At 33.0% G+C, this 71,266-nt stretch overlaps 6 protein-coding genes and 1 pseudogene across 10 annotated transcripts; 5 read left to right on the forward strand and 2 right to left on the reverse strand.

Moving 5' to 3' along the window:
• Positions 1-12,021: 12,021 nt before the first annotated feature.
• On the forward strand, positions 12,022-27,538 carry LOC112697424 (glutamate synthase [NADH], amyloplastic). 3 transcript variants are annotated; one of them, XM_025750596.3, is made up of 22 exons: positions 12,022-12,829; positions 12,929-13,048; positions 17,452-17,556; positions 17,822-17,974; positions 18,178-18,278; positions 18,379-18,475; positions 18,944-19,053; positions 19,391-19,494; positions 19,621-19,800; positions 19,897-20,240; positions 20,325-20,395; positions 20,473-20,942; positions 21,038-21,907; positions 22,258-22,412; positions 22,701-22,862; positions 22,955-24,532; positions 24,898-25,104; positions 25,210-25,478; positions 25,598-25,903; positions 26,020-26,287; positions 26,471-26,728; positions 26,839-27,538. In XM_025750596.3, the coding sequence occupies exons 1-22, from the start codon at positions 12,461-12,463 to the stop codon at positions 27,133-27,135; spliced, it is 6,594 nt and encodes a 2,197-aa protein (XP_025606381.1). In that variant the 5' UTR covers positions 12,022-12,460; the 3' UTR covers positions 27,136-27,538. The 3 variants fall into 3 exon arrangements, with proteins under 3 accessions (XP_025606381.1, XP_029143510.1, XP_025606382.1); XM_029287677.2 differs by lacking the exons at positions 12,022-12,829; positions 12,929-13,048; positions 17,452-17,556; positions 17,822-17,974; positions 18,178-18,278 and adding an exon at positions 18,537-18,597 and having other exon boundaries at positions 18,379-18,453; XM_025750597.3 differs by lacking the exons at positions 12,022-12,829; positions 12,929-13,048; positions 17,452-17,556; ... (1 more) ...; positions 18,178-18,278; positions 18,379-18,475 and adding an exon at positions 18,533-18,680.
• Positions 27,539-28,705: 1,167 nt separating this feature from the next.
• On the forward strand, positions 28,706-32,892 carry LOC114924142 (uncharacterized; annotated as a pseudogene).
• LOC112697425 (rust resistance kinase Lr10) lies at positions 32,726-38,016 on the forward strand. 3 transcript variants are annotated; one of them, XM_029287678.2, is made up of 5 exons: positions 33,039-33,698; positions 33,814-34,310; positions 35,380-35,412; positions 35,678-35,701; positions 36,434-38,016. In XM_029287678.2, exons 2-5 carry the CDS (start codon positions 34,022-34,024, stop codon positions 37,687-37,689), a joined length of 1,602 nt encoding a protein of 533 aa, XP_029143511.1. In that variant the 5' UTR covers positions 33,039-33,698; positions 33,814-34,021; the 3' UTR covers positions 37,690-38,016. The 3 variants fall into 3 exon arrangements, with proteins under 3 accessions (XP_025606385.1, XP_029143511.1, XP_029143512.1); XM_029287679.2 differs by having other exon boundaries at positions 33,285-33,698; positions 33,817-34,310; XM_025750600.3 differs by having other exon boundaries at positions 32,726-34,310.
• Positions 38,017-38,210: 194 nt separating this feature from the next.
• LOC112697426 (rust resistance kinase Lr10) lies at positions 38,211-41,428 on the reverse strand. The gene is made up of 2 exons (XM_025750602.3): positions 40,409-41,428; positions 38,211-39,529 (listed from the first exon to the last, which is right to left on the reverse strand). Exons 1-2 carry the CDS (start codon positions 41,109-41,111, stop codon positions 38,409-38,411), a joined length of 1,824 nt encoding a protein of 607 aa, XP_025606387.1. The 5' UTR covers positions 41,112-41,428; the 3' UTR covers positions 38,211-38,408.
• Positions 41,429-50,419: 8,991 nt separating this feature from the next.
• Positions 50,420-55,461, forward strand: LOC112697427 (probable protein phosphatase 2C 8). Its single transcript, XM_025750603.3, has 3 exons — positions 50,420-52,186; positions 52,741-52,846; positions 54,717-55,461. Exons 1-3 carry the CDS (start codon positions 51,458-51,460, stop codon positions 55,022-55,024), a joined length of 1,143 nt encoding a protein of 380 aa, XP_025606388.1. The 5' UTR covers positions 50,420-51,457; the 3' UTR covers positions 55,025-55,461.
• A 6,008-nt stretch (positions 55,462-61,469) lies between these two features.
• LOC112805891 (uncharacterized) lies at positions 61,470-63,395 on the reverse strand. The gene is made up of 9 exons (XM_029287422.1): positions 63,227-63,395; positions 62,895-63,127; positions 62,640-62,813; positions 62,534-62,594; positions 62,180-62,353; positions 61,993-62,088; positions 61,884-61,895; positions 61,652-61,714; positions 61,470-61,558 (listed from the first exon to the last, which is right to left on the reverse strand). The coding sequence occupies exons 1-9, from the start codon at positions 63,393-63,395 to the stop codon at positions 61,470-61,472; spliced, it is 1,071 nt and encodes a 356-aa protein (XP_029143255.1).
• A 2,628-nt stretch (positions 63,396-66,023) lies between these two features.
• Positions 66,024-68,434, forward strand: LOC112697428 (uncharacterized). The gene is made up of 3 exons (XM_025750604.3): positions 66,024-66,311; positions 67,681-67,874; positions 68,144-68,434. The coding sequence occupies exons 2-3, from the start codon at positions 67,686-67,688 to the stop codon at positions 68,237-68,239; spliced, it is 285 nt and encodes a 94-aa protein (XP_025606389.1). The 5' UTR covers positions 66,024-66,311; positions 67,681-67,685; the 3' UTR covers positions 68,240-68,434.
• Positions 68,435-71,266: the final 2,832 nt, after the last annotated feature.

A 71,266-nucleotide genomic window follows, 5' to 3' on the forward strand; every position in this document is an offset into this window, starting at 1 on the left:
CTCCGTGGGATCAACCCTTACTCACGTAAGGTATTACTTGGACGATCCAGTGCACTTGCTGGTTAGTTGTGCGGGATTGCAGAAGTGTGATTGCAATTTCGTACACCACAAGCCTTGACTGTTCTCCCTTATTTATAGAAGGAGAAGCCTCCACGGTTGAAACTGTTAAACCAAGCTACTCTTCTTCTTTTTCAAACAAAAATCGGTTCGGCCAGAGAGAGAGGAGAGGAAACCGTATGTAAAACCCAACATGCAATTACCTCTGTGTCTTCCCTTGTCACCAATCTTCATCAATCCGGACCTTCCATCTTGACTTGCACTCCAAGAAGGATTCTTAGTCCTTGATGAGTTCTTCATGATGACAGCTCCATCTGCTCTAACTTCTGCCTCTTCCTCCACGTAGCTACAGTAGTTACCTCCTGTGGTGTTTGATCAAAAGTAGAGACGAGTCATGCCTCTAAGTATCTTTTTCTTCTAACCGAAGTGGATCTCTTCCATTTTCGGGTATGAAAGGCTTGAGATTACTTCACCACATCTTACCTTTTGTGGTAAAGATTTCAGCCATACCACACTTCAGATTTTCTTTTTCTTATCGCCATCATCACAATGGCTTCATGCTTGCTTCTAGCTTCATCTACCTTCTTCTGATAGCTTATGCTTTCTTCCATAATTCCTGTGAAGTGATCGAATAGAAAAGAAAAAGAAGAGAGAGAATGCAGAAAAGATTTCAAAGGAAATTAAGAAAAGAAATAAAATGAATTTAAGTTTCCAAAATCCATGTCTAGTAGCGTGTAATACATTAAAGACTATCACATCAATTTTCACTTTCTCTTTTCTATTTCCAATGTCTGCATTAAGTACATTTAATCAAAATTTGAAATTCATCAAATGATGAATGTGGATCCGTTAAAAGCATACAACCTTGGCTTTCTTCCCTTTTTGATTTCGGACCAAGTTAGTTGGTCTTTCATTAAAATTGACTTGGGCTAATAATAATGATTAAAATCTGGCCCATCATCATTGCAATAATTCAGCCACTTATCATATATATTTTTTTTGCTTCAAGGCTGATTATTATCACATTGGGCTTGTTTCAACAATATACTGGTCCAACAAACACAACAATATTTCAGCCACTTAATATAATAATTTTACACAAGGTTGAACTTCTTCAACATATTGGACTTGCTATTTTTCCGGCCCAAAAACAAAATTTGCACAACAAAATTATTAATTAACACATGTGAATTGAAGATCAAATTAATAATTTTGTAATTAATTATTTTAATAATGTTTGATCATCATCAAATTAATTTATAGTTTTCCAAACTCATCAAGTATCGTTTTTGCCCCAACATTTTGGGTAAGTTTTAAAGTTGTCCCTAACATTTAAATCATCCTATTTAAATCTCTAACGTTTCAAAATTGACTCAATGTTGTCCTGTCGTTAAGAATCTGTTAATGGAATTGACGGCGGAACAAAATTGAGACGATTTTGAAACGTTAAGGATTTAAATATGACAAAAAAGTTGGGGACAAAAATAATATATAGAAATAAATTTTAATTTTATCCTTCACTAATATCAATCTTTTATGGTATATAGTTATTCAATTATTTTTTAATCACATTTAAGTAAATTATACTTAATCACATTACTTTGATTCTAAATAATTTTTTTTATAATTTTACTCTTAAAAATTTTTACTCTCATGAAATATTTATAAAATGATTAGAATCACATTATTTTATTGTATATGTATCATTTTTTCCCACAAGTGTATGTACTAGTGTTTCTACAAATATTTTATGATAAGTAAAAATTTTTAAGAATAAAATTATAAAAAAATAAATTTATTTAGAATAAAATTAATGTGATTAAGTATAATTTACTTATATGTGATTGAAAAATAATTAAATAATTATGTACCGTAAAAAATGATATTATTAAAGGATAAAATTAAAATTTATTTCTATATATCGTTTTTGTTCCCAACGTGTCCGTTCTATTTAAGTCCATAATATTTTAAAATCGTCTCAATTTTGTCCCTCCGTGAATTTCATTAACTTATTCCTGACGGCGGGACAATATAATATTGAGTTAATTTTAAAATATTAGAGACTTAAATAGAAATATTCAAATATTAAGAATAATTTTAAAACTTATTCCAAACATTAAAAACAAAAATGATACTTTATTTTTGTATATAATTCAATATTTGATTTAACTCCAGGAACAACACATCTTTAAGGATGAATTCTTCCTTCGGTATGATTTATAGCACATGGGTTCTATGCTGCTACTATTTTATTGTCATAAATAATTTATTTGTACATTTTGGTTTTGTCTACTTTATTCTTCTGGAATTTTCATAGATTTATATAAGTGGGAGTGGGGATTAGTATTATTTGGTGTTATTCTTATGAAATGGAGATGGAGTTTAGAAATTAGAAGTATGGAGGACCACGTGTGAGCCTTTGCTATGTTTGGTTAATGTCTACAACTTTGTGGAAACATGGATATAAAGGGATAAAAAACATTTACTTATTGGATTATAATGAAAAAAAAAATCGTGTTCCATAAAGTGAATAATAACGTATAATTGTCTTTATCTAAATTAATAATTAAAAAGTATTAAATGAGTCAAATATATAAAATTATTTAATAATTTTTAACTAATAATTTTACATAAAAATAAATACATGTAAATTTTTTTACGTTCCAAAATAAAAACAGGCAAAAATCGTGTCCCTTCATTAATTAAATATTGAAGGTGCTCAGTTAATTAATAAAACTGTATTTCTAAATATGTTTTCATTCTTTGATTTTGTTCTCTTAAAATATAATCATTTTATTTTTTTATTATAAATAAACACTATGAAAATATAAAAGTTTAGATTGTGTTTGCTTATATTTTTATTTTATATTTTTATAATATTTTATAAAAAATAAGAGATGGAAATAAAAAATAAAAGTTTATCATTGTTTTTACTAAAATAAATCGCTTTATGTTTTGTTATGATATAGTTGGATAATGGGGCCCGAAGAAATTCTATACATGAGAATAAGATTTGTGATGGATTTCTTTCCTTTTTTTTGGGAATTATTCAGATTTAGGTGCTTAATTGGCAATTTTAAATTGCTTATTATTCAATAGAACCTCAATAATGTGCAAAATTTTATGCTCTTTTCGAGAGTTGCTTATTTCTTTCTTTAATTGTGATAGCTGTTGATTACATGTTTTAAGTACATATTTTGTTCGATAATACTGTATGGTTAAGTTATTTTGATAATTAAATTAGTATATAGTTTATTGGATAACTAAAAAATTAAATAAAAAAAGAAGAAAAAGAAAAATCACATAAAAAAATTGACTAAACTTATTTATAAAAGTAATTAATTTATCTAATAATTTTTTTATTTTATTCATATATTAAATTCGTCTGCATTGGCTAACGGATCGGAATTCATCACGTAACTATGCATGTGTTGTTTCTGTTTATATTTATGACCATGCCACGGTTTTGTAAAAAAAATAATAATAATAAAAACCAAAACAAATAAAAATAAAATAAATCATAAATAATATATTTTTTATTTAAGTATTTTTATTAATGTATTTTATGATAAATAAATATTAAATAAAATAAATTTTAATTATTTAAACTGATTATTTTTTGTCATTCTAATATTATTATTGTTAAATAAAACAAATTTAAATTTTTTGAATTGATTGTTTTAAGTCTCACTAACATTACTGAAAAATTAAATCGATTATGTATTTTTTTATTGAAGTAATTATATAAACTAACAGTTCAACAAACACAATAATTAAATTGGTAGTCTTTTTTATATACAAATTAATAAAAGTTTATTTTATTAGCTTTAATTCTAAATATAATCAGATAAAAGATGCGGCCGATAGAAGAAGTGATAACAATAAATATTATTTTACTAATAAACTAAAAAATTAAATAAAAAAAGAAGAAAAAGAAAAATCACATAAAAAAATTGACTAAACTTATTTATAAAAGTAATTAATTTATCTAATAATTTTTTTATTTTATTCATATATTAAATTCGTCTGCATTGGCTAACGGATCGGAATTCATCACGTAACTATGCATGTGTTGTTTCTGTTTATATTTATGACCATGCCACGGTTTTGTAAAAAAAATAATAATAATAAAAACCAAAACAAATAAAAATAAAATAAATCATAAATAATATATTTTTTATTTAAGTATTTTTATTAATGTATTTTATGATAAATAAATATTAAATAAAATAAATTTTAATTATTTAAACTGATTATTTTTTGTCATTCTAATATTATTATTGTTAAATAAAACAAATTTAAATTTTTTGAATTGATTGTTTTAAGTCTCACTAACATTACTGAAAAATTAAATCGATTATGTATTTTTTTATTGAAGTAATTATATAAACTAACAGTTCAACAAACACAATAATTAAATTGGTAGTCTTTTTTATATACAAATTAATAAAAGTTTATTTTATTAGCTTTAATTCTAAATATAATCAGATAAAAGATGCGGCCGATAGAAGAAGTGATAACAATAAATATTATTTTACTAAGTGCCAACAGAATCAACCATATTACAATCACTTTTTTATTTTACATATGGGAAGAAAATAGTATATAACACGGTTATGAACATCTATGGTGCTTCACACAGATGTGACGACTACGATAAAAAAATTGGACAATCTGATTTGACGTCAATAATCGGACGATCCGATTAGAGGTTGAAAAGGTACATAAATCGGATCGTTTGATTTATGCCCCCAGCCACGTATCGCGCATGCAAGTGTCTCCCACTAAAATGTATACATGCCTTTACTCATCAAACGCTTCCCTTTCACTTTCAAGCAGCAACGAAAATCTCTTCTCCTCCAACCCCACCACCAGCTTCATTCTTCCATGGCCCTTCATTTTTGAAGCTTTGAATTAAAAAAAATTAGACCACTTCTTTTTAGCAGTGCTTAGAAAAAGAAGAATAAAAGATGTCATTCGTCCGGAGCTCCACATTGCTAATTATCTTAATTATTCTAACTATGTAAGTTTTTATTTTAGAAAATTTTATTTTAATTAAAATAATAATTATAATGTTAGAGATTAGTAGTTTATTATAAAGATAATGTTAAAAATTAGTGTAGTATTATTTTTTAAATATTTTAATATGATTAAAATAATTTTAAAAATTAGTAATATTAGATTATAATGCAGAGATTAGAAATTAGTGTAATAATATTATTTAGAAGAAAGGAAGGATTATGGTACATTATGATAATAAATTAATTATTGTTATTAATAGAATAATAATAATAATAATAATAATAATAATAATAATAATAATAATAATAATGTGATTAGAAATGAAGATATGATAAATAAAATAATTAATATTAATTATTATTAATGAATTTATTGGAATAATAATAATAATAATAATAATAATAATAATAATAATAATAATAATAATAATAATTGTTATTCACTACTGATGGTTTAATTATTATTAGAATACAACACTAATATTAAGATTGGTAGTACGTGTGATAATAAATAATTTAATTAGTGTTAATTGTTAGTAATAAATAATTTTTTTGTAGTAATAATATTTATTATTAAGCTTTCGTAGGATAGTAAAATAAATATTATGAATTAAAAATTATTAAATTAATTATTTTTGTTATAAGTATAATATTTAATAAAGGATTAATGATTGATTTATTGTTGTATGCATGTTGTTAGAATAGAATTGAATAGTTACTTGAGTATTAGTATATAATATAATAGTTATTTATTTAGTAGTATCGTTATTATTATTATTTTTATTGATTGTGGATATGTTTTACTGATAATGAAAATTTAATTCTATTATATTTAATTTGTTAATTAATTAATATTATGTTTGTGTTTAGGGTTCTAGAATGTTGCAATGTGACCACTACATGTCGCTGGATTGGTACAATCCAATAGTGGAGGGATATTTACGGGACACCGGCTTTTAATTATCATGTTTCATAGATTGGAGTTGTCCAATGTCAGTCGGCATTGGTTAATGCTCTGATCGAGAGATGGCGTCTTGAGACGCACACATTTCATTTTCGGGTTGGTGAGTCTGCCGTGACACTGGAGGATGTGGTGTTAATTTTTGGTCTTCCCACGAATGGTTTTTCAGTTACGGGACCGACACTGAGTAGTTATGAGGCGTTAGAGGTTGAATGCTTGGATTAGTTTGGTGTTGCACTTAGGAAGGCAGACTGCAGGGGAAGTTTCATCAAGTTGACGTGGTTTCAAGCATTGAAAGATCGATTAGTGTTGGTTGATGATATCCAGATTCAGAGGTACGTGAAGTGCCACATAATGTTATTGTTTGGGACCGTTATGTTTGGAGATAAGTTTGGAGCAGAGATGCACTGGAAGTTTCTGTCATTACTCTGTAACTTTGCCGGGATCATACAGTTCAGTTGGAGATCGACATGCCTGACACACCTGTATAGAGCGTTGTGCTAATATTTTTGGAATGTAGCCCTCAAATCAGTAGGTCCGAATTGGTTGGGCCAAAAAAATCCTCCCATGCAACAAATCGCACGGTCCAACTTCTTTGTATGCAACATCCACCACGCACAAATTAGACGGTCCGATTTGTGTCCCCTCATACCTGCAAGAAATCGGACCGTCTAATTTTCCTCCATCATCTAACCACTGTCATACTTGTATGAAATACCTATAAATTTCATAACCGGACGTTACACCAAACCTTGCATCATATGCAAAAAAATTAGCCTATTGCAATCGTACTTAGTCGGAAAAAGAATTTCCTGAAAACTACATCTATTTTTCTGAAGTACAAGCATTTCATTTTCTATTTAATAAATAAAAAAATTATATATTATTTAAAAATTAAAAATATTTTAAAAATAATTAAATAAATATTTTTAAAAGATAATTTATATTTATTGAAATTAACAAATTTAATATAATTTATATATTAATAAATATTTTAATTTATTATTATATTTATATATATTATAGTCTATTTAAATTTTAAAATATTTTATTACATATAATTATTATTATTTTTACTTAATAAATTATTTTTAATTTCACCAAATATTCTATATTATTTTCGCACACAGTTATTCCTAAATCAGCTGAAATTGATATGTCATAATTAACATGCCTACTCTAGTGTTGTTTTTAAAGAAATTAAAACTTTTCATTGAGATAAGTTTTTTTCATATAAAAAGGTTGAGATTTGGGACATGGAACATAGGCACTCTAACAGGAAAGTTCATGGAGGTGGTGGACACCATGACAAGGAGGAAGATTAACATTATGTGCCTACAAGAAACAAAATGGGTTGGTGCAAAGGCTAGGGAGTTGGATTCTTCTGGTTTCAAACTTTGGTATACAGGAAAGGTGAAGAATAGGAATGGAGTTGGAATAATTGTGGATAAGCAGTGGAAGAAGGACGTAGTTGATGTCAAGAGGGTGGGAGATTGGATCATCTCTATCAAACTTGTGGTGGAGGGAGGTGCTTTCCATGTGATTAGCGCCTATGCACCGCAAGTGGGTTCGGACGAACAACACAAGATAAGGTTTTGGGAGGATCTAGAGAGTTTGGTTCAAGGCATACCTTTGGGAGATAAGATTTTCTTAGGGGGAGATTTAAATGGCCATGTTGGGAGAGAAGTGACTGGATATGAGAGTATTCACGGAGGCCATGGTTTCGGGGTGATCAATGCCGAGGGTAAAACTATTTTGGACTTTTCCTCAACTTTTGATCTTCTCATCGCAAATACATGTTTTAAAAAGAGAGACGAACATCTTATAACCTATAAGAGTGGCATGACAAGCTCTCAAATCGACTTCTTCTTGTTGAGGAGAGTCGACCGAAAATTTTGCATTAACTGTAAAATTATCCCGGGAGAGAGTTTGACAACACAACATAGGGTGCTCGTCATGGATTTTCGCGTTGAGCAAAAGTTGAGGAAAAGACACCATACGAAGAACCCAAGGACGAGGTGGTGGCGGATGCAAGGTGAGGAACAAAGAAGCTTCCTAAGACGGGTAGGAGAAGAGGCAAAGTGGGATGGGAATGGAAGCGCGGAAGAGATGTGGAGGGAGATGGCAGAAGTTATTAGAAGAACAGCAAAAGAAAGTTTTGGTGAATCTAAAGGAATAGGACCAAGAGACAAGGAGTCCTGGTGGTGGAATGCGAGTATACAAGAAAAGATAAAGATAAAAAGAGAATGCTTTAAAGAGTGGTCTTTATGCCGCAATGCAGATAACTGGGAAAAATACAAGGCGGCTAAGAAAGAGACAAAAGTGGCTGTAAGTGAAGCAAGAACAAGAGCATATGAGGGTCTCTACCAGTCTTTGGGCACGAAAGAAGGAGAAAAAGGTATATATAGAATTGCAAAGAGCCGGGAAAGAAGAACGAGAGATTTGGATCAGGTTAAGTGCATAAAGGATAAGGATGGAGAGGTGTTGGCTCAAAAGGAGAAGATTAATGAAAGGTGGAAGAGCTACTTCTACGAGTTATTTAATGAGGGACAGAAGACTCTTCCGAGCCTTGGTCGATTATGCACAAGGGAAGAAGATCAAAACTTTGACTACTATCGAAGGATTCGAGACTTCGAGGTAAAAGAGGCTCTAAAGCAGATGAAAAATGGCAGGGCAGTAGGACCTGATAATATCCCGATTGAGGTTTGGAAGGGTCTTGGAGGAAAAGGCATCAACTGGTTAACCAAGCTTTTTAATGAGATTTTAAGGTCAAAGAAGATGCCTGATGAGTGGAGAAAGAGCACCTTGGTACCTATCTACAAGAATAAGGGGGATATACAAAGTTGCGGAAATTATAGAGGGATTAAGCTTATGAGTCATACTATGAAGTTATGGGAAAGGGTGATAGAACGGAGGTTGAGAAAAGAGACACAAGTAACAGAGAACCAATTTGGATTTATGCCAGGCAGATCTACCACTGAAGCGATATACTTATTAAGAAGGATGATGGAGAGGTATCGTAGTAATAAAAGGGATCTACACATGGTGTTTATTGATTTGGAAAAAGCGTATGATAGGGTACCAAGGGAGGTCTTATGAAAGGTTTTAGAAAAGAGGAGAGTAAGGATCGCATATATTCGGGCAATTAAAGACATGTATGATGGGGCCACAACTAGTGTGAAGACTCAAGGTGGTGTGACAGAGGAATTCCCTATTGGTATAGGATTACACCAGGGATCATCCTTAAGTCCATATCTTTTCACATTAGTCTTAGAAGTACTCACAGAGCACATCCAAGAGCCTGTGCCATGGTGCATGCTTTTTGCCGATGATATCGTCCTTATGGGAGAGTCAAGGGAAGACCTAAATAAGAAGTTGGAGTTATGGATAGAAGCTCTAGAAGTGTATGGTCTGCGCATAAGCCGTAGCAAGACGGAATATATGGAATGTAAGTTCAGTCTAAGAAGGGAAAACTCCAATATAGAGGTGAAAATTGGAGAGAACACCCTACGAAAAGTTAAAAGTTTTAAGTATCTTGGGTGCATCATACAGGATAATGGAGAGATTGAACATGATGTAAATCATAGGATCCAAGCAGGTTGGTCAAAATGGCGGAGTGCATCTGGTTTTATATGCGACAAAAAAGTGCCTTTAAAACTTAAAGGTAAATTCTATCGCACCGCTATAAGACCGGCTATGCTGTATGGTACGGAGTGTTGGGCGGCTAAAGGGGAGCACGAACATAAGCTGAGTGTGGCAGAGATGAAGATGTTGAGATGGATGAGTGGTCATACGCGATTGGATAAAATAAGGAATGAAGATATAAGGGAGAGAGTTGGAGTAGCACCTATTGTGGAAAAGATGGTTAAATCGCGTCTCAGGTGGTTTGGACATGTGAGAAGAAGACCGATAGAACATCCAGTCAGGAGGGTGGATGAAATGGAAGATGGACAAAGGGCGAAAGGCAGAGGAAGACCTAAGAAGACCATCCATGAGGTGGTCAAACGAGATCTACATGTAAACGGTCTCTCTGTAGACATGATACATGACAGAGCACAATGGCATCGTTTGATTCATGTAGCCGACCCCACTTAGTGGGACAAGGCTTTGTTGTTGTTGTTTGTATATATATATATATATATATATATATATATATATATATATATATATATATATATATATATATATATATATATGATAACATTTTCCAGCGAGCATTAAGCATCTTCCTCCTTCAAGACTTTAAGCTTCCTTCTCAAGGAAGAGATATCTATTAACCTGGAGATTCAAAAACTTCTACTTCGTCAGTTGAATGTGTAATTTTTTTTTGGTGACTTGTTGAATGTGTAATTTAATTGGGTGCTAATGGAATCATTTAATTTATAAAAAGATAAATAAATAAAAACGTTAATATCTATAAATAAGTGAGAAATGCTAATACAATTTGAAAAAAGTAGAGAAACAAAAATTAATTTGCTATTAAATATGAATTATCGATATAAATATAATAAATAAATATTATTTTATATCTACGCTTTTTTTAATTAGTTTAATAATTCATTTAGTTATAAATGGGACGTTAAAAATTTCAGTATTAAAATTTAAAAATTGTGGTTAAAAAATTTTAGTATTAAAATTAAAAAAAAAATTTGTATTACGATTAAAAAATTTTAGTGCTATTTTTTGTTAAATTTTATATATCTCAAAAAAATTTTTTCTCGTTCTCCTCTTTTTTTCTTCGGTTTAATACCATGCAATCAATTCAATAATAATAAAATATATTATTTAGTTAGAAATGATAAGAAAATTTTTATTAAATGACACAAAAAAATTAAAAAATTACAAATCTAAAATCTTAATTCACTCAACTAATAAAATACATTTAAATATATTTTAAAATAAAAAATACATCAATTTATTGTAAATGACTTAGAACTGGTTAAACCTGTTATATATTAATTCAATACCACCTAATTAGTTTAATGAGAAGAAAAACCATCATTTAGTTATAAATGACACGGTTAAAAAATTTCGATGTCAAAATTAAAAAATTATATGTGTTATAGTTAAAAAAGTTTGGTGCTATTTTTTTGATAAATTTAGCATAATTCAAAATTTTTCTTTTTCTATATTTTTATAATTCTATATTTTTCTTTTATCCTCTTAACTATGTTAAGATTAAGAAATTTTAGTATTAAAATTGAGAAACATCCTTCCGCTTCTTTTTATCATTATTATAGAAAAACCAACGACAGAAGAACAATAATAAAAAAAAATACATAAAAAAAGAAATACGAAAAAGAATAAGGTATTCATATTAAAAAGGACGGTATATGTTTGTGTTAGTGGGAGCTAAAGCGTGCTTAATATACTCTCACTAATAAACTGATTTTTTTTATTAGGTGTAGACTAATTTAATTAGATTGAATTATGAAAAAGGCTTAGATATGTAAGGAATGTTATTTTCTTTCGAAATTATTTTTAATATAGAGATAAAGATAATATTTTAGTTAAATATTAATATTTAAAGTGTATTATAGTATTATAAATATGTAGAAAAAATGTTCTGCATATTATTCAAAATATTGATACGTGTCTAATATGCATCTTATATATTGATTCTCCACCTATAAAATTTATTTACTTATAATTACACCAAATAATTTTATTTTCAATTAAATATTAATATTTTTTTATATAAAAAAATTAACCTATTTTTAAATATTACTATTTTTTTCCAATGAAAATTTAGTGAATTATTTTGATATTTTATTCAATCCAAGGTCACAAGAACTTGGTGGATCGGTGGATCCACACTCCCCAGTCTTCCTACCCCTTTCACTTCTCCATTCAAGTATCAACACCTACACTCTCAGACATACTCTCACTATTCAGTATTCACTATTCAGCATTGACCCCAATTTAAAAATTAAAAAACCACGCGCTCCCTCTATAAAACCATCCTCTATGCCTCTCTCCACCAAAGAACCCTCACACAATACTAAACAGCTCCTTGAAGCGGCGCTGTTTTCTCCCCTTTCTGCTTTCTGTCTGTTTCTTCCGATTCAGCCTCTTTCCAAAGCGGTCTTCTCACTTCTGTCCTGTCCAGAATTAAATAGAAGCCTTCAATTAACAACTTCCCTCCTTTTTGTTCACGCATACAAGTACCATTTTCATCTTCAATTAAATCTGGTCCTTTAATCCCAGATCTGTAATCTGTCACATATATTGCGAAAAAACTCTGATCCGATCCAATCCAATCCTTCATTTTTACTTATTTTATTTTATATTTTCTCCCATAAGCAACAAGAGTTCCATACATAGTTAAATACTTAAAACTCTTCCAACATAAGTAAACAGTAGAACACTCCACTTGATAACTATCTAAGTCTTCAATAAAAAAATAAATAAATTGAATCAAATGTCAAAGTCACTCTCGCTAACGTCCTCGTCTCTCAACAACCCTCAGCTGAATGGTTTTCGAAAACGCAACAATTCCCCACAGGGTCGGCTGGTGAGCCTCTCCGTCAATCGGAGCAAAGCATTCACACTATGCTCTGCTCCGGGGGATAAGAAGAGGTTCTTCGGCCCGCGGCTGCGATCAAGCGGGTCCGAGAGGATCCGCTTGTGGCAGTTTGGTGGGCCGGGCTGGTTACCAAAGGTGACAGTCCAGTCCGCATTCTCGGCGGTGCCGGAGAAGCCGTTGGGGCTCTATGATCCCAAAATGGATAAGGACTCGTGCGGGGTTGGGTTCGTTGCTGAATTGTCTGGTCAAAGTAGCCGCAAAACTGTGAGAAAGTTGATTTGCGTGTTTCGGTTACGGTTTCGGATTTTGGAAAAAAATGTAACTAACTTTTTTTTATTTGATTGTGTGTTGTGTGGTGTGCAGGTAACAGATGCGTTAGAGATGTTGGTGAGAATGACGCATAGAGGTGCTTGCGGGTGCGAGGCCAACACTGGTGATGGAGCAGGGATTCTTGTGGCTCTGCCTCATGATTTTTACAAGGAGGTACTTTTTGTTTTTAAATTATTATTATTATTATTATTATTATTATTATTATTATTATTATTGAGTAATTACCAAATCAGTCCTCCAAGATTTTAGAATTGGACATTTTAGTCACAAAAAAAATTAATACACAGATCAATTTCCAAGATTTTATTCCGCAGACAAATTAGTTCCCAGTTCATTTTCTGGTAGAGTAATTACCCATATCGATCTCCAAATATTTTAAAAATGGACATTTTAGTCCTCAGGAAAAACTAATGTACAAATCAATCCCCAACGTTTCTCTCTATTAGACACAATAGTCCTCCGTCCAAAAATAAAATAAAATAAAATAAAATAATAATTATTATTAATTACACAATAATATTGTACTATATTTTTTTATTTTTTAGACAAAAATAATAATAAATTTATTCATTAAATTCTTATATATATATATATATATTCATTCAATAATAATAATAATAATAATAATAATAAAATTATTAGAGATTATTTTACAAGAAATTCAAAGTTAAAACTATTTAATATTTTTGTATTTAGGTCCAGTTTAGATAAATAACTTAAATAAGTTTTTTTGGAAAATGAGCTTAAAACATAAGGACTTTTATTAATAGTAGCTTATAAATAAGTTATTTTATGTTTGGATTTTTAGTTATAAAAGTACTTATTTTAAAGTTGTAGCATTTGGATAAATAACTCAAAAGATAAATTTTTTTTACAAAAGAGAATGAATATTAAAATAACGAAATACTTTCCAATATTGAATGTTGATTTTACATAACATAATCACTAATATTGTGTATGATATAGTAGGTGAAAATAAAAAATAAATATAAAATGTGTGTCAATGTATATTTTATTGCTGTTTTTTATTTTTTATTTTTACTCCTATTAGAACTCTCTTCTCTTTTATTGAGGTCAAGAACTTGTTATAATTAACTATGAAAATAATAATAAGCTATAAAATTACATATGAAAAAAATAAAATTAAAACTTAAATTTCATACCACACTTGAATACAAATTTAATAATAAAAAATAGTGATAAAATGATAAAAAAATACTTAGAAGGAATATATGCAGTAAGTTGTTCAGATGTAATATTGTCTGAAAATGTGGTGGAGGATCAATACTTTCATCAGATGTTTCATTACGTAAAAATGGTGAGACTTGGAATATTGCGTAAGAATGATGGTGGAAGGCCAGTGCTTCTAGCAGACCTGGTGTGAAAATGGTGATGAAGGGTTAGTATTTTTCATAGAGTCAAGAAGGAAAGTAGATTTTTTTGTTTTAAAATTAATTTTTTTTAGGTAAGTGGTAGAATGACTTCTCGAAAAACAAAAAGTCATATATTTCTACTTCTTCAAAAAGCTACAAATTAACTTTTCGGGAAGTTAAAATCTTTTTTTAAAATAGTGCAAAACACATAGATGGTGACTTTTCATAATCCAAAAGTAAAAAAAAAAAAAAGTAGCTTCTACTACTTCCTAAATGGGCTCTAATATAATCAATATATATATATATGTTTGTATTAAAAAAATATTTTAATTTAGATTTATATTAAATACATATTTTTTTAATACAAACATATTTTTTAAAATAGTACATCTTTTGATTATATTAATTACAAAAATATCAAATAGTTTTAACCTTAAATTTTTTGTAAAATAATCTCTAATAATTTTATTGATTATTATTATTATTATTATTATTATTATTATTATTATTATTAATTACATAATAATATTATACCATGATTTTTTGTATTTTTTAGATAAAAATAATAAAAAATTTATTCATTAGATTCTTATATATGTATTTATATATATAGATATATAGTCACTCAACAACAACAATAATAATAATAATAATAATAATAATAATAATAAATAGATAAATAAATAAATAAAATTATTAGAGATTATTTTACAAAAAATTTAAAATTAAAATCATTTGATATTTTTTTATTTAATATAATCAAAAGATGTACTATTTTAAAAAATATGTTTGTATTTAAAAAAATATGTATTTAATATAAATTCAAATTAAAATATTTTCTTTTAATACATATTTTTTAATACAAACATATATTTTTTTTTATACATAAGACATCTTTTGATTATATTAAATACAAAAGTATCAAATAGTTTTAACCTTGAATTTCTTGTAAAATAATCTCTATTATTATTATTATTATTATTATTATTATTATTATTATTATTATTATTGAGTGACTATATATATAAGAATTTAATGAATAAATTTATTATTATATTTGTCCAAAAAATACAAGAAATAGTACAATATTATTGTGCAATTAATAATAATAATTATTTTATTTTATTTTTTGATGGAGGACTATTATGTCTAACAGAGAAAAACGTTGGGGATTGATTTGTACATTAGTTTTTCTTGGGACTAAAATGTCAATTTTTAAAATCTTTGGGGACTAATTTGGATAATTATTCTGCCAGAAAATGAAGTGGGGACTGATTTGTCTACCGGAGTAAAACCTTGGAGATTGATCTGTGTATTAATTTTTCTTGAGAACTAAAATGTCCGATTCTAAAATCTTTGGAGACTAATTTGGATAATTACTCATTATTATTATTATTATTATTATTATTATTATTATTATTATTATTATTATTAGGTGTATGTGTAAGTGTAACCGTAAACTCCTAGTCCTTGCTAAATTTTGCACTTTGTACGGAAAATGAGTTTTTTTAGTCAAAAAATAAATCAGTCCTGAATTGTTTTATTTCTAATTTTCTTTAAAAATATTTTGGTATATGAATTAAATTTTCCGAAATTCTAAAAAATATGGGTTAATTTAATCTTTTGTTTTATTAGGAGCTAATTGTTAATTTATTTTTGTTTAATTAATTTAATGAAAGCAAAAATTATTTGGGACCAACATTTATGTGCGTGTGTTATGAGGGAGTGTGTGAAGGAGTATCCTTTTGGTTTTTTTTATGGGATCTTTTAAATAAATTAATTAAATTTCATATTTCCAATTATATGTATTGTTCAATTATTTATATATTTGCATTGGATTAATTATATTTTTGTACTCTATTACTTATTTTGTTGTCTTTGCAAATAAGATAGACACAGTAATTAAGTAACACAGTAAAAACATATAAATAATTTGAAAAATGTGTATAAGTTTAGAATTTTATTTATTTATTTATTTATTTTGTGATGACACGACAAGTCGACAACTGCTACCTTTATTAGCTTTTTTTCTAAAGACTATTGAATTTGGTTATATTTGGTTCAATCATTACGTAAATAGAATTAAAGTGGATAGTTATTTCAACAGAAATTTAAATTCCATAAAAAAACCATAAAGCCTTATTTTACTTGGTATGATCGCTATATAAATCAAATGATGTCATTGCACTATGTCATTAATCACATCTAGAGCTAACTCATTTATGTTTAGATCTAAAGAAATTTAAATTCATATCTTTTTAAACTGCCACTGTGCTGTATATCAACTTTAGTATCTAAATCTAAATCTAAACTTTTATAAAAAGGTTTTTGGACACCAGAATAGTTTTTGTACATATAATAATATATTTAAATATGTAATGGAGAATAATAAATTTCATATGAGAGAACTGTTATTTAATCATAAATATTGTGCTGCTACAAAATTTTGTTCGAGTCAATTACAATCTGAAACAAATGATTTGAACGATGGTAGAAAGCTGCACAAAAACTAATCTCAGATATATCTAATTTTTTAATGTTTGCATTAGATTCTTGTTTATGAACATTATTCTTGTGTTGGTTTGAACAGAAAAGCCTAAAATTCTTAGGTATCATCATCATGTTGAAAAATACAAGTGGAAGAGGACTTTCTTTCAGTTTTGCTCAAATGGAATATTTTGAAACGATTCAGTGATGCATATGGCTAAAATTGAAAATATAATATTAATAAAGAGGAGAATAAATTGTCTTTTTCCTCTATCAAAGAATCATTGAAAATGAAATATATTTCTTTATGTCCTGTTTTTGTTAGCACTTTTCTGAACTCCTTTTTTCCTTAAGTTAGTTTGAGATTAATACTTTCAATAGCTTTTTTGTTAAGCAGAAGGAATTTGTATAGATCTACTGACGGCGTATATTTTTCCTGTACTGTCATCTAATATATGCAGTATCACATTGGCGACTAGGCCACTGTAGCTGTTTTTTACATCCACTATAGATTAATAGAATTATTTGGTTGGAGAATAGTGTAAAATATTTTAAAATGTCAGTGCATACAAGAAATAATGCCCTCACTCCATTATCGAAGTTCTATTTATTGGTTAAAGGACTACAATTAGGAAAAATCTGGGATTCAGACTTTGCAGTTCTTGTCAATTCAAAGATGTTCTTGCTTCATTGCAGGTTGTGGAGTTTGAGCTTCCCCCCCAAGGAAAATATGCAGTTGGCATGCTTTTCTTGCCTAAATCTGATATTCGTAGGAAAGAAAGCAAAAATATATTTCAAAAGGTAAATCTAATTCTGAAATATCTTTGTCTGAAAATTTTCATGATGGATAGTGGTTGTAGAGTTCTGTCTAGTTTCGATTTAGCACACAATATACTGTTTCTAGCCTTCACTGTGTAGCTGCATGCTGTAATCCGAGCTAACAATGACTCAAGAAGTGTTTTTGTGATATTTTGTATTATGTGTTTTTGAGTTTCAGCAGTAGCATTTTCATGATTTTATATCTTATTGACAGTTGTTTGTATCTGTGCTTTGTTTTTGTGTTCAGGTTGCAGAGAGTCTGGGGCACTCAGTTATTGGTTGGCGCTCCGTTCCCACAGACAACACAGGATTGGGCAAATCAGCTGTACAGACTGAACCAGTGATTGAGCAAGTGTTTCTTACTCCAAGTGCTCAATCAAAAGTTGATTTGGAAAGACAGGTACCTTGCCTACATGCTGAAATTGGCAGCAAGAAATTTGCATTAATTTGTTAACATTTTGATTGAACTGCAGTTGTTCCCCAGGAAATGAATTGATAGATAAATTATTTCCAGCGAATATAATGATTTATACATAAATGGTGTATTTTAAGATTTGAATAGATTTTGGTCTTTGTTACTGATAGTTGGCTCTTTCCTTATAGATGTACATATTAAGGAAGCTTAGCATGGCCGCTATTACATCCGCCTTGAACCTCCAAAATGACGGCATTGCTGATTTCTATATCTGTTCACTTTCGTCAAGGTATGTTTAAGAGGCGACATCATTTTCTTGAGATCCACATTATTGTTATTACATAAGGTTTTCTAAGTAAAATTCTCATGTTTGATCAAATTTGGTACAGGACTGTTGTTTACAAAGGTCAGCTAACACCAGCTCAACTGAGGGAATATTATTTTGCGGACCTAGGCAATGAAAGGTTTACGAGCTACATGGCCCTGGTAAATATATTATCCATTAACCTATCTTCTTTCTCCACTAACTCTATACTCCAACAAACAGCAAGGGAACAACCAGTAACTGAAGAGATGCAAGGTTGGGGAATGACTTCTGAGGCATTGAGGTTTGAATGATCTCTTAAGTTCTTCCGCTTCCTTGATTACTATTTGAGTTTGGATACTTGGATTGAATGCAATGGTTGAGTTGGTAAGAAAGTTCATTATCAAGATTATGATGTTTGCAAAAGTTTCTGCTGATGCTTTCTGTCGTTAATTGGTCTGGAGACAATATCTTCAAAGTGATGGAGGAAAAAATAATTTTGGTGAAAGTGGATAGTGCCTCTGAAATTTTTCCTGGCAACTTCAATATATGCTTGTATTGAAGTTCCTGGAGGAAAACATTTTTGAATTTCTACTTTGGTTTCTAGTATGCACTGCATGAAGACTGAAGTTTATTGTGCGTATCTGTAGATACATTCACGGTTTTCTACAAATACCTTCCCTAGCTGGGATCGTGCTCAGCCTATGCAAATATTGGGACACAATGGAGAGATCAACACTCTAAGAGGCAATGTCAACTGGTATGCCTTGAATAATTTTTGCACCATGCTAGTTAATGGTATGACAAATATGAATGAATAATATGTTGCACTGCGATTTTAAACTGGCTAGCAGTATTCTCCCAGTGCTGCTGATCTGACCATTCAGTATTGTTTGTTAGAGTTAATGGATACCTAGCTTACTTTTTTCTTTTCTCAATCTTATTTTTTAAATAAGAGGATACTTTGTTTCATTATGGTGTGCAATAAGCTTGATGCTAGTTGTGGGCGGGCATAGCAGCATTGAGTATTGTGTTGGATGTTCTCATCATGTTCTGATTGATGTATATTGTATCAGCTAATATGGTATATTTTGTAGGATGAAGGCGCGTGAGGGGTTACTGAAGTGCAAGGCACTTGGTTTATCAGAGGATGAATTAAAGAAGCTTTTGCCCATTGTCAATGCAAATTCATCTGATTCAGGTGAAAATTTTTTCCCTTTTTATTTTTTTGATTTTATTTTAAATTTGTGTTTTTTTTATTTTATTTTATTTTTTCGACTAGGTTATATTTACATACTGAATCTAATGGATAGTTATTCTTTTCCAGGAGCTTTTGATGGCGTTCTTGAGTTTTTGGTTCAATCTGGAAAAAGTCTTCCTGAAGCTGTTATGATGATGATTCCTGAGGCATGGCAAAACGATAAAAACATGGATCCTCAACGTAAAGCATTTTATGAATACTATTCAGCTCTCATGGAGCCATGGGATGGACCAGCTCTTATATCATGTAAATTTTTTGTTGGACTCTGATTCTATCTCATGTGCATGTCCTCTCGACACTGGCTTTACAATTTGGCACTAATTTGATCTAATATCATTACAGTTACTGATGGTCACTATCTTGGAGCTACACTGGATAGGAATGGACTGCGACCTGGCCGCTTCTATGTTACTCACAGTGGACGAGTTATAATGGCAAGTGAAGTTGGAGTCGTAGACATTCCTCCTGAAGATGTGTGTAGGAAAGGAAGATTAAATCCTGGCATGATGCTTCTGGTAGATTTTGATAAGCACATTGTTGTTGATGATGATGCCTTAAAGGAACAGTATTCGTTGGCAAGGCCCTATGGGGAGTGGCTCAAAAGACAGAAGATTGAACTCAAAGACATAGTAGATTCTGTTGATGAATCTGAAAGAGTTCCACCAACAATCGCAGGAGTGGCTCCGGTAAGTTTTAAAAGAGCAACCAATGTTAGCTTTTCGTAAATTTCATGTTGCATGACTAACTATTGCATCTACAATAAACTACAGCTCTCTAGTGATGATGTGGATATGGAAAATATGGGAATTCATGGTCTACTGGCTCCATTGAAAGCTTTTGGGTATGCAACGTCCTTTGTGAATATTTTCTGCATTTTTTCCACTTTGTTTGAAGTTATATTCTGCTCTGTTAATGCAGATATACGGTTGAATCATTGGAAATGCTATTACTTCCTATGGCAAAAGATGGTGTAGAAGCCCTAGGGTCAATGGGAAATGATACTCCATTAGCTGTCATGTCCAATAGAGAAAAGCTCACTTTCGAGTACTTCAAACAAATGTTTGCTCAAGTGACAAATCCTCCAATTGATCCTATTCGTGAGAAAATAGTTACTTCAATGGAATGTATGGTTGGTCCAGAAGGTGATCTGACACAAACAACAGAGGAACAATGTCACCGCCTTTCACTAAAAAGTCCCCTTTTGACCATTGAACAAATGGAAGCGATTAAAAGGATGAATTACAGAGGATGGCGGAGCAAAGTTATAGACATAACTTACTCAAAGGAATGTGGTAAGAGAGGATTGGAAGAAGCATTGGACAGGATATGTGCAGAAGCACATGGTGCAATTAGTGAAGGCTACACAACCCTTGTTCTTTCTGATAGAGGTATTATACTGCCGTGTTTTCCTCGCACTGTGTAGAGTTACTATACATGTATTTATCTGTCTATAATTTGTATTTTTGTGGGATTTAATCTGTAGCTTTCTCGAGGAAACGTGTTGCTGTGAGCTCCCTCCTGGCCGTTGGTGCTGTCCATCAACATCTTGTCAAAAGTCTTGAGCGCACTAGAGTTGCCTTAATAGTTGAGTCTGCTGAACCACGTGAAGTGCACCATTTCTGCACACTTGTCGGTTTTGGTGCTGATGCTATATGCCCTTATTTGGCTGTGGAGGCAATATGGAGACTCCAAGTTGATGGAAGGATCCCACCTAAAGCAAGTGGTCAATTCTACTCAAAAGATGAGTTGGTCAAGAAGTACTTTAAAGCAAGCAACTATGGCATGATGAAGGTTCTTGCAAAGATGGGAATATCAACTTTGGCCTCCTACAAAGGTGCTCAGATTTTTGAAGCTCTGGGTCTTTCTTCAGAGGTGATTGAAAAGTGCTTTGCTGGAACACCTAGTCGAGTTGAGGGTGCTACATTTGAGATGCTTGCTCGGGATGCTCTACAACTGCATGCATTGGCATTTCCTACTTGGGTTTTCTCTCCTGGAAGTGCTGAAGCTGTTGCGTTGCCCAATCCCGGGGATTATCATTGGAGGAAAGGTGGTGAAATTCATCTGAATGATCCGCTTGCAATAGCAAAGCTTCAGGAGGCTGCCAGAACTAACAGTATAGATGCATATAAACAGTATTCTAAGCTCATTCACGAGTTGAATAAAGCTTGCAATTTGCGGGGAATCCTGAAATTCAAAGAGACATCCACAAAGATTCCCATTGATCAAGTGGAACCAGCCAGTGAAATAGTTAAACGGTTTTGCACTGGGGCCATGAGTTATGGGTCAATATCATTGGAGGCACACACAACATTAGCAATGGCTATGAATAAACTTGGAGGGAAATCAAATACAGGTTTGCTAGACTTCTTTTTAAAAAAGCTTCCTCTGATTTATTTTCTCCATTTAAAAAAGGCAACAATTCTCATCTTACCAAGTGTAGTTTATTTTGATAAATCATGAGGTGTGGTTCAGTGTAGTTTTTTCAAGTTCAAGGCACATAAGAAGCATCAGTGGCTAGGGCCAGCCTGATGCCGAAACAGGGTGTCTTACACATGAACATGCTTTCTAGCTTAATTTTTTAATGAAAAGTTTTTTTTGGGGGGGGGGGGGTTTACCCTTTTTTTCACCCTTCATGTGAAGATTAGCATCCTCAAAATTAGTAATTTTTTATCTGATGATTTGTTTTCTGCAAATTTGCCATAGGTGAGGGCGGTGAACAACCATCTCGTATGGAGCCTCTTCCTGATGGTTCAATGAATCCCAAAAGGAGTGCCATCAAACAAGTTGCTAGTGGAAGATTTGGAGTCTCAAGTTACTACCTTACTAATGCTGATGAACTACAGATAAAGATGGCCCAGGTAATTGTTGAAATCTGTTCATTTGTATTAAGGTTATTTGTCCATCCTTGCCTTATACCTCAATTTCATCGACTGGTCTCTAGCCGCTACAATCCTGTTGGAGTTATGGCTCTATTGTTTATGAATTTATATTCATGGCAGATGACGCTGTGACTTCAAGGCACCTCCTGGTGCTCTTGCTGCTTTAGTTGATACCTACATATGACCTTTGGTGAGGTTAAATAAAAGTGTAGTTTTTTCACTTAATGAAGGGTCGTATTGTTTTAACATCCGAATTCTTATCCTCAGGGTGCAAAACCTGGTGAGGGAGGTGAACTTCCTGGCCACAAAGTTATAGGAGACATTGCCGTCACTAGAAATTCAACTGCTGGAGTAGGACTTATCAGTCCACCTCCCCATCATGATATTTATTCAATCGAAGACCTTGCGCAACTGATTTATGATCTAAAGGTATGTTTGTATATAGATTCTCTTACGGTAAAGTCAGGCTGAATGTTTCTGCTATTAGTTCTTGCTCTTTAATTGCTTTTCTTAATCTGTAGAATGCCAACCCATCTGCTCGAATTAGCGTGAAGTTAGTTTCTGAAGCTGGAGTGGGGATAATTGCTAGCGGAGTTGTTAAAGGTCATGCGGACCATGTCTTGATCTCAGGTCACGATGGAGGTACAGGGGCATCTAGATGGACCGGCATAAAGAATGCTGGTTTGCCTTGGGAACTTGGCCTAGCTGAGACTCACCAGACATTGGTTGCGAATGACCTACGTGGTCGCACAGTTCTTCAAACTGATGGCCAACTCAAAACAGGAAGAGATGTGGCCATAGCTGCTCTTCTTGGAGCAGAAGAGTTCGGTTTCAGCACTGCTCCACTCATTACTCTTGGCTGTATCATGATGCGGAAGTGTCACAAGAACACCTGTCCTGTTGGCATTGCTACCCAAGATCCAGTACTTAGAGAGAAGTTTGCCGGAGAACCTGAGCATGTTATTAACTTCTTTTTCATGGTAGCTGAAGAGATGAGAGAAATTATGTCTAACCTTGGGTTTAAAACTGTTGATGAGATGGTTGGCCGTTCAGATAAGCTTGAAGTTGATAAGGAAATTGTTAAGAGCAATGAGAAACTGGAAAACCTTGATCTCTCTCTATTGCTTAGACCTGCAGCTGAACTGCGACCAGGAGCTGCACAGTACTGTATGCAAAAACAAGATCATGGCTTGGACATGGCTTTGGATAATAAGCTCATCAGTTTGTCCAATGCTTCTTTGGAAAAGGGTTTCCCAGTATACATTGAAACTCCAATACAGAATGTAAACCGTGCTGTGGGAACTATGCTTAGCCATGAGGTTACTAAACGATACCACTTAGCTGGTCTTCCAACTGGCACCATCCATATCAGATTTACTGGCAGTGCTGGCCAGAGCTTTGGTGCATTCCTCTGTCCTGGAATCACTTTGGAACTTGAAGGTGATGGCAACGACTATGTCGGTAAAGGATTGTCAGGAGGACAAATTATAGTTTATCCTCCAAAAGGAAGCAACTTTGACCCTAAGGAGAACATTGTAATTGGTAATGTGGCGCTGTACGGTGCAACCTGTGGTGAAGCATATTTCAATGGGATGGCAGCAGAAAGATTTTGTGTGCGTAACTCGGGGGCTAAGGCAGTTGTGGAAGGGATTGGTGATCATGGATGTGAGTACATGACTGGTGGGACTGTCGTTGTGCTTGGGAAAACTGGTAGAAATTTTGCTGCTGGTATGAGTGGTGGGATTGCTTATGTTCTTGATGTGGATGGAAAATTCCAATCTCGATGCAACCCCGAGCTTGTAGATTTGGATAAGGTTGAAGAGGAAGAGGATATTATTACCCTAAGAATGTTGATACAGCAACATCAACGGCACACAAATAGCATGCTTGCCAAAGAAGTTCTTGCTGATTTTGAGAATCTACTTCCTAAATTCATCAAGGTGTTCCCTAGGGAGTACAAGCGCGCTCTTGCAAATATGAAGTCTGAGCAGACCTCCAACGACACAGTAGATGATGATGAAGCGCAGGCTGTTGAGAAGGATGCATTTGAAGAGCTTAAGAAACTGGCAACTTCATCTGTGAATGAGAAGCCAAGTCAGGTAACTGCAAGCTTTTTTTTTTTTTCTTTTTTCTTTAATCCTTTATGATGTTTCATTTATATAATGCTTGTATACCTTTCGTTATTTTTTCCTTTTTCCTGAACAAAACAAATTAAGTTTGAATTGGTGATCTTTGAAACGAAGTGCAAATCCTCCTTGTAATATTAGATTAAAATGTGGTGAGATGAAAATGGGGTCTTAACTTAATCTGTTACAGTAGGTTGCCTAGAAGTCTTAGTTGTCCGTCGTCATTGGGCTGAGATGGATACTGCTATTGTTCCTATACGAATAGAATACATCTCTTTAATGTCTTCCTAGATCTCTTTTTGCACATTATTTTCTGGTAATGTCTCTGATATGTTCAGGCTGTATCGCCCAAGAGGCCAACTCAAGTTGCTGATGCCGTTAAACATCGAGGTTTTGTTGCATATGAGCGTGAGGGTGTTCAGTATAGGGATCCTAATCTTCGGATGAATGATTGGAAGGAGGTGACGGAAAAGACAAAGCCTGGTCCCCTTTTGAAAACACAGTCTGCCCGCTGCATGGACTGCGGTACTCCTTTCTGTCATCAGGTGTGGTCTGCCATTCAATATTTTCATTGTTGTACTTACAAGATAAAACTTTCCTTTAAGTCTTTCAGCTGCTTGTAAAACTAAGATATTTGCATAAAATTTCAGGAGAATTCTGGATGTCCTCTTGGAAACAAAATACCAGAGTTTAACGAATTAGTGTACCAAAATAGATGGCGGGATGCATTAGAAAGGCTTCTTGAAACAAATAACTTTCCTGAATTTACTGGTCGGGTGTGCCCTGCACCTTGTGAAGGTTCTTGTGTCCTTGGTATTATCGAAAATCCGGTGTCTATTAAAAGCATTGAATGTGCCATCATAGATAAGGCTTTTGAGGAAGGTTGGATGGTGCCACGACCTCCACTTAGGAGAACTGGGTATGCTATGTTTGTATTTTTTGGACACTTTTTCAGTTTCATTTTTGTTGTAACTGCAACCCCATTGAAATGATTAGTAATATTGAACTACTAGTTACTTGTTACCACTGCTGTTTCAGGAAAAGGGTTGCCATTATTGGAAGTGGACCAGCTGGTCTAGCAGCTGCTGATCAACTAAACAAAATGGGCCATACAATAACAGTGTATGAACGAGCTGATAGGATTGGAGGGCTTATGATGTATGGGGTTCCCAACATGAAAACTGACAAAGTTGATATAGTTCAACGGCGAGTCAACCTTATGGCTGAGGAAGGAGTAACTTTTGTTGTGAATGCTAACGTTGGACGTGATCCTTTGTACTCTCTTGATCGGATTCGAGAGGAGAACGATGCTATTGTCTTGGCTGTTGGAGCCACAGAACCAAGGTGAGACACAGTGGGAGTCCTCTATATCTTGTTTTAGTTCAATTTCTTTTGCGGTTGAAGTTTACCAGGAATTTTATTATAGAAGGATGCTTCAAAGAGTTTACTTTTTCGTGCAGAGATCTTCCGGTGCCTGGACGTGAGCTCTCAGGAGTTCATTTTGCCATGGAGTTTCTTCATGCGAACACTAAGAGCTTGCTTGATAGCAATCTTCAGGATGGTAATTACATTTCTGCCAAGGGCAAGAAAGTTGTTGTCATAGGTGGGGGTGACACTGGTACCGATTGCATAGGGACATCCATTCGTCATGGTTGCAGTAGCATTATAAATCTCGAACTTCTTCCTGAGCCACCTCGCACAAGAGCCCCAGGAAACCCTTGGCCTCAGGTTAAATTAGATCCACTGATTTTCCAAATATCTGTTATGTTTCTTACTTTGTAGACATGAGGAATTAGACAATGTTCTTTTACTTAAACTTCATTTGTCATTACTAAATAGCTAAATGAGTGGTTGATATTTTAATGGATCTGTGCATGAACTGAGTTTGATCACAATGTTTCCACATTGCAGTGGCCTCGCATATTCCGTGTAGATTACGGGCACCAAGAAGCTGCTGCTAAATTCGGGAAAGATCCAAGATCATATGAGGTACTGACAAAGCGTTTTGTTGGAGATAAAAACGGAGTGGTGAAAGGACTTGAAGTGGTACGTGTCTGTTGGGAGAAGGATCAAACTGGCACGTTTCAATTTAAAGAAATTGAAGGCACTGAGGAGATCATTCAAGCTGACCTAGTTTTACTAGCCATGGGCTTTCTTGGCCCTGAATATGTAAGTATTCTTAGTAGCTTGGTTACTTTGTGAGTGAATTAGTTATGAACTTTTCATGCTGATCTTTCAGTAGCTGATCGTACCTTGTTTGGTGTTTGTTTGCTTTTCAGACAATTGCAAAGAAGTTGGGTATGGAGCGAGACAACCGGTCAAATTTCAAGGCTGATTATGGTCGCTTCTCAACCAGTGTCAAAGGAGTGTTTGCAGCTGGCGATTGTCGCCGGGGTCAATCCCTGGTGGTATGGGCTATTTCAGAGGGACGACAAGCCGCGGCACAAGTTGACAAGTACCTCATTAAAGAGGAAAAAGAGCACAAAGTTGTGGGGAGTAAGGATGAACTAGTCAAGAGGCAACAAGACCTCAACAAGAAGCACCAGGACAGTAGCAAACACACAGTGATGACCTAAGAAGTAACCGTGAGTTTTCGTGCTCTCAGATGTACTCAATAAAAGCGCATAGAATAAAAAGAAAAGGAAGGTTGTTTACCTTGGGCAATTTCTTGTGTGGCAAGTTGGTGATCCAAAGTGGAAAAACAAGGAGAAAATAAAGGAGTGTAGTATGTGGAAAGGAAAAATTTTGTCTTGGCACTTTTCTTCTGAGGGTGTTGTAATTTGGAATGTACAGTATAAAGTTTTAAACTAGTCCAAATGAGTTCATGGGGCTACGAAAATTTTACCTCGTGAAACTTGATAAGAGAAAATGATCTAGTATTAACTTGTGTTAGGCTGGATCCGTCGTCCTCCATTTGGTTCTTCAATTTCAATCCATCGATTAAAGCATGACCGTTGATATGGTTAAATTACCTCAAAATGATGTTACTTAAAATTGTGTATAATATCAAGCTAAACATAGAGAAAATCAAAACACTTTTAGGCTGCGTTTGTAAATTGTTTACGGAGACAGCACACTGAGATATAAAATTGTGTTTAATTTTGTGTCTATTTTAACAGGAAGGATACAGAGATATTAATAAAGAACACAACTTATTTTTTATTTTTTTTCATTATTCTTGTTAATTTTTTATAATTATATTTTTTATTATTATATTTTTCATCTCAAATTTTTTGAATAGAAAAAAATAAAAATAAATTAAATTTTCATAATTTGTTCTAGTTTATTGCTAAACAGAATACAAGAACACAAAATTTTGTATCTCTATCCATCAGTATTTTGTCTTGTCTTATTATCAGTGTTTTGTCTTGTCTATAATTAGACACTTAGTATATTAAAATTTAAAATTAAATTCAAATTTTAAATATTTACGAAAAACTTTAATATAATAAAACGAGATAAAAGTATTTATTATTGCATTTATACCAATAATAATAGAATTTAATTTTAAAATATTATTAGTATAAAATAATTATACACATATATTTAATTAATCATACAAACAATTATCTAAAAAATAAATATAATCTAAAATTATTAAATAATATAATATATTAATTAAATTATTATTTAATAATTTTGAATTATTGGTTTTTTGGGAGTAATTTTTTTCAAATTTTTTAATTGTTTAATAAAATGTAATTTTTTATCATTTAATATTTTTATATATATTTTTTAGTCTTATTTAAAAATATAAAGTAAAATATTATATTTTATTAAATAATTAAAAAAATAAAAATTTAAAAAATTTTAATTAAATTATTATTTAATAACTTTTAATTATTAATTTTACATGGAGTTAATTGTATTTAAATTTTTATCCAAAAAAATTTGAGAGTATTCCATCCTCCTGGTAAGAAGAATATACGCTTCATGTGAGTTTTCATCGTGCTTTTCCTATTGGTTTTTACTGGCGCATTTTCACATGGAAACGAAATGAAACAAGTACTCGTGGAATTCTCATAGCTTGACACGACATGAGTGCGAGTGCGGTGACAAATACATTTCACAAACCGCAATTCCTCCTTCGTCTTCCTCTTCCCTCTCCACTTTCCAGGGTTTCGCTTCATCCGAACAACAAGCACAATGACCACCTCCTCTCTCCCTCGCTTGCTTTCCACGGTACCAAACCCTGCACCTTACCTCACCAGATCCGAACCCCTGACTCGCTCTATTTCCAACTCAGTTTCGCGCCTCCTCTGCTCCTACTCGACTCAGCAGCCCCGCGAAAACACCGTTACCGAACAAGAACACGCACCGAGCCTTTCTCACAAAGAGGAAAGCATGCGAACCGAAGAACAAGAACAACAACACGACGACGATGATGAAGATGGCGACCTTGTGAACGACGAGACCGGTGAGGTTGGTGGGCCCAAAGGGCCCGAGCCCACCAGGTACGGCGATTGGGAGCGTAAGGGTCGATGCTTTGATTTCTGAGCTTTTTTTTCTTTCCATTTTAAAATATTAATAATGAAGGCATAATAAAGTTAATACATTCCCGTTGGATATTGTGCTTGATTTGCTTACTTCTTCTGATGTTATACTTATTGTAAGAGAGGATTATGTAATTTTTTATTTTCTTCTCCCTAATGAATCAGTTGAGTGATTGCTCTCAATAGGATGGTTATGTAATTTCCACGGAACGAATGAACTGATGATTTGGTTTAACAACGCAGAAACATCTCATTTTTTATTCTAGCAACTGTAGGAGGCATGTAACTTTATTTATAATTGAGATGGCCTTGTTGGTTTTATTATTGAGATGAATATTGTGGATGAAGATTGATATTGTGCTATTTCTTCTTTTTGTTTACTGCTGTGGTCATTTTTAATGATTGGTAAAGACGAGAGCCAAGAGATGGTTTGGCGAATCTTGAGGTACTGGTTACATTTTAAAGGTGCATGATATGTCTTTGGAATATGAAGGTGAAATTGGTGTTTATCGTTCCTTATCATTTGGTCAGAAGTTATCAATTCAGAGCAAGTTGTCACATAGAAGGGATTATGCTGGAATTGAAAGTATTGTAATTTTGTAAGCAATTCGCCAGCTAAGGGATCCTTCTTGGTACATTTGTTGCAGTAAATATAGGGAAGTAAGAATGGTTTGATGGAAAATATTTCCAAACTAGAGCCTTAAAACTTCCCAAATCTGCTACAATTATTTTGTGTGGATAATATTGCCAACTAGTGATTTGGCTGAGGAAAATAGCCGTGCAACGATGAACCTTGGCATTTTTTCAACTTTAGTTCAGAGACAATTGCAGCAAAGTATTTTCTATGCAATACAATTCTGGGGCTTGCCTTTTCCTCTTCAGGTAATTGCTAGTTTTTCATGTTAAATATTTTATTTATGGTGCTTGCACTCTCATTTTAATTTATGTTACTTTATTTTTGTGCGTCTCTCTGACAAACCGAACTAAATTTGAAGGTCAAACTAGTTTAGTGGTTTTGATCAGTGTAATATTTTATTGGGAGTTTGGTAGAATACCTCTTCTAGAATCCCAGCAGTTAGTTAGTTAATTAGTGAAGGCGGAGTATAAATAAAGGTAAGAAGGATTTGATTAGGTCTCTTCGATCATTTGTTAGTGTGTTGGGAGAGTTGAGGAGTCTCGCTACTTTTCCCTTTATCATTGTATAACGTTGTTCCATTAATAAACAATATCTTTTGGATACTAGTTCTATATTGGTATCTGTGATGGGTTATCCCGTGGTTTATAATGGAGGGTTGCCCAAAAGTTTTAATCTGAGGACTTTCTAAAGACTGCCAGTTATTCCTTTAGTGCTCTCTCTTCACTGTAGGTCTAACTAATGCTCAAAGATACTTAATGCTAAAACTAGTAAATATATATGTTTGATGATCTCCATTGTTTTGGGTGAAGAATGGATGTATTTTGTTTTCTCATTACTTAATTATGAATGTACAAGAACGGAGTAAGTACCTTAAGTGGTATTTGTGAATTTTCCTGCTAATTTCTTTGAATATGTGCGGGTTGAATAACCTATTTGGCCAAGCCAAGTGGCTGATGCATTAAACGTAGAGGTTTTGTTGCTTTTGAGTGCAATAGTTTTCACTCTAGGGAGGTAGGGGATCCTAATACTCACATGACTTGTTGGAAGGAAGAGTATGAGTCTGTGAGAGACAAAGGAAAAGTATGGTTCACTTCTGAAAACTGAGTCAGTCCGTTTAAAGGACTCTAGTCTCTAGTACACCTCTCTATCATTGGGTGTGGACTTACGCTTTGAAGTGTTCATTTTTATGCACATCAGGAACATTCTTTAGCTCAAATTGAAGATATTCGTATAAAATAGGTGGCATGAAGCATTATTAGAGAGGTTTCCTGAAGCAGATAATTTCCCAGAATTTACTAATTATGTGTAGCGAATAGAATGTAAAGGTTCTTGTGGCCTTGGTGTTATTGGGTTTCTTTGTGCTATTGTAGACAAACCTTTTGAGAGGGGTCAGATGATGCCTTGATCCTGAGTCGGGGGGAAGTGGGGAAGTAATATTTTCTTTTTAACATCTTTTTCCAGTTGATATGTTTGGTTTTTCTGTACTGAACTGTTCAACTGTTACTGTGTTTATTAATATTAAACGTGTTAATGCTTCATTGTTGAAAATGTTCCTTATCATTGTTTAGATAAACAGTGTCCTTAATTAATATCATTATTGATACAGGAAAAAAGATTTAGTAGTTGCTAGTCAAGTAAACAAATTGGACCGAACATGAAAACTGGCAAAGTGGATGGATTTTAAGGCTAGTCTACTCTTTGGCTGAGTATGGTATATATAATTGTGAAAGCAAATTTTAGACTATCCTCTATATTCTCTTGATTGGCTTTGAGAAGAAAATGTTGTCATTGTCATGGTTGTAGGAGCCACAAAACCAAGGTAAGTGCTAAGACACAATGCCGGAGCCATGTCTTATGGTCTGGTTCTAATTTATTGTTATAGAATGTAAGGGAATTATTTATTTTTATTGTTCTTATTCTTGCTTAAAACGATAGAAAATTTCAAAGGAAGCTACATTTTCATCATTTCATGGCTTGTGCCTTGATCAGATCCATCAACAATTCATTTTTCCATGGAGTTTCTTAAATGCTTATTTGATAGGCATATTTCCTTTGGTTGGATTTCCGATGGATTCACTTCGTCTTATTGGACTTCATGATCAACCCTCCTTGACCTTTTGAAGCCCTAACAAAGAAGGCAAAGAATTTGATAGAACTCTCTACTAGAATTCTATCCAATGGAATTGCCTAAAATATTCACAAATTTGCCCCAGTCCATTATCTTGTATTTTAAATCATTCAGAGTTGTTTTATTGATAACATTTTGAGTAAATTCCTATAATAATACCTGAGATTTACGAGATTACCCAATTTAGTTCTCGAAGTTCTAATTTCACTATAGTGGTTCTCCAGATTGACCTCCGAGCACCATAGTGGTCTCTGAACTTATCTCCGGTGATGACTCAGCGATTCAGTGCCACGCTAGACCCACTTTGACCCCGCAACCCTCCTCTCCTTCCCCTCCTTCTCCACCGCACTCTTCCCTTCTGCCATTCTCCTCTCCTTCCCTTCGCCCGCCGCCACAAGCACGTTCTTGTTGAGCCCTTCTTAGACTTTGCTGAAGGCCTCTGCGCCTCCTTCAGCTTTGTCGTCCCAACCAACGCACTCTTCCCTTCTGCCATTCTCCTCTCCTTCCCTTCGCCCGCCGCCACAAGCACGTTCTTGTTGAGCCCTTCTTAGACTTTGCTGAAGGCCTCTGCGCCTCCTTCAGCTTTGTCGTCCCAACCAACGCCTCCTCCGACGGATTCCCCAATGTCGACGCCCCCGCTTGGCTCATCTCCAACCCAAACTACAGCTCAAAGCTCATGGACGCCTTAGACATAAAATCAAAGATAAAATCAAAGATGTTCTTCTCAGAAATTGATTCTTTCCTCGATTTCGATTACTCCAACTCCTTCCATAACAACAACAACAATAGTGCCGAAAACGACATTGTCATTTTCGTTCAATCCAAATTTGCTCTCATGATGAATCACCATACCAAAGGTAGTTGCTTGGACATCGATTTTTGTAGATCAAAGCTTTCCTCCTTCAACTATTCATAGTAGTTGTTTGATGCCAGATGAAAACACCGTCTCAGATATATCGTATTCATTCAGTCGAAATTGCTCCAATTCGAGTGGAATGGGATTGGCAGGAAGTGGCGGTGGAGCTGCAAACTGTGCGGGATGAACCGCGAGGCGGCGAGGGATGACAGGGTGTAAGAGAGATAGCGAAGGGTAGGGGGAAGGGTAGGGGAAGGTAGGACGAAGGAGAGAGAGGGATGGAGAGAGTTGAAGATGAGAGGAGGTGGGATAGGGATGACAAGGGCAGGGTGGAGAGGGAAGGGAAGGGGGGGGGGGGAAGGGGGGGGGGGAGAGGAGGGTGGCGTAGGAGAAGAGTGCGGTAGAGAGAGGAGGGAAGGAGAGGAGAGGTGTGGACTCGAGGATCACTATGGTGCCCATAGCTCAATCTAAGGGACCATTATACTAAAAAATTGAAATTTCAAAAACTAAATTGGATAATTTTATAAATCTTAGAGACTATTACAGAGATTTACTCCTAATATTTTTGAGAAATTTTTTTATATGCGACAGAATCTACTGATAAAGTTGTTGTTGCCCCTTCCTCTTGAATAATTGATGCAAAATTGAATCAAGTTGGGTGGTGGGGGCTTAGTAGTGACCGAAAAGTTTGACTGATATGATATTTTATTTATTTATAAACTCCCAAAAATGGAAAAACCAAAATAAACAGCAGCTCACAAGAACTACAATGCAAACCCAAGCATCATTCCCCTGCTCTTTAATCACACAAAAAATTGTATCACTCCTTTTCACAATCCTCCTCCTTTTCGAACAACCATCCACCGCCAAGAAGCACCACTCGCCATGCCCCCCTTCTTCCTGCGGCCAAATCCGCAACATAACCTACCCATTCCGACTCAAAGGCGACCCAAGCCACTGCGGCAACAAAAGGTACGAACTCGAATGCGATAGCAACAACGCCACAGTGCTAACTCTATTCTCAGGTAACTACCACGTGCACCACATCGATTACAAGAATTACAGCATCAAGTTGAGTGATGCGGGTCTCAGCGACAACGCTAATTGTTCATTTATCCCTCGCAATTTCTTATATGATAGCAGTTTCAAGTTCGCCGTCGGCCCCGATGATTTCGGATCGCAACCGTTCACTTTAAACAATTTCGATCCAGATACAGTAGACACTTTCGATCCATCAAGAGTAGCGTATTTTAACTGCACTGATGCAGTAACTGACGACGCTGCATATGTGAAGGTAGATATAACCGCAAGTCGTTGTAGTACCTTGGGCTTAGGGCATGTGTATGTAATGGTGGGAGCATCGTACAGTGTGACTGAAATCAAGGTTGGGTGCAGTTTGATGGTGGCTACGCTTACGGATAAGGTTCCGGCGGAGATCGGAGAAGGGAATAACAACGTTTCTTATGAGGAGATCCGGAAGGTGGTTGGCGAAGGGTTTAGCGTCTCTTGGTTGCCGGCGGTTTGCGAGGAGAAGTGTGGAAAGAAGACAAATTGCAAGGTGGTCAATGTTTCGACTGGAGAAGTCCAATGTGACAGGCGCTATTGCCACTACGCTTACCATACAACCGATAAGTGCGGTATGTGAACGCCACTTATTCATTCATAAATATTATTAATATTAATATTAATTAATTAATGATTGGGAAAGTATGAGGAGCCAATAGAATAATGGGGTTTATGAAGTATTAGAGATATAACTATTAGTATTATTTTTTCTCATAAACTGAAGCTTTTGGGATGAGTGATATCATAATATGATATTAGATTGTTAGATCCGAAAAGTTAAGAGTTTGATTTTTGGTGAACTCTAAAATCAGTTTAATTTTTTGGAAAGATATTATCTCTAGTAGTCGGATGGTTATTCTAAATAGTATGGGAGATGTTTATTTTGTAACTCAATAACTGTATTTTACCTTACATATAACATCAGATCCATTTTTATTCTCTTTCTTTCAAAGAAAAAAAAAAACTATTTGCCATGTAGTATATCTTGGAAAAAAAAAAGTTGTATGTAAAAAAAAAATTATATCCATTCTTAAGATGAAACAAAATCATATAGATATATTATTTTTACACTTTAAATGATTCTATATAGTCATTTGAAAATAAAATTATTTTAATGGCCAAAAGAGTAAAACTAAATCAATCTATTTATGTATAAAAAATGCAGTTAAAAGAAAAATGTATTGGTTTTTTTTTTCCTTTTTTGGGGGGTCTGACTTGTATATTAAAATTTTATAATCATATTATCTTAAATATCCTCTTCCATTAATTAGCTTCACAAACTGATCATATTTGACTAACTGACCTGTTTTTTCATGGTCTATAACAGTATAACGTATACACGCACGGAAAGTAGATAGGAGACATAGGAGACGGCTTGTCATAGTTTGATCTTACGTATATACTTGTTGTTTGACTATGATTATATGATTATATCAGCTCATCGTTAGGCAATGATTAAAGTCATTTAAATTTTTTATTCACAAATATTATAATCAATTGACAAGCAGATAATATGTCTCAACTTAGTCGACCTAATCAAATATGGTTCATATTATCATAGAGCATTTATTTATTTATTTTAATCATATAATCATTTTTATCATTTGCTGATATAAATTATTGATGTTTTGAATATTATAGGAATTGCAGAACAGGCTATCGGTTATGCTCGAGGTAAGATCGTAAGGATATTCCTTCTTCCTATCATTTTTTATCCTTTTAATCTATATTTAATAAAATGTTGATATATTTAAAGTAAGAATTGAAGTATAACTGAAAAGAATGACGTCTGAATATGATGATTGACTATGGTTAGTGGATCACTAGCGTATGTATAATAATAATGAACATAATAGACACATTATGTCTATCATTGCTTTTTTTCCCCTAGTATATATATGTATTAAGTCTATTTTTCTTTCCTTGATTCCTTTTGCAGCTTATCTCAGAGGCATTGTATTTGGTACGTTTATCTACATTTTGAAGTGTTTATTTGCATCATTTAGTAAGGAGAGGCGATGTGTTAAACTCTGCTGTCTAACTCGTGTTAATTAATTGAATCTAGCATGAATTAGTTTACTCATACTCACATATTGGAAGGCATCTAATTTTTTTTTTAATGTATATACTTATCTATGAAGTACGTACACTTTTCTGATTTGCCTTGTTCGCGTGTCGGACACATTTCGGACACGACACTCATTGACACTCGTCCGACACGCGTGTTTTCGGTGTCCAACTGTGTCTTAATAATAAGTAAATAATTCTTCTCCAAACATGCTTGAACACGCCTAAATATCATTACATGTTAATATGTCTTACTTTATTTTTAATATGTATTCTTGAAATGAGTTTAGAAATAGTATATCTTATTAATTTTTAAAAACAAAAAATATTTTAAATACTTTATATAATTAAAAATAATTAAAAAATTAATTTATATTTTAATATCAATAAAATACCAAAATATCATTACAATTTATCTAAAAAACTTTATATTTTATATATATGTCGTGTCTCTGTGTTAAGAATTTTAAATTCGTGTGTCCGCATATCCCATGTCGTGTCGTGTCTCGTGTTTGTGTCAATGTCCATGCATCATAGATGCTTATGCATGTTTGTGAACAAACCCGTTGGCCTATTTGGAAGAACTCAAAGAAGGGTTACCTTGCCTAATGATCAATTATGGGTGCAGGATTAGGAAGTAGAATAACATTCAGCACAAGAAACCTGGGCAACCCAGTTGGGCTGGAGTATTTTGACGGGGGAATATTCATTGGTAGAAATATTATACCAGTAATACTTGTAACTAGATACGTACTTGGAGTTGCAGTTCTACTTTCAGTATTGATCTACATATGGCGACGAAGACATTGGTCAATATATGGAAACATTGAACATTTTTTGCTAGACAGCAATCTAAATCCCATAAGGTATGAATACAAAGAAATCAAGAAAATGAGTGGTGGTTTCAAAGTGAAATTGGGTAAAGGTGGCTTTGGGGCTGTATACAAAGGAAAACTTCGAAGTGGTCCTGATGTAGCGATAAAGATATTGAACGAATCCAATGCTAATGGCCAAGACTTCATCAACGAAGTTGCTACAATTGGAAGAATACATCATGTTAATGTGGTACGTCTTGTTGGATATTGTGTCGAGAAGAAAAAGCGTGCCCTGGTGTATGAATTCATGCCTAATGGATCATTGGATAAATACATTTTCGCCAAGGAAGGGACTTTGCCTTTGAGTTACGAGAAGATGTATGAAATATCTCTTGGAGTGGCTCGTGGAATTGCGTATTTACATCAAGGTTGTGATATGCAAATTCTACATTTCGATATCAAGCCGCATAATATTCTTCTAGATGACAACTTCGTCCCAAAGGTGTCTGATTTTGGACTTGCAAAGCTGTATCCTGTGGATGATAGCACTGTCACTTTGACTGCAGCAAGAGGAACTTTAGGCTACATGGCTCCGGAGTTGTTCTACAAAAACATTGGAGGAGTATCTTATAAGGCTGATGTCTATAGTTTTGGAATGCTTTTGATGGAAATGGCGAGTAGGAGGAAGAATTCAAATCCTAATGCCGATGAATCAAGCCAAATTTACTTCCCATTTTGGATACATGATCAGCTTTATGAAGAGAGAGAGATTGAAATCGAAGATGCCTCAGAGGAGGAAAAGAGCCTAGTCAAAAAGATGTTCTTAGTTGCACTTTGGTGCATACAGCTAAAGCCTAGTGATCGTCCTTCGATGAACAAGGTAGTAGAGATGCTGGAAGGGGATAACGACGGCAGTCTTGCATTGCCTCCAAAGCCTTCTTTCTATTCACATGAAGCTTCTAGATATGTTAAGGAGGTCAATTCCAACCAAGCGTCGAGCATGGATTCCTCTGGTACTAGTTATCTTGGTGAAACCACAACTGACTATTCAATGGAGGATGATGATTAACTAACTAGAACAGAGCATATCCATTTCATATAGGATTATGATTATGTTATGGCAGTGATATGAGTTCTCCATGTTTGATGAGATCACAGATTCGTTTTTTATGGCAACATAATTGTTGTATTGTTACCAAGGACTGTGTAGTTTATCTCATTCAATTAGATCTTTTAGAATAATTTTTTGGGTGTGAATATCATTTTGAAGATGTTGCAATTTTTAGAACATTCAAGGCATAAAAGCTGTATATTTTCTTTTGAGTGCTGATAAAAGTTGTATATACAAATTGTATAATACTAATCGAGTTGCTGATGCGTTAGCTTGTTTGGGTCATTCTATTGAATTGGGTGTTCATAAGTATCTTTTGGCTCATCCTTCTATGTGTATTTTCTTTCGATGGGATGATATTAGGCGTGTTTTTCTTTCCAGTTTGATTGTGTAATTTTGATTTTGGAGTTTGGTCCTGACACCTAAAAATATAGACGCAAGTCAAGAGGGAATGTTCAAAATTTCTCTACACAGAGTCATAAAGACGCAAATAGTAAGGATGATTTATTTGCAAGATAAATGTGCCACATGCTTTCAATTCGTGTCATGCATGATTCCATGTTATGAAAATTACTACAAGTGGAAGTTGCATTGAACGAGGGGAAGAATCTTTATGTATCGCATCTTGCATCAGTCTCCAATATAAATACATTTTATTAGCAAGAGGTGAATTGCCTTTACTCTAACTCAGGAATAACCTCTAGCTCAAAATTTAGATGTCTTGATGGAACAACTGCATTATTATTGTTTCTACTTGAGCTGGTAGTGGAGTCAAACGGTGTAGGGGGGACCATTAACTTGTCTCCTTCCCTTTCAAGCATTTGTACCACAGTTTTCATTGATGGACGATCTACAGGATTCCACTGAATGCACCAAAGTCCTACAATGGCAAGTTTCTTGGCAATCTTCATGTCTCCCTCATTGTCAATATCAATGTGGATGTCTTTCCCTTCAAGCATATTATGGATCCATTCTGGGTACAAAACTTGGAAAATTTCCTCACCAGACACATTTGTGTTCTTTCTTCCTCCAACCATCTCAAGTAGCAGCATTCCGAAGCTATAAATATCAGACTTGTACGACACGTTACCAAAATTTCTTGAGAATACTTCAGGGGCAATATAGCCCAATGTCCCCCTCGCTGCGGTCATAGACACCGTGCTTTGATTTTTCGGACACAACTTTGCAAGGCCAAAATCTGTTATTTTTGGAGTGAAGTGATCATCTAGTAACACATTATGGGGATTTATGTCAAAATGGAGTATCCTATGATCACAACCAAGATGGAGATACTCAAGGCCTTTGGCAACACCAAGAGCAATTCTCTGAAGCTTCACCCAACCAAGGAAAGCATCCCTGTTATCCGGTGGAGCTAAGAATTTCTGCAACGAACCGTTCGGAAACAGATCATAGACAAGAGCACGGTGGAATCCGTCTGCGCAGAATCCGAGCAAGCGAACAACATTGACATGATGAATCTTTCCCATAGTTCCCACTTCATTTATGAAATCCTTGCCATCACCTTGTGTATCATTGAGTACCTTCACGGCAACAAGAATTTCTTTGGAGAGCATTCCTTTGAATACTGCTCCGTGTGCTCCTTCGCCTAAGCTTTCCTTAAAGCCATTTGTGATTCTCTTAATATCTTTGTAAGTGAATCTTGTAGGCTTCATGGCCCTGTAATCCTCCAAGAATTTTTCTATCCTGTCTTGGTCTTCTCCTTTAGTCTTAAAGTACCGATAAATATGGTACATTGCAAAGGCCAACAAGACCAAAAGCATCAAACAAATTATTGTCCCTGTAATGTATAAAACAGCGTTGCTTCAATTAGAGAAAAAAATTTAACATTATTTTAAGAATAATGATTGAGAGTGCTAATTTATCTTCATAATTGTCCTTAGATGAGTAAAAAATGTAAATATACATTATTTTTGAAAATAAAAAAGATAAAAAATAAAATATAATTTTCATTTAGCAAATTAAAAAGATAACTAAAAAATGAGTTAAGATTTTTATGTTTTTCTTATCAACTATACATGTAAAAAAAAAATCAACCACTAAAATCAATCATTATATATGTGTATAAATAAATACATATATTATTTATTTATTTATTTATTTTTTTACCAAAGATAAGAGACTCGAACCCGCAACCTCTTAATTGAGTATGAGGAGACTATGTCATTTAAGCTATTACTCATTGGCAAATACATATGTTATTTAACTCATTTTTAATATAAATTTTGTATTTTAATTTGTATTTTATACTACTGGTTAATTTTAGTAACTGATTTTTATGTACACATAATATTATTAATAGAATACAGGTTGAAATATAAGTTAAAACAAATTAAACACTAGCACTTTTGTTTTATGATTTGAATTCTTAACCTAAATCTCTACAACAGGTTAAAGTGACTTATTCTTTATAGCTGCTGCAAGTACTACTAAAGTTTTCAATATTACAAAGTTTTGGAAGCCACCTACATGGCTATATTGAGGTCATTGATAACCTGAAACTTTTATTTCTCTAATCAAAGTTCTCTTTTACTATAAAAATATGAATAGTATTAGGTGTCAAAGACCTTACTGTTTTCACCGTGAATATTTCTAACTGAGAACAATGAATAACCGAAAGCAAGTTAGGTGGTAAGCAACAAGTATGGATTCTTCATACCTGCAACAATTAGAACAAGAGTGGATGTCGAAATCTTGTTTGTTTTGCAAAGGAAACACTCAATTTCCTCTTTCATACCATCGCTCTTGAGTCTGCATTTCTTGCCCTGTGCTTCACACTGCCCACAGTTAGGGTTCGACCATCCAAGAAACAAACTAGTCTTATCATCATACGTAAACCTCCACTGGACCGATAAAACATCACGCACCTTGGTGCAAGATAGTATTCCTGGATCAATGATGTCGCTAATAGAATCTAGTTGCAAAATTGGACAGGAATAGGAAGAACTCGAAGCGCAACGAAAGAAAGAGACATTATTGTAACTAGTTTCGCCGCCGTAATATGGTGATATGAATCGGAAAGGTGAAGTTGACGAATTTCCGAGTGCTAAAAGCTGGCTGGCAAGGCAGTTATTTGGGTAATAGATCTGAATTTGCTGAGATTTGTAATCGATTTGCTTCACAAAGAAGCTTACTGATGGAACCTTTGGAAGTTTCAGCAGAGCTTGATGTTTATCGTTACATGAGAGTTCAAATCCAGGTAGATAGGTAGCGTTTTCATTCAGGTTGCTATTTTTGAGATGAAATGGGAACTGGATCTTGATGCGTCCACATTTGTCCGTACATCGGCAGTTAACTGTAACGGAATTTGGCGCCAGAAAAAGAACCAACAGCAAAATGGAGAAATTTTGAGAACGGAACATTGGGTTAGTTGTGAAACAGAAAGGATTTGCAGAGGTTCAGGATGTTGGTTGTCATGCATTTTTTGTTTAAAGATAGATCAGGCAGGCACCCCATGGCAACAAGCAACAGCAACTTGCCACTTATTTCAATTTTAATTTTTTTTCCTTTTTGGGTACTAATTTCCGTTCACTTTTTTAAGTCTTGGTCGTTTGTGGCGGCCTTGTGTTCCTGGATCCATTCATTCAATGAGGGCGCTTTCCGAAATGGGGATATCTTGACTTATGAGTTATCACCAATTCACCATGATTGTGCTTGATATTGAAATATCTTTTAGACTAAATACTTGGTCATTATTTTAGACATTGTTATTAAAATCGGACTGACTCGTTTAATCGGACTGAAAATACGATGAATTGATAACAAAATCGATCTGAGTGAGCTAGCTGACTGGACAAGAAAAAGAACCGACGAGACCCGATTTAAATCGGTTGGGTTTGACGAAAACTGACTAACTAGCGAGTTTGAAAATTTTCGAACCATTTCGAACTCTATTTTTCTTGTTTTTTCTTCGAGTGAAATGGCGTTGTTTCGATTATTAAAAAAAAATCTGAACCAAAAACCTAAAACCCTAGCTCAAAGCCTTTCAGTTTTCACACCAAACCCATTCCCTTTCCTCGAATTCCAAGACCTGAGAGAGACCCGTTCAGCCCTTGTCATTCTCATCATATTCGCAGTCTTGCTCTCGCACCACCCTACCACAGCCAGCACCAATTCCATCGAATGATGACATCGTCGGTTACTGCTACTCAAAGTCGTCGTTTCGGTGGCCTTTGAGTATCTCGACTCGTCGTCTTCTGTCCTATACCGCTGTGTGTCCGTCGTCGTCCTCATTTTGCCGGTCCAATCGTCAAGTCGTTCTTGTCATCGTCGTCGGCACCGTGCTTCTTTTCCGGTTTTTCTCTTTTCTGCCGGCGGTGCATCAACCATAAGGTATGTATTTTTATTTTATTTTTTTAAAGTTATTCAGTATTTCAATTTTTTAATAATTTAGTACCTTAGTTAGAATTAATTGATTATAGGTGTATAACTTATTGATTTCTATTTGATTTCTCTTAGATTGATCAGTTTTTTTGTTTTATGTTGGTGTAATATGTTGATTATAGTGTAATATATTCTTGTATGTAATATATTGTTGTTATATTTGGTTACTGTTGTATATTATTTTTAATAGATTGTTGTTATATATTATTCCTGTAGATTAGTTATTTAGTCGTGATTGATTAGGAATTTAGGATGGTTTCATCAAAGATATCATCAGAAACACAAACTTTCCAAAAACAAGGATCAACTCCTAATGCAACAATTGGAACCCAAAAAAATAGCAATTGAGAAAAAACTGATCCTGCATAGGGCCAATATAAACAAGTGGATAAAGAAAAAACTGTTCTATTATGTATTTTTAGTCATAATAAGAATAATTAAGTTAATTGATAATATAGGAAACGAATGAGAAAGTAAAGTTATGATCCAATTTGTCTTGATACATTTGAGGATCATTCAAAATGGATAATGGAAGATTCACCACCATTTTTAACTCGTGAAGAAGTTGATACTTTACGGAATGATCTTATAAATATGTCTCTTCAATCAGCTTTAGATGATTTGGGTATATTTTTGTTAGGGATGATTTTGTAATGTTAGAAACAAGAGACTAGACTGTAGAAAAGATTTGTGTATTATTGAGTGTATTCAAGTTGTCTGGAATGATACAATATAGAAGGGTAGTTATAGGTGCTATGAGAATCGTAATAATAAAGACGTAATATCCTATAATAAATATCCAAATATGCTAATTGATCCTAATTATATTCTAACATCACCCCTCAAACAAACTCAAGTGACAACTTGAGTTTGAAACTTATTTAAAACAACAAAATAAAGAGAGAAAAAATTGCATAAACTGATAAAACGGGTGCAGATGGAACTACTAGAAGGAAGCGCAGATGGAACAGCCGCTTGTCTGAAGAAAGCGTAGAGGGAACTATCGCTAGTCTGAAGGAAGCGCAGACGGAACTACCGCTTGTCTGAAGGAAGCGCAAACGGAACTGCCGCTCTCTGAAGGAAGTGTAGATGGAATTGCCAGAAAGAAACGCAGACGGAACTGCCACAAGAAAACCCAGACGAAATACAGACGGAACTGCCACAAAAAAACGCAGACGGAATTGACACGAGAGAACACAAACAAAACTACCACGATAGAACGCAGATGAAACTGTCACGAGAGAACACAGATGGAACTGTGTCACGAGAGAATGCAGACGAAACTGCCACGAGAGAACACAAACAGAACTGCCACGAGAGAACGCAAACGGAACTGCCATAAGAGAACGTAGACAGAACTGCCGAAAGAGAGCAAAAACTATACGATTTTTTCATGAGAATAGGTAAGCAGCGGATGACAATAGTGTTTGGTCGTACGACTCAAAAAAAACACAAGACAGAGAAAAATAGGCTAGTCTGTGAGGTGAAAAAGCATAAAAGGAGTGACAAAAGAGAAAGAAGAATGGTATAGAAAAAAATGCAAAAACTACGATGATTTCACCGCAAGGAAAACAACCTATCCTCTTCAAGGAGGATACCATGGCTCTGATACCATGTTAGAAACAAGAGACTAAATTGAAGAAAGGATTTGTGTATTATTGAGTGTATTCAAGTTGTCTATTCAAGTTGTCTGGAACGATACAATATAGAAGGGTATTTATAGGTGCTATGAGAATCGTAATAATAAAGATGTAATATCCTATAATAAATATCCAAATATGCTAATTGATCCTAATTATATTCTAACATGTAATACTTTAACCAAATATTTTGCATTATTAATTATGATTTGTGAAATATTATTGAAATGCTAGATCAATTGAATATGGAAGATGATTGAGATGATGTCATGATGATGAAGCTAATAATAAGTTTGTGAAAAATGCAAATTAGAATGAAACCAATCAGAATGTAGTTCCAGATTTTCAGATGAAGAAAGATATCCAAACTTTGAAATTATTTTTTGGATATAATCCATTATTGTTATTTTGATCGTTTACTTATTTTTAGAATTTGAGACTTAATGTTTATTAAAATGTTATTGAAGATATGTATTTTAAATGTTATTTTAAATTTTTTTGCTATTTTATATGTTTTATATATGTGGGATCAGGTTAACTGGTTGAATTAGTGATTCAGTGATCCAATAGTCTAATTGGTTTCATTATTGGTTGGGTTCTGACAACTATGATTTTGAAAATTTTTTATAAAGTTGGTCGGTAAAAACAGGAGATTTAGTGCAGTTATTAGATGATTTAATAAATTTGAATAAATTATTATTTAATAATTTTTTATTATTAATTTTATATAACATTAATTCTGTATATAAATTTTTAGTTAGTTAATTTATTTGTTTAGTATACAAAATTTTATACAAAATAATAAAAGAAAATACTGTGTTTTGATATAAATATATCTGAAATTAAAAGTGTTCGACCTAATAAATGATTAGAAAGGTTAGATTAGTCAATTTAATATTTTTTTATTTTAATACTTTTAATATAAAAAGAACGATTTTAATATTTGATTTTAAACTTTAAGAATGATTTTGTATGAAAAAATATTAAAAATAAAAAAAATTGACCTTTATCTTAGAGACCAAAATCGTCCTTAACCTTTACTTTAACTTTTTGCATAATCAGTTAGTATGGTAAATCAACCAAATGCACATGTGAGAATAATACAAACAATGGTGTGAACTTGGAACTCCGCCTATGTTACACGTGCGGTACATAGCCAGTCCCAAACCCGGATAAAGGAGGAGGATTGTATTAGGTCTTCGACAACTAACATAAAAATATAGTCGAACCCCCATGACATGAATCAAAGACATTATTGCGCTAAAGCTAGGTCGTTGCCCGGAAGTAACGTGTCGTATGGCTCGAGTACGATGTCAAATGAGCAAGAGCCGCTGCATCGGTGTCCGGATGTAGTGTTAAATGAGCAAGGATTCTCACGTTTTCGTGAACGGGCGAGGGTAAATAAGCTAGTTCACAAAGTAAAAGGTAAAGGTCAGAGCGACAGAAGGTTGAGATTTGGGACATGGAACATAGGCACTCTAATAGAAAAGTCCATGGAGTTGGTGGACACCATGACAAGGAGGAAGATTAACATTATGTGCCTACAAGAAACAAAATGGGTTGGTGCGAAGGCTAAGGAGTTTGATACTTCTCGTTTCAAACTTTGGTATATAGGAAAGGTGAAAAATAGAAATGGGGTTTAAATAATTGTGGATAAGCAGTGAAAGAAGGACGTAGTGGATGTCAAGTGGGTGGGAGATTGGATCATCTCTATCAAACTTGTGGTGGAGGGAGGTGTTTTCTATGTGATTAGCGCCTATGCACCGCAAGTGGGTTCGGCGAACAACACAAGCTAAGGTTTTGGGAGGATCTAGAGAGTTTGGTTCAAGACATACCCTTGGGAGATAAGATTTTCTTAGGAGGAGATTTAAATGGCCATGTTGGAAGAGAAGTAACTGGATATGGGAGTATTCATGGAGCCCATGGTTTCGGGGTGATCAATGCCAAGAGTAAAACTATTTTGGACTTTTCATCAATCTTTGATCTTCTCATCGCAAATACATGTTTTAAAAAGAGAGACAAACATCTTATAACCTATAAGAGTGGCATAACAAGCTCTCAAATCGACTTCTTCTTGTTAAGGAGAGTCGACCAGAAATTTTGCATTAATTGTAAAATTATCCCGGGAGAGAGTTTGACAACACGACATAGGGTGCTCGTCATGAATTTTTACGTTGAGCAAAAGACATCATACGAAGAACCCAAGGACGAGGTGGTGGTGGATGAAAGGTGAGGAACAAAGAAGCTTCCTAAGACAGGTAGGAGAAGAGGCAAAGTGGGATGGGAATAGAAGCGCAGAAGAGATGTAGAGGAAAATGACAGAAGTTATTAGAAGAACAACAAAAGAAAACTTTGGTGAATCTAAAGGAATAGGACCAAGAGACAAGGAGTCCTGGTGGTGGAATGCGAGTGTACAAGAAAAGATAAAGATAAAAAGAGAGTGCTTTAAAGAGTGGTCTTTATGCCGCAACGCAGATAACTGGAAAAAATATAAGGTGGTTAAGAAAGAGATAAAAGTGGCTGTAAGTGAAGCAAGAACAAGAGCATATGAGGGTCTCTACCAGTCTTTGGGTACGAAAGAAGGAGAAAAAGGTATATATAGAATCGCAATGAGCCGTGAAAGAAGAATGAGAGATTTGGATCAGGTTAAGTGCATAAAGGATAAGGATGGAGAGGTGTTGGCTCAAGAGGAGAAGATTAATGAAAGGTGGAAGAGCTGCTTCTACGAGTTATTTAATGAAGGACAGAAGACTCTTCCGAGTCTTGGTTGGTTATGCACAAGGGAAGAAGATCAAAACTTTGACTACTATCGAAGGATTCGAGACTTCGAGGTAAAAGAGGCTCTAATGCAGATGAAAAATGGCAGGGCAGTACGACCTGATAATATCCCGATTGAGATTTGGAAGGGTCTTGGAGAAAAAGGCATCAACTGGTTAACCAAGCTTTTTAATGAGGTTTTAAGGTCAAAGAGGATGCCTGATGAGTGAAGAAAGAGCACATTGGTATCTATCTACAAGAATAAGGGGGATATACAAAGTTGCGAAAACTATAGAGGAATCAAGCTTATGAGTCATACCATGAAGTTATGGGAAAGGGTGATAGAACGGAGGTTGAGAAAAGTGACACAAGTAACAGAGAACCAATTTGGATTTATGCCAGGCAGATCTACCACTGAAGCGATATATCTATTAAGAAGGATGATGGAGATGTATCGTAATAATAAAAGGGATCTACATATGGTGTTTATTGATTTGGAAAATGCGTATGATAGGGTACAAAGGGAGGTCTTATGGAAGGTTTTAGAAAAGAGGAGAGTAATGATCGCATATATTCGTGCAATTAAAGACATGTACGATGGGGCCACAACTAGTGTGAAGACTCAAGGTGGTGTGATAGAGAAATTTTCTATTGGTATAGGATTACACCAGGGATCATCCTTAAATCCATACCTTTTCACATTAGTCTTGGAAGTACTCACAGAGCACATCCAAGAGCCTGTGCCATGGTGCATGCTTTTTGCCGATGATATCGTCCTTATGAGAGAGTCAAGGGAAGACCTAAATAAGAAGTTGGAGTTATGGAGAGAAGCTCTAGAAGTGTATGGTCTGCGTATAAACCGTAGCAAGACGGAATATATGGAATGTAAGTTCAGTCTGAGAAGGAAAAACTCTAATATAGAGGTGAAGATTAGAGAAAACATCATACAAAAAGTTAAATATTTTAAGTATCTTGGATGCATCATACAAGATAATGGAGAGATTGAACAAGATGTAAATCATAGGATCCAAGCAGGTTGGTCAAAATGGCGGAGTGCATCTGGTTTTATATGTGACAAAAAAGTGCCTTTAAAACTTAAAGGTAAATTCTATCGCACTGCTATAAGATCAGCTATGCTTTATGGTACGGAGTGTTGGGCGGCTAAAAGAGAGCACGAACATAAGTTGAGTGTGGCAGAGATGAAGATGTTGAGATAGATGAGTGGTCATACGCGATTGGATAAAATAATAAACGAAGATATAAGGGAGAGAGTTGGAGTAGCACCCATTGTGGAAATGATGGTTGAATCGTGTCTCAGGTGGTTTGGACATGTGAGAAAAAGACTGATAGAACATCCAGTTAGGAGGGTGGATGAGATGGAAGATGGATAAGGGAAGAAACGCAGAGAAATACCTAAGAAGACCATCCATGAGGTAGTCAAACGAGATCTACATGTAAACGGTCTCTCTGTAGACATGATATATGACAAAATACAATAACATCGTTTGATTCATATAGTCGACTCCACTTAGTGGGATAAGCCTTTGTTGTTGTTGTTTGGTTTGAACTTGGGTTATGCCTTCAATTGTAGTAGCAAAACTTGATCCAATAATGGTTTTGGGCCTCTTTGAAACACTATCACATCCAAAACCACATGACTGAAAAATAAAACTACACCAAAAACATGCTAAGACTTGAATTGAGAGGCTTGTACGTATCATATGGAGACTACAAACAGAAAATTGACACATTCTTACAAGCCTAAAAGCAAGAAAAGTTTACACGTGCCAAGTGAAGGAAGTTAATGAAGTTATTGCTTGTTGCCAATTACGTGTATCCTTTTGATGGAAACTAACCAGATATTTTTCTTCGTGTAGACTTCACCCACAAGCCACAAGCCAACAGCTGTCATTTTCAATATAAATTTATTATTTGCAAATATCTTTATATCGTCAATTTTAGAGAAATAAAATACTACTATAAGTTGCTCTTTGTAAACAATGATAGTCTCATAAAAAGAGGAGAATACAACCCCTAAAAAGAAAAAAACTAGTAATAATTGTGGGAGAGCAGATAGATTATTCAATACTATGCGAATAAGGCGTATGGCTATTGGATTTTGTATTTTGAATTTTTTTTTTGACTTAAAAGAAAATAAACGATAACTAAAAAAAATAAATAAAAAATTATTTAAAAAAGATAATCTCTCTCAATACTATTTTCAAATTTTTTTTTAAAGTAACAGAAGTTTCACTTGAAAAAAAAAATTTTTATTGCGGTCTTTGTCATGATATCTATTACTGTATTTGTTTTTCTCAAGATCAACCGAAGATTAGTACGTCATTTCTAAAATATGATATCTCAAATTTTTAAAGAATTAATAAATTCAGAGTAATCCTGTAAATTATTTTTTGAGATTTTGATTTATAAAAAGTAATAATATTAATATTTTGTGTAATTTTTAAAATTAAATTATTTTTTTAAAAGTTAATTTAAGTATTTATAAAAAAATTTTAAAAATGACTATTTTTATAATAAAAACTTTTTTAATTACATTTTTTTAAAATAAATATTTTAAAATAAAAAAATTAAATATAAAATAATTTATTTATAAACTTTTTTAATATAAATATTTTTTGTTTAAGTTAAATTTTTTTAAAAGAAAAAATTAATTCAGCGTTTTATTCAAAGTGAATCTTTGTATTCTTGAAAAAGTAAGATTAACAGTCTGACTCACAAACGGTGTACTTAGGGAGAACAATAATCACAATATCTCTCGAATTCTTAAATCTTAAGTATCGTTCGGGTAATTCACTTATATCTTAAGTGTGTTGTTTTTTTGTTAGAATGAAAAAGAGGAGGAGAAAAAAGCCATTATATTTTTGTTCACTTGGTTTAAAAATCACTTATACACTTATTGCCACATCCTGATGGCGTTTAATTTTTGTATGCTCTTTCTAGTATAGTAGTATATCCCACCCTACATAAATGAATAACTCAAAGAAGCAATTTGAAGCTCAAAAAAAAAAAATCTAATATATTATAATATACGTGTATCCAATTTATAATTCAGAAAATAAAATATTATTTATGAACTAAAATTAATTATTAAAATGATTTATTATATATTTGATATAAATATATTTTTAATTTTAATATATATTTTATCTTAGTAATTGATTTTAGTATATATCTAAAATCTTAATATTTTAGTAATTTTAGTTAATATTTAATCAGTATAAATATTAAATTATTTTTAATAAATAAATTTTATTAATTTATAAATATAAATTCTGATAAATATAAATTATATTAATTCATATATTTAATAAATATAAATATAAATTATGTATTTTACATGTATGATTCTTTATATATATAAATATATATTATTATTGACAAAATACTAATTTAAAATAATATTTGTTAACCATGTAATATTATTTATTATTTTTATAAGATTACGACAAATATATAATATTAAAATTTTGTATCAATGATTAATAATTATTTAATATTCAGTACACACAAACTTGTTAGTCTAAATATTCTAACGTTATATTCAATAAATTATACTTTAAATAACATAATTTTTTTATATTTATTTAAAAAATTACAAATTTGATTCTTTCTATTTTTGGTAATAAAAAAACATTCTAACATTATATGTCAATATAATAAATTATTTATTTTTTAAATAAACCTGGCGAAATATTAGATATATTTATTGAATATACTTATCATTTTTAAGTTTTTTTTTATTTTTCTTGTTTTAATTAACAATTATATTGTATCAGTACTTGATATTTTTAATTTAAAAGCAATTATATCTTACAGAGCCATACATTTAAAATAAAATTAAATATTACTAGATTAGCTAAGCAAGGTGCAAGGAATGAAGAAAGAAAAGCAATAAAGAAAAAAAAGACAGCAAGTCCATAATTAGCTCTCACGGCTGGCCAGTGAAAGCACGAAAAATATCAGCATGCAGTTGAGCTTAGGATGGAAAAAAGAATTCGCACCTCCGGAATTATCTCTGAGGAGAAGTTAATGGGATCCATCTTCGTCAGAGATAGGGATTGAGATATCTATCTCACGAAAAAATATATATATATTTACATACTTTTATATATATAAATTATATAAGTAATTTTAATTTATATATTAAAAATTTTGTATGTATATTATTATATTAAATTGATATTTAAATTATATTTGATTTTATTATAATTGTGTTAATTTTATTTTCTAAACTAGTGTTTCCGCCCTACGAGGAGGCATTGGCATCCTTACTTGCCTAGCTGAGTGTACGTGTGTTCGTGCACCGTGCTTACTGTAGCAGTAGAGAGTAGTTAGGAAAGAGGCAAAGGCATCAATGATGATCGATGGCCCCAAAATCTGAGACGCAACCCACATTCACACAACACCTGTCCCCTTCCAACCTCGCTCAAAGCAAAATTTACTGATAGCTACCTCTCCTACGCCACGTAATCTAACCTATGACTCCGACCCCTCTCTTTCTTTCCTTCTTTATCTCTCTCCTTTCACCAACTGGCCCCACCCACCACCACATCTTTTACCCAACCGTATCACTTCCCAAAACATCAGCGTTCCACGTACCCACCTTCTAATCTCAACCGTCCACGTTCTCTTCACAAAAATCCAACTCACTGGTCCCTAAGAACCCACCTGTTATCCCTGTAACACTGTACCTCCCTAACACATAACCCCCTTTACTTTCTAACCAACGGTTCAGATTCAATGCTCTCTCAGATCTCACAATCATCCTTTAAATTCTTCTTCATTTCCCCACTAGCGCCGTTTTCCAATACTGCATCTCTTTATTTTTTTTCCTTCTTCCTTCTTCTCTTGTCTTTGTCTTTGGTCTTTTTGTCTTCTCATTATTGCATGCAAACAACGGAACGACGATGAAGGATCCAAAACGACTCTCGCCGCGGCGGATCACTTTTCGGCGAGTTGTCGGCGATTCAGACGGTACCATCACGAGCTTCAAGAATGCTCGCCGGAGGAGGCTCAGAATCCGGCGAATGAAGTACACCTGCGAGGCCAAGATCCACGTCGAGAATGGAGGTTCCCCGGCGGCGGATGCTGATGTGGTGGTTGTTGATTCTGACAGCAAGCGGAGTGAGATTCACGAATCCATGGAAATATCGCTGTCGCTGTCGTCAACGTCATCTGAGGAGGAGGATCGGCCGTCGGTGGGGGAAAACTCCGGTGGCGTATTGTCGTACGGTTCGGTGTCGGTTATCGGAAACAGGAAGGACATGGAGGATGCGGTGAGCGTGGAGATAGGCTTTGTTGGAAAGGAGAATTCGAAGTGCGACTTCTTCGCGGTGTTTGATGGCCACGGCGGAGCTCAGGTGGCGCAGGTGTGCCGGGAGCGGCTGCACCGGCTGGTGGCGGAGGAGGTAGAGAGGAGAAATGAGAAGGTCGAGTGGGATTGGGAGGGTGTGATGGAAGGCTGTTTCCGTAAAATGGACGGAGAGGTTGCGGGAAATGCGGCGGTGAGAACGGTGGGTTCTACGGCGGTTGTAGCCGTCGTGGCGACGGAGGAAGTCGTCGTCGCAAATTGCGGTGATTGTAGGGCCGTGTTGGGAAGAGATGGCGAGGCCGTCGATTTGTCTAGTGATCATAAGGTATATTTGTTTTGTTTTGTACTATCTTTCTTGAAACTCTTACTTAATAATTTAAACTTGCAAATTATTCTTTTATTTTTTTATTTTTCCCGAAAAAAGAATGCCAATTTTTTGGGAATGGAACTTCCTGTTCGTTGTATTTTTTTTGTTTTTTATATATCTGATCTGGTTATTGTACATTGGCTTGAAAATAACTGCTTGCTGAATGCTAGCACTCAAACGTTAGAGCTGGCGCAAGCATCAATTTTGCTTGACAACTTTGATGTTATCTAAAAGTTTCCACATAGATGGTAATTTGATCATAAAAATGTTTAGTTAGCTGAAATTGTTGCGAGCTGGCGAGAGAATGCCTAGTAATATGTTAAGTACACGTGTCGCCGCGGAATTAATTACCTCGATTATGATTGAGATTTGAGATCTGTATATGATAATGGGGGGATGCATGAAATTAATATTCTGTAAACACGATTGACATATTTTTGACGCATATGTATAGTAAAGGAATTTTATTGTGACATATATAATGGCATGCTGGTTCCCTTCTATGTGCACAGCCCGACAGGCCTGATGAGTTGATGCGAATCGAAGAGGCTGGTGGAAGGGTCATAAACTGGAATGGCCAGCGCGTTCTAGGTGTTCTTGCCACTTCGCGATCTATAGGTTAGTGTCAACTTTGGAGCCTTCATATATGTCCCAATACTTTATTTTCTATTCCCTTCTCTCAAAATAATTATTTTTTACTGAACATTGACGAGCATTTGTTTTTTTTAATCATTTTGTTAAATACGTGGAATTATCTACAGGCTTTTTAATTAATAATTTTAAAAAATAATAGTTGCACGTAAGTTTACCCCTTATTTTTTACTTTTAAATTCATTAAAAAAATAATGTACTTACATTTTTTCTTTGTCTAAATATATTAATACTTATTTTGAGAAGAAGGGATCATTTATCCTTTTAGACTTTTCCTTTCTCTTCAAGCGATGATTTTTATGTTAAATTTTTGGATTTAGATAACTGGAATACGTATAAAATTGTAAATAAGAAACTGACATGATTAGTTTGAAGCCACAGCGTTGCGATTTCATAGGAAGTTGTCTAATAGAAAGCCGTTATATAAAGTCGCATTTTCATAGGATACTTATTTAGCATATTCTTTTCAGTGATGTCGCAACAGTGCGACTTTAATAATTCATATTATAAGATCTTTTGTTTTTTATCTCTCCATAGAGTATACCTCGTTATAATTATTAGCTTTCAATATTTTGAGCAGTTCTGGTTATTAGATGATTTGATGGAATTATAGTGTAAATTTTTTTCATATAAATTAAGAACCCTTGAAGTTATTAAAGTGGAAAATCTCAATAAAAAATCATAATCTTATGTATTGAAACTACAAAATTGATTTTATCATATGAAATTTTAACCAATGCAAGGATGGTGGATAGCAAATTCTTTTCAGCGTTACTGCATTGGTAGATGTTTGCCCCCGTTTAGCAATAAAACATTAAAACGCTTTTTCTTTTATGAGCCCCTGAAACAGCATAATAATCACGGCAATCTCTTTAGCTTTTTAAAGTAGCAGAGCAACTTTTTGAAAATAGGTATGTTCAACCATAAATTGACCATGTGCAATTTTTTGCATTTTTAGTCCATATCCGATCAAGTTCACAAGCAATTGCATAGATCAAGTTTGCCTGCAATCAATCAATATATACACATATATATACAAAGGCATTATGGTGGTATAAATGAATAAAGATACACAAAGCTGGGTTTTTATATGAAAGTTGGTAGCGTGTGGTTATCTAAAATGTTAAAAGTCTTAAAGCTTAAGATACGACACTAACATAATGATTTAAATATTTTGAACCATATCCACATGTGAATCATAATCAAGATAGTAAGCAATTTTACCCGTTAAGACAAGAATAAAAGATTGAGTATCTAATAGAGAATTCTTGGGAGGAAATGTGTAACCTCACTGTTCCCTCCATTTAAAAAATGAATATTTAGTTTGATAGACAATCCAAATGAGTTGAATTTAAGGGTTATACAATTTTTTTTAATTAGCACATTAATAAAAAAAAAAAAAAGTCCCCAACAATCTTCACATGATTATTATTATTCTGTAGAAAATAAACTTACTTCTCTCGACTGTGGCCTGAGGGTTTGGTCTAGCACGTGGAAATCAATTCTATAAGGATAGAATATCATGGAATGTAGTAATTCGTAGTCAAATTTGATTAAAAAAGTAATTGAATGATTTATTTACTTTCTTAATATGCCAAAAGTTAATTTGCATGCTACTTGTGGATCGGATCCACAAGGAGCGGAATTATCTAAGGATAAATTTTTCGGAAATCTGTTGTCGTTTTCTAAGGTGCATTATATTATTTAGGAATTTCGGAATCTATGTTTCTTTTCTTTTCTTTTAATTATTTTGTAATGGTATGTTCTATTCTTTTTGTTCTTTACTATTGTTGATCTGTGTTATGTTTTGATCTATCTGTACATCAATTTTTTTCAGGGGACCAATACCTTAGGCCATATGTAATATCAAAACCAGAAGTCACTGTGACAAAGCGAACCAACAAAGATGAATTCCTTATACTAGCAAGTGATGGCTTGTGGGATGTGATCTCCAGCGAAGCAGCGTGCCAGGTTGTAAGGAGAAGCCTCAACGGCCAGATTAAGAGAGTTTCCAATGGAGTTGGGAAGCAAAGCCGCGCCACCGAGGCTGCGGCACTCTTGGTTGAGATAGCAATGGCAAAGGGAAGCAGAGATAACACCAGTGTCATCGTCGTCGAGCTAAGCAGAACATCTTCGTCCAGCTGATCCCTCAATTTTATTTTACTTTTTTCGTTCTGACTTAGTAAGGTGATAAAGTGAAGAAGGTTCTCTCCTTTCATCATTTTGCTGACTTCCTCTGTGAGGATCCAAATCCTCCTCCTTTAATGAAATCGGAGCAGCAAAGACATGTGATGTGTTGTTTAATGAATCAAGCCATATCCATGAAGTTGGTCGCTGTTAATGCCATGAGAGGTTGTGTAATAATTGATGTGACATGTGAGGTGTGTAGAATCAGAAAATTGAGCTACAATCGTGTAATGTCTTCTTAGCTCAATTCTTCGATAGTGATGGTGGCCTAGCTAGGAGTTAACAATCTTGTGTAAAAATTAACAAATAGTTTGTTATCTCTTGTGGCAAGCTTGCACGTTTCTTAACATTATTTCTGCTGGTATATAGTTCTATGCAATTCTTTCCTTATTTAATTTCTGTCTCTTCGAGAAGGCGATTTCAGAAGGTGGCTAATATTATGTTGTTAATCTAATAAGATCAATATTTGAGAAGAAAGTTTTAAATCAAGGTGATAATATTTGATGTGTTTTTTAAGCATGATTTAAAAATTAGATCTCTTCTTCAGAATTCAATAATTTTCCGTAAAATATTTTTTCATTTTTTTGAATGATCAAATCTGTTCTTGAAAAATTAAAAAATATCTAGAAATGGAATTTTATTTCCTTTTCATACATTTGGATCCAATGTGTAAACCATTTATCAAATCGTTTGTTATCGTCCCTTTTACTTATTTTGGTTAATTTTTTTAAGTCGCTTTATTTTTTAATCTTTTAATATACTTTTGCCAATACTTGAAATATTTAGTGGTTTATCCGTCTCAAATTACCTGCAATATCGAAACAAAGAGAAAAGAAAATGGTGAGCATCCGTGTATCCCTGGCAACTGGCTACTCAAATCTATTTCTGGACTTGCACTAATGATCTAGTCAATTGTAGTATGTAATGGATGTAATAGGTAACATTATAAAGGAATAATATAATTCTATAAATAATAAAACACAGCCACCTCGCTTAGTTTTCATTTTTGCCAATATTTATGACATTCATATGACATTTATCCAAGCGGATATGCGTATCATTTGGATTCAATTATATCTTAATAAAAAATGTAATTATTATTTGAAATAGTTGAATACTATTTATTATATATGAGCATATTTAATTTTATTTTTAATTTAGTTTCTTAAAATAAATTTAAAAATAATATATTTATTATTTATTAAAAATAAAAATTATTTTAAATATTTTATATAATTAAAAAATATATTTAAAATATTTAAAAATATTAATTTATATTTTAATATCGATAAAATATCAAAATATTATTATAATATTTTTATAAAATATTATATATTTTTTATATATAGAATGTCTCTATGTCTTAAAAAAAGAAAATTAATGTATTTATGTATTCTCTATCGTATTGTGACCTATATTTGTATGTCTATATTTGTATGTCTGTATTTATATGTGCTTCATAAATATAATAACTTTTATAATATATTGTAAAGAGGATATTAAGGAAGTTGATCCTCTTAATTTTTTTTAATTATTTGATAAAATATAACTTTTCATTATTCAATATTTTTTTTCACATATTTTTTGTTGTCGTACTTAAAAAATATAAGGTGAGAAATCACATTTTATCAAATAATTAAAAAAAATTGAAAAGATACATTTTCTATAATTCACAGGACTGTTATTTGTTTCTATGTGTATCTGAAACAGATTATGTAAATGAACTTGGTAATAAAAGAGATCAGAAAGGATAGAAGATGTGTTTGGAGTACTTTCATATCAGTTTTAAAATAGTATATTGAAAGACTTCAATACCTAAATCAGCAAGAATTTAAATATATTTAAATGAGAATTAAATTATAAAATACCTGAAAATGAAGGAATATTTATAGATTACTAGATTAGAGTGGCGGACAAAGTTATATCTGATCATAATCGCAAGTTATCCCCCATTGTATGAGAGATTACAGCTCAATGAGCCGTTATGACTTGTGCCAATACAGCTTGCGTGTTTAAAAATCTGCGATATAAGGCCCAGATCTCACTTGGGCTAGAACTCATGCACATAATTCTAACGATTTTTTATTATTTAAATTGGCTAATTTTATGATAATTTTTGTCTAAATTTTGTCTAATTTATTTTTTGTAGTAAGTTTTAATTTTTTAAAAATTATTTATTTTTATATCTTTTAAATTAAATAATAATTTTTAATTTTTTTAATAAATAGGTACTATTTTTTAGACATCATAGCATTTTCCATTTCGAAAATTTAAATTCTTGGGTATGTAACCTGATGATTAGCAACAAATTGATTGATAGATATCATGAAAAAAACAAAAATAGAAAGTTATGTTCAATCTCTCTTAACTTCTCTAAAATCAATGATGAATTCAAAAATTTTATAAGGATGGCCAAATTAAATATAAAATAAATTAAAATATAATATAATAAAAAGTCAACAAAATATAATTTATAATATATAAATCAAAATTAATAATGATATTATATAAAAATTAATATTTAATTACATATTTTAGAATTTTGATATTTTTAAATTTGGTCTGCGATATTTCATATAACAAAAATTATTAATTTATTATTTAACATAAATTTTAAAACATTCTCAACATATACAATCATACAATATGCTAAAAGTTAGTCTTTAATTTTATTTTAAAGTATTATTTTAATAGTTTTTATTATTTAAAAAATCTATTGGTAACAATTTTCAATTTTAAAAATATAAATATAAATAAATTATAATTTATTTTATAAAATTAGAGTTTTTTATTTTTAAAAAATTATTTTATTATCAATAATTGAGCTAATTTTATAATAATTTAAATTCCATCAAATTCATATTCTTTTATATATATATAAAAGGTGGCAGCCATTTATCTAATGGAAAGCCGTTATATTATTATTATTATTATTATTATTATTATTATTATTATTATTATTATGCATGTACCCATATATATATATATATATTATACCCCAATTTGGCAAAAGTATTCGTATCTTCTTCCTCTATACATTGGCATCATTTTTGGTTGGTGGAAATTGACGGTGACGTAGCTCCTCTATCCCTTAAGTTTAGTCAACGGAAGTTCTAGGAGGCACAAACGATTCTGGACGTTTTCTTCTTTGATAGTTCGGTCAGAAAGTTTTACCGGAGCTTTGAATATTTTGATTCCTATAAAGGTATGGTTTTAGTTTCTCGTAGTTAATGTTTAATGTCACATAAAAACTTATGCTAGAAGACCTTAAGATAGGAATGAATTGAATGTATAATTGATAGATTGTGTACATGATATAAAATGTGTGGTTTAACTGTTGTTAATAATTTGCTGTTGAAGTCGGATGGTTTTGGAAAAAGATTTAATATTAGTATTTGTTTGATTTTGAAATAATTTGTTACTGAAAATTATCTGAATGACTGAGAGGTGTTTGGTTTGGTAGTTGGGACCCTTGAAGGGTGGCAGAAATTCGAGTTTTAGAGGAGATACTGTCAAAATTTCTATAGGAATTGGAGTTTTGATTTGAAGTGTTATTTTAAAAAGGAAAGAGATTATTTTGTGGCTTGTGTATTTGAGACTATTTGTTGACCCTCTGTCGCAAGATGTGACCGGGCACTTTAACTTCTCAGATTCCCCCATGGGCATGCATACATATATATATATATATATATATATATGAATATTGAATATTATATTTGAGTTTGGAGTTTGATTCCATTGAATAATATGTTATTGAGCTTGGAGTTTGACTTCATGGAATACTATATTATTGAGTTTGGGGATGCACGCACAGAGGGATTGTCCGATGGTTAACTATCAGGATATGTCGGATTGGCTGTATAACCGACAGATCAGACTCATCAACTATAGGACAGGCATACATCATTTACATTTGTTTCCTTTGTTTGAGTGTGCATTATTTTAGTTTACTTAACTGTTTAATTCTGCTTATCTGTTACTTGTTCTACTTGCTGTAAATGCTTCTCTATCTGTGTTTTCCTTGCTTGAATTGTATGTATATATTTTCTGAGAAATCCCTCTTGACGGAGGTGTGGGGGGAGGGGGAGGGGTTGTTCCACCAGTGTCTCAGAGGATTGGAGGAGTCAGAAGTGAAGTGTTAAGTTGAAGTTAGATTTAGAACTTTAATACTTTAGATAATTTACCTAATTTCTGGTTTAGTTGAATCCTTAAGTTGAAATCTGAGTGGCGAAGTTCTAGGAATGCCTCTGGCTCTCCCGAAACCTTTTATATTAACTATGTGGGCACCTTTACCATGCTGAGAACCTCCGGTTCTCATTCCATATATATTTTGTTGTTTTTCAGATGCAGGTCAAGAGGCACCTCGTTGAGCGTCTGGAGAGCCTCCTTACAAGCGAAGAACTATCTTTTGGGCTGTCATATTTTGTTTTAGGCATATATATATATATATATATATATATATATATATATATATATATATATATATATATATATATATATATAATCTCCACATGTACATTTTGTGTTTTGTCCCTCCTAGAGGTTGACTTTGAGATACAGGTGTTTATTTTGTAGTTTGAGTTTTATTTTGGGTTGTATATAAATATATATAATTATATACTCTGACCGGCCTTAGCTTTGCAGGTCGAGTCTAGAGCTTGCTGTCTGAGTTTTGGAACTCTGATATATACATATGTTTTCAGTTTTTTTTTATCTTACTTATCCGTTTTACGAATATCCATGAGAGTGTGACACGATTTTCTGTTTATCGTTTTTCTTTAGCTTATTCTTCAAGGCATCCACTATATTTATGTACATATCCTTTTCTTTTAGAGGTCGTAATACATTACCACCTCTGCTTTACGACTTAAGCGTAAGGCTTTGTATGGTAGGGTGTTACACTATTCAATTGTTACTGTTGTCGTAAAAAGAATCAAAATAAGAATTTTTATAATTATTATTTTTTACATTAATTCAAACCTATATTTTTCAATAACTTTTTAATTATTTATATGCTCTTATTGTTTTTTAAACCTATTTATTAATTACTAGTAATATATTATAATACACATCATAATTTATATATATTAAATTATTAATATGTAAAACTTTTTTAGTGTGTAATATACAAAAATATATGTAATAAACTATATATATATATTAATTATATAATAATAAACTAATAATACTAATTATTTTTAAAAAAATAGAGTACCATGACCACCTTAGACCCCTTAAATCCGTCTTTGCCTAAAATCTTGGAGAAGAAATCACAAACCAATTAACTCCTTTATCAAATAAGCCCACTATATAAAAGGGAGTAGTTAAGCCCTCGTATATTTTTCAAGATCTTCATCATCACACATTCACATCATAGTTGTCAGAATTAAATCGGTGATCAAATCGGTCAGACTACTAAGTCATTGATTTAACTGGTAGATCACTGGTTGAACCGGTTAATTCGGTCCTACATAAGTAAAACATATAAAATAGCTAAAAACTTAAAAATTAATAGTTAAAAAACATATTTCCAATAACATTTTAATAAACATTAAGTCTCAAATCCTAAAAATAAGTAATACGAAAATAAATATAAAATTTGTTAGTACTATTACATAAACAACTCAATTTAACACAATGAAAATAACAATTCATGGATTATATCCAAAAAATAATTTCAAAGTCTGGATATCTTTCTTCATCTGACAAATCTGGAGCTACATCCTAATTGGTAGAGGTGTGCATGGTCCGACCCGACCCGAACACTTTTGGGACTAATTTAGTGTGATTTTATCGGGTCTAGGGCCGGGTAAGGGTCTCAAAAATAGACCCGGTTATTATTTTGGATCGGGTCCAAGCCATGACTTGGGTCACCCAAACTCGGCCGGTGGTCCGGTCATCATACACAATTAATATTTTGTGTTATTAGTGATGGATGATGGCTATTCTTATGTGGAATTCAAGTATTGTAAACCTTAATATTTTGTGTTATTGGTTATTATAAGACTATAAGTTAATATTTTATGTTTAAAATGCATAATATTGTGTTATTTGTATTGATTTAAATATTTGGTGTTATTATACAATATTAGTATTGATTATGGTTATACTTTAATTTTAGAGAAGAGTTGGTTCTTGTTATATTTTTCTAAGTGAATTTTACCATGTCAAATAATAGTTGGAGCCTTAGAAATTTAGATATTTTCACATGTTAGCTTATAAGAATGTATCAAGGTAATGTAATGTTAACGGCTCGATTTTTACTCGGTATAATCGTGGCCTAAAAGTGTATAGGTTCCATCGGGTCTAGGACCGAATTTGGGTCTAATAAATAGGCCCGGTATATATTTCGGGCCGGCTCTGGGTCACATCAAACCCGGTTTCACCCGGCCCATGCACACCCCTAATGATTGGTTTCATTCTGATTTGTATTTTTCACAGAATTATTATTAGCTTCATCATCATCTCCATCATCTTCAAGATTCAATTGATCTAGCATTTCAATAATGTTTCACAAATCATAATCAATAATAAGGCAAAACATTTGGTTAAAGCATTACAAAATCATCCCTAACAAAAACATACCCAAATTATCTAAAGCTGATTGAAGAGACATATTTGCAAGATTATTCCGCAAAGCATCAACTTCTTCAAGAGTTAAAAAATGGTGGTGAATCTTTCATTATCCATTTCGAATGATCCTCAAATTCATCAAGACAAATTGGATCATAACTTTGCTTTCTCATTCAGTTCCTATATTACCAATTAATTATATTATTCTTATTATGACTAAATTAGAAAGAATAATAAAAAGTACCTTTGTTGTAGCCTTAAGTTGTAATGAACATAAACAAGATCATTAAGCTTTTGATGCTCTAATCGATTCATTTTCTTTGAGTGAATGTGTTAAAAAATGCTCTATTTACGCTCACAACCTGAAGAACTACAAGTTTGACTCAAAACACGAATCGCTAACTTTTGTAAGTTTGGTGCTCCACATCCATAAGATTCCCACCATTGATCTTAACATAAAAAGGAAATAATTACAATCATAAAAATCAAATCTTAAATATATCACAATCATAAAAGACTAATTTTAATAAAAAAATTTACCAAGCATTACTGTGCTTCGCTTACGTATTGCAGACTGTCTTCCAAAGTCTCCTTCAGCATTCTTAAAAATTCTCGTCTCATTTGTCAATTTAGTATTCAAATTAGCATCACCGTAAGCATATCTCTCAATGACATCCAGTAGGCCAGAAGTTATTTTCTTGCGCTTGTCAAATTCTGCATAATTAAATCGAAAAGCTGGATTTAACCAATAACCAGCAGCATGAAGGTTTCTTTTAAGTTGTGAATCCCAACGTGAATCTAAAATCTTCAAATAAGGATCAACAACCCTCTTTCTTTTTTAAAACCTTTTCACCATCTCTTCCCTAGCCTTATACATAGCTTGATAAAGGAAACCCATTGCAGCTCTATCTTCACCATCCACAATACGCAATACACGAACAAATGACTTAGTAAACTTAACAATATTAGTGCATTAATTCCAAAATTTAGAATCTAAGACCTGATCCACAAACTTTTTAGCTTTGGCTTCTTTAGAGTAAGCTGAACTTGTCCATTCTCTAGATGTCACCATAGCTCTCAATGCATCCTTTTGAGCCAAAATACTTTGAAAAGTAATGAAATTAGTGGCAAATCGAGTTGGAGCCGGACGAAGTATTTCTCTTCCGCCTGTGAACTTTCTCATCAAGTACAAAGGATGGCAATGATTACAGATATACTTCGTAATCATTGAAGCTTATGACACAGTTTCACTCACTTCCTGTAACTTTCCAATATCCTGCAACATTAGATTAGCACAAAGTGCTGCACAAGGAGACCAATACAATCTAGAAAACTCCGATTCCAACAACCTTCCAGCAGCATTATCCATTACTACATGTACAATATTCTCAGGACCAACAAATAACACAACATCCCTAAGCAACTTAAACAAAGTATCAGCAGTTTTTGAGACATGAGAAGCATCAACTGACTTTAAGAAAACAGTTCCTTTAGGGCAATAAACCAAGAAATTAATTAAAGTACACCTACAACGATAAGTCCATCCGTCGGCCATGATAGTACATCCAGTTTGTTTCTAAATCACACGATAATCTTCAATCATCTTCTTTACATCTTCAACCAATTTACTCAACAAATATCCACGAACTCTTCCATAATTTGGCCCTTTATACCTTGCACCCATGTTTGCAATAGCATCGATCATCAGTTGATAATAGGCTGAATTAACCGCATTAAATGGCACAGAGGCATCCATCATCTATCTTGCAATAGCAATATCACACTTCTCAACAATTTCTTTGCTTTGGAGAACACTTTTGGTAGTTGGTTGAGCTCCAGGTGTTGCTGCCGGTGGAAAAAAAGGTTGTAATCCCTTGACTTGTTTTCCTTTTCTAGAGCTAGGTGCTGGAAGTCTTGATATTTGTTGTTGTCGCATCTCATTACATTCAATCTCATCAAATTCCCTTTCAACTTCATCACAAGCATTATAACTTTCTGCATATTCTTCTTGAGTTTTCCTTTTCTTGGTTCGAAGATCTTCAATGTTTTGATTGAATTGGTGTCTCACCATAGCTGGCACCTTTCGGCATACCTCAATATCTCCACCTTTTCTAGGCAAATGATGCTTAACTCGGTTAATTCCTCCATCCCTAATAAGTTTCTCACAATAAATACATAACAGAATAGTTTTTTCTTTATCCATAATTTGTTTACAATGGCTACATGCAGGATCAATTTTCTCTCTGTTACTATTTTTTGGGTTCCAATTGTTGGATCAGGAGTTGATCCTTGTTCCTGAGAAGTTGGTATTTCTGATGGTGTATTTGATGAAGCCATACTAAATTCCTAATCAACCAGGACTAAATGACTAATCTCCAAGAATAATGCACAACAACAATCCACTAACTACTAAGAATAATATATAATAGCAACCAACATATATAACACTACAACAGATAATCAATAATCAACAATCTAACAACAATGGATAATCAACAAACTAAACAGAAATAAAAAATAAATCAACAAACAAGAGAGATTAAAAAAAAAAACATATGTGGAAGTATTCATGTTCTCATCTACCATATATAGCAACAATATGTTACAAAAAATTGAACAATCAACAATCTAAATTCTAACAGAAATCAAACAGAAACCAACATACATAATCAATATTATTAATCAATTAATTCTAACTATCAGTACTAAATTATTGAAAATTTAATATCCTGAATAAATTCAAAAAAAATTAAAAATTAAAAATACATACCTGGAGGGATGGAGGGACGAGCAGAGAAGAGGGAGACCGGAGGTGACAACTGATGAGTAGGAGGTAGTAGGCGACGAGCAATAGCAATAACAGGAGGCGACTTGAATCTTCGATGAAGGTGTTTCTTGGCTGTGGTGAGTGGCGCACTGGTGTGGTTGCCTATTGCGACGACGGTGAGCCAGGTGAGATGGCGCTGCCGCGCCGGCTGAACAGGTCTCCGTCTTTCTCACACTCTCTGTCTCAGAGACGTAGACTCTCTATCTCTCAGCTCTCATGGTGGTCTCTCATGGCCAAAAGATTTGGGAAGGGAAATAGGAAAAGGGGATGATGGACGATGGAGGCTAGGGTTTCACTTTTAGTTCAGGTTTCAGCGGCTTTAGTTTTTTTTTTAATTTTAATTAGAAACGACGTTGTTTCAAGTGCAGGGAAAAAAAATAAAAGAGTTCGAACCGGTCCGAGTTAAATAAAACCCGCCGATTCACTGGTTCTTATCAAATCTGACCGGTTTAAATCGGGTCATTTCGATTCGCTTCCTTGTCCGGTCAAAAAGTTCGGCCGGACCGATTTGATACAAATATTGGAATCTCTTCATACCATTCAACTGAGCAGTTCAATCCGGTTCTGACAACACTGATTCACACCATTCAATTTTTTTTTTGTCTATTTCACATTTTCACTAGAAGACCTATCTGATACAAATATTGGAATCTCTTCGTATATTCCTCTCTGTTGGATTGATAATATTCTGCCAAGTAACAATTTTTTAGTTTAATTCGAATTTAAATGAAAAAATTATTTAAAAAGATTTATAAATAAAAACTTATAAATAAATAGGATACAAATTTTTTTTTGTCTAAAAGCGACATGTAATTTTTGTAATCTTCAATTTAAAAAAAATTGTTAGTTTTTGAAAGAATGAATTTATCTTTATAATTCACTAAGACAATAAAATTTGTAACACTAAAAATAGAGTTAAAATAAACAATATATTTTAACAATACATCTAAATTTTAATGTATTATAACTTACCATAATATTAGAAAGAGATAGTATATAAATTTTTTAAATATTTTAATTTTTTTATTGATCAAAACTTGACATATTACCGAGATAATCTACAAAAACAAAAAAATCCAAACTTAATATATATCCGGCACAACAATTCATAAAAAAATTATTAATATTATTTTAAGATTATTTGATTTTCGATATATGAATTGACTTTTAAAGATTCAAAATACATTCTAATTATTTCAAGTTGAGATTTATAGTTTAGTCTAAATATTATCTCTCACTCATTAGTAATTTTATTTTCATAAATATTAATATTTATGAATTAATGAAAGCATTTCTCTTTAACATCATCTTTTGCCTCACCGAAATTTTGAACTTATCAAAAAAGTTTAGAATAGGCGCTACTTTTTCTGGTGAAATTTTTTTTTTCCTTAACATAATTTAATGCTGTTACAATTCTAGTATTCATCGTCTCAACCACCTCTTCCAATTCTCCTACCAATATTAGGATGTCTTAAAATTTTTTTATGTCAGTTGGTGATTCACTCTCTTGAATAAAAAATGATTAAACAATGGTGTAAAATGATTTATACCTGCATCACAATCAAACTTTTTTTTTTAAAGAATTATAGAAGGTCAAAATTAAACTCTTGTAAAAATCAGCCCATTGTTTACAGGAAAACGATTACTAGTCCCTTGTATTTTGGGCTTTCTCGTCCAGTTAACTCTCTTTCCTCTTCTCCAAGTAATCACATCACAACTCTCTAAAATCCCACTTTGCATTCACCCAACAATTGTCGAAGAATCTTCTCGAGAAGGCGCGAAAGTTTTACAAATCAGCTTGGGTTCACTATTCCTCGATTTTATTCGTTCCTTTTCCGTCTGCGGGTAATCCTTCCGCAAACAATCGCATTAATGCTTTTCATTTTGTGACTCTGCTCTTTTTGTGTATTTACTAATATAATGTTCTCTATACTGTGTATTTGATTGAATGCTTTGCGCATAGTTAAAAATCTATTGCTAGCGTGTAGTTAATGTTTGCGAAAATGGTTTTTGGCATTTGTAGTCACAGCCTTACTTGAGTGGTTGGGTTTGGTATTAGATTTGGATATATTCTTAATCTTGGATTATTATTAAGGGTCACTGCTTAGGGTTATGGGCAATCCCATAAGATTTCATTTTTGTGTGTAGGATTGGTCTCCAGATATGCCCTATGAAAGCTATGAAATAGAAATTGCTTCCAATTTTCATGCTTTTTGTCCTGATATAATATAATTTATGCGTGCTGCTGCTGCTTCGATCATTCAAATCAAGAGCATGTGCTTTGTTTTGATGTCAAAAATAGTAAATGGCATGTTCTCACTTCTTGGTTAGCCTGGAGTTTTTAACCCGCCTAAAACGCAAATATGAATATTTTTTGCGAAGTGAATTTTTCTTAATTAATGTTTCTGAGGTAATCTGGGCTGATTTGAGTCTACTAATTTTGAACACTAGGTTTGAATTTGGGTTTTTGCAGACGTTAATTAATTAGACTTGGATAATGAGGCATCCTTTTGATTTTAATGCTACATCTTCAATTCAAGTATTCAACTCAATGCCTATAGAGCCCCTTTTTTGGGGGTCTCTTATACCTCAAGGTTATGGATTCAAACAGTGGAATTAGCCACCGATAGTTGCAGTAAGGTTTGGCTGTCTATATTACATTCTTTGGATGTGGCCTTTCTCCGAACCCAGTATAATGCCGGATGCTTTGCACTGATATATGCCTGTAATCCCATCTAACTTCTGAGGTTGTTGGTATTACATTAGGAATTTAGGATTAAGATGACTCAAGTTTACTCTGACTCCCTTGGTAGCTCCTCAAGGTTGAAGCCATTATCTTTGCCCCATTTAATTTTTTTGATGTATTTTTTCAAGCTAACAGGTAACTAGATATCTGATTTTATATGTAGCGTCTGATTTTATATGTACGTATGCTACAGGGGAAAGTCTTTTCTCAGAATTGTTTTTTCTAGTTTCATATGTTGGCGTTTCTAACTGTTCATAGATAGTGTCGTCTTATTTTTTATTTCAGAGTCTTCTTATGCATTGAAATTCATATTCTTCTTCCGAATAAAGTCAAACAAACTATCTCAGAGTGTATTTCTTCTAAAAGTTTATGTTTTAGTTACTTATTTTGATTGAAAATATGTTAAAAGTATATTCGTTGATGATCATTGAGTTAATGGTATGAGTTTTTGAACTATTGCAATCTCAGAGAGCATGGACACTCAGAAAGGCCAATCTGAAAAGCAGTCTTTACCTACAACCAATCCATCTGTTGGTACTTCGTGTCGAAAGAAGAAGAACGAGGAAGCGACTTTCTTGGAGGATTTGAAAGATCATATTGACGAGTTCATTCATGCTTCTATGGATGAACACAAGACTTGCTTTAAGAATACAGTTCAGAAGGTTTGTACTCTGTACCTAAAATTTGAAAAATGCTTTGACAACCCAAGTCAAGCATCAAGAAGTAAATAGTAATTATGGAGAAGTCGTCAAAATTATTCTCATAGTTTAATTTTAAGGGATAACGTTGAGGACAATTCTATCTTCGTTTTTCCCCCCTCATAATTGTTGGTTGTTCTTTTACTAATGGTTGTCAAATTAGAGTTTTCCTAATTATTTGTGTAACATTTCTTTAACATTTGCTTATGTAAGTTGTTTTGCATGAATTTCAGATGTTTGGTTTATCTAAGGTGGTTGCTGAGCAGAACGCTAATGCTGCAAGAGAAGTTGAAAGTTCTTTGCATCTTCAGACAACTGTACAAGATTAGTTTTCTTGTAAAGGAATTGCATTGTGTTTAGTTGTTTTCACCGGTAATGTTTCTGAGTTTCACAATCATCATTGAAGTTGGTGTTTTCATCACCAATTTAGTTAACAAAATAAATGTATGCAATTAATTGCCGTTGTGGTAATCTAATTGCTTGTTGAATTGCATTAGAGCATCAATGGTAGAAGAGATTCATAATTGCTTTGAGATGTGAAAAAACTGTTAAACACAGGTCAAGGAGCCCAAACATAAAAAATAGTCATCGTTGAATTCGTTTTGCTAAATAAATCAATGTAACAATTTTTTACTGAAACTTTTCCAATCCACTTCGGAAAAAATATTCGGCCATCGAAAAGGATTTAACAATAGATTACATGCCAAATTACCGTTGTTCATTAAGTTTTAAAGCAATAAACAGTTCGACACTACATAACAAAATAATTGATTGCATACAATCACATAAAAAACATAAAGAATTGACCTGCCGTGCAATCTTCGTCTTCTAGTCTTGGCCAAGAAATATTCCTTTCGAAATAAATTAATATTGAGAGCGCATTAATAGGCTTGGGTTAATGTTGAACGAACCTAGCAACGAACCTTTAGAGGCAAAGTCAACATCCAAAATTTCCATGATTATGGATGTATACATTGCAGTATTCACATGGACGTAACTGGGAACTATGGGGAGCCTACCATGGGATGAGAATAGCTTGGGACTTGGGCATGAGAAGGCTTATTGTGGAAGTAGATTCAACAGAGGACTATGACATTCTGAAGCGAAAGTTTCACTCGCAGAAAACTAGTGCCCTGTTTTTTTTTTTTTTTGGTCAGAACTAGTGCCCTGTTAAGAGATATTCAGGACATGATAAGGGCTTTCGATTGGTTGGCAAAAAAGAGCCTAGGGAAGCAATCTGGGTTCATCTTCTTAGACTCTCCGCCGCGTGATGTCTCTTTTTTTTTCTTATTGAAATGGGACGAAGCCCAAGAATAGAAAAACTAAGTACAAATTTTTCTCAAAGAAGATTTTGGCTAACTTTGGAGGAGGATTATCCCAAAACAAAAAGAACCCCCACTCTTATTTGTCAGCTGATACATCTATTGTCTTTTCTATATATATCTGTCAAAAAGAACCTCCAATCTTATTTTTTCAGCTGATAAATTTTTTTAACAAGAGTTTGGGTGTTTCACATTACACTCAGCTAGCTCCCATTGATTAAATTAATCACTGCTTGTTTCATTCCCAAAGACCAAGCTAGTTTCAAGCCTTGAATAATAATCCAGAATTCTGCCTTAGACGCTGAACAACAGCAAACCCTAAACCGCTGCGTGATCTCTTTATTTTGATAGATCGCGAGAAAAAGAGGGAGCTAATCCCCTGTCAAATAGAGAGTAGTTATCCGTTTGTTTCTTTGGGCCTTGGCCCCTTACGTTCACCGAAAAAAAAAATGAAAGGAAGGATACTATCGTCAACTTATTAAGCTATAGAGTGAATACCCAACTCAGCCCGCTGATATTTTTTTGAGATTAATTAGTCCATGTGTAAAAAAAAATAACATTGACTTTTTTTAGCACAGGGTTCAAGAGTCGGATTAGATATTTATTTTTGTCAAGAGCCTTGTTGTCTTTTGAAATAATTGTCAGGGACTATTTTAAATTTTTCTCTAAATTTTATATGGTGTTTTTCTTTAATTTTTACTTATTTAGGTCTTGCTTTAATAATATTTGTATATTTAGTCTTTCTAATAATTAACCTCTCTTGGAGGTTCGTAATGTTAATTAATTTTCCCATCAAATTAAGTCTTATCTGCTTAAGTTATGTAGTTTTGTTAGCAGAATGTTTGCAAGAAGTGGTGTAAGTTGTTTGGTTAGGTCGATAAATTTAAAGGAAAAAAAAGTAAGCAACACATATTTATATATTTTTATTTTTTTTATTTTTTTAATTCTATTTTACTGTGTTCAGCTTTTTTGTTTAAAAAAAATGAAGGATGAACTTTTTCTTTGGAAGTTTAGAAGTATAGAATATGAAATTATATAGTTCTGAACATGTAAGGACTACTTTGATTAATTTTTAAAATTTTAGAAATGAAAATGACTTACGTCTGGATTTTTAATGATTATTTTGATTATAAATAATTTTTTTACATATCAAGTGACACATGGCGTGTTAGATGTTATTGATCTAATATGTCAATCAATCATATAGTGACATGTGACACATCATCATGTCACGTGACACTTAACGTGACACGTCATCATCTAACTAACGGAATGACCAATTTGACTTACGTTTTATCTTTCAAGGACTAATATGACTAAAAAAATCATTTAAGAACTAATTTAAAGGATGAGTGATCTTTTAGGGACGAAGTAGACTATTAACCCCTAGTTTGGTGGTTTGTCTTTTTGCTTGCAACTTTTTATTAAAACTTTGTTGAACGCTACAATCATAGTTATATGAAATAAAATATGTAAGGGTAAAGTATACTTTTTATCCTTAAAGTTTGACAAAAATTTTAAAAATACCCTTAGGTTTTATTTTGTTTTAATTTTATCTCAAAAATTTTTTATTTGCATCAAATATACTCCTGACGGCTAATTTTTCAAAAATTTAAAACCTATTCAACAACAATTTTATAAGAACAACCTTCAACACAAACAAATCAAATGTAATTTTCATGCATTATTATTAGATTAGTTTTAAATTTTTTAAAAATTTAACTGTCAAAAATATATTTGATGTAATCAAAAATTTCTGGGATAAAATTAAAATAAAATAAAACTTAAAAATATTTTAAAATTTTTGTTAAACTTTAAAAACAAAAAATATATTTTACCTGATGTGTAATATGTTATCCTTCAAATATAATATATAGTGTGAGACTTTTTTGATACGCTTTACATCTCTTGAATTAAAATTTGATATAATAATATAACTATATAGCTGTAATCATAGATATAATTATTCTTCTTTTAGAAGGAGAATGCATTATTTCTGCTGATCTTTTAAGTATTACAGATGAAAACGTCTCA

Source organism: Arachis hypogaea, chromosome 6 (genome assembly GCF_003086295.3).
Source record: "Arachis hypogaea cultivar Tifrunner chromosome 6, arahy.Tifrunner.gnm2.J5K5, whole genome shotgun sequence".
NCBI classification, from domain to species: domain Eukaryota; kingdom Viridiplantae; phylum Streptophyta; class Magnoliopsida; order Fabales; family Fabaceae; genus Arachis; species Arachis hypogaea.

What these genes read in the sequence shown, in the direction of transcription:
- LOC112697424 (XM_025750596.3), top strand. Translation starts at nt 12,461, where the DNA reads ATGTCAAAGTCACTCTCGCTAACGTCCTCGTCTCTCAACAACCCTCAG. An exon ending in CTCATGATTTTTACAAGGAG is followed by an intron (nt 13,049 to 17,451) that starts GTACTTTTTGTT and finishes GCTTCATTGCAG; the next exon opens with GTTGTGGAGTTTGAGCTTCC. An exon ending in TGAATGAGAAGCCAAGTCAG is followed by an intron (nt 24,533 to 24,897) that starts GTAACTGCAAGC and finishes TGATATGTTCAG; the next exon opens with GCTGTATCGCCCAAGAGGCC.
- LOC112697425 (XM_025750600.3), top strand. Translation starts at nt 33,371, where the DNA reads ATGATATTTTATTTATTTATAAACTCCCAAAAATGGAAAAACCAAAAT. An exon ending in GGCTATCGGTTATGCTCGAG is followed by an intron (nt 35,413 to 35,677) that starts GTAAGATCGTAA and finishes TTCCTTTTGCAG; the next exon opens with CTTATCTCAGAGGCATTGTA. An exon ending in TCTCAGAGGCATTGTATTTG is followed by an intron (nt 35,702 to 36,433) that starts GTACGTTTATCT and finishes TTATGGGTGCAG; the next exon opens with GATTAGGAAGTAGAATAACA.
- LOC112697426 (XM_025750602.3), bottom strand. Translation starts at nt 41,111, where the DNA reads ATGTTCCGTTCTCAAAATTTCTCCATTTTGCTGTTGGTTCTTTTTCTG. An exon ending in TCTTGTTCTAATTGTTGCAG is followed by an intron (nt 39,530 to 40,408) that starts GTATGAAGAATC and finishes TATACATTACAG; the next exon opens with GGACAATAATTTGTTTGATG.
- LOC112697427 (XM_025750603.3), top strand. Translation starts at nt 51,458, where the DNA reads ATGAAGGATCCAAAACGACTCTCGCCGCGGCGGATCACTTTTCGGCGA. An exon ending in ATTTGTCTAGTGATCATAAG is followed by an intron (nt 52,187 to 52,740) that starts GTATATTTGTTT and finishes CTATGTGCACAG; the next exon opens with CCCGACAGGCCTGATGAGTT. An exon ending in TGCCACTTCGCGATCTATAG is followed by an intron (nt 52,847 to 54,716) that starts GTTAGTGTCAAC and finishes AATTTTTTTCAG; the next exon opens with GGGACCAATACCTTAGGCCA.
- LOC112805891 (XM_029287422.1), bottom strand. Translation starts at nt 63,395, where the DNA reads ATGGATGCCTCTGTGCCATTTAATGCGGTTAATTCAGCCTATTATCAA. An exon ending in GCGAAGCACAGTAATGCTTG is followed by an intron (nt 62,089 to 62,179) that starts GTAAATTTTTTT and finishes TTTTATGTTAAG; the next exon opens with ATCAATGGTGGGAATCTTAT. An exon ending in ATCAGCTTTAGATAATTTGG is followed by an intron (nt 61,559 to 61,651) that starts GTATGTTTTTGT and finishes TTGAAATGCTAG; the next exon opens with ATCAATTGAATCTTGAAGAT.
- LOC112697428 (XM_025750604.3), top strand. Translation starts at nt 67,686, where the DNA reads ATGGACACTCAGAAAGGCCAATCTGAAAAGCAGTCTTTACCTACAACC. An exon ending in TTAAGAATACAGTTCAGAAG is followed by an intron (nt 67,875 to 68,143) that starts GTTTGTACTCTG and finishes CATGAATTTCAG; the next exon opens with ATGTTTGGTTTATCTAAGGT.